The sequence below is a fragment of the Aptenodytes patagonicus genome, chromosome Z (genome assembly GCF_965638725.1).
Source record: "Aptenodytes patagonicus chromosome Z, bAptPat1.pri.cur, whole genome shotgun sequence".
Lineage (NCBI taxonomy): Eukaryota > Metazoa > Chordata > Aves > Sphenisciformes > Spheniscidae > Aptenodytes > Aptenodytes patagonicus.
This window is the reverse complement of record NC_134982.1, coordinates 8128072-8200160: the sequence shown is the minus strand read 5'-3', so window position 1 is coordinate 8200160 and position 72089 is coordinate 8128072.

Genomic DNA, 72089 nt, shown 5'->3' with positions numbered 1-72089 from the left:
TTCAGTCTGTAAGTCTGGCCCTTGCTGTACATAAATGGGTAGCACAAACCAAAAAAGCTGCTAAACCATAAGCACCAAAGGAGAATGACAGCAAGAAATGTGGCTAGCACACAAATACTGTGAATTTTCACAGCAAACCAACATCATGTTATTTAGCACAGGTTTTCTGTAATTGTGATACAGTGGGAAAAATCACAGTGTTCAATGGCCCTTAAACTCTCCCTTCCATCTCTGTGATGGGGTCATCTTGCTGTTGATACGTAGGGTTCAGGGGGCGGTAATACAAAACATGCAGAAATAATGGATGACTCAGGATCTGTTAAAGAACCTTTTTGTTTCCAACACTGTTAGTTCTTCAATTGTTTGTCTGTGTCTTTGCCTCAGTATTTATAGAAAGGTTCATAGTTCCTTTGCCACTCCTGCTGTGTTATCATCAACCATTAACTTTCCTTTGAAATCTCTGAAACATGGGGATGTACCTGGTTCATTCAGCACTGCAGGTGGTTGCAACGCACTGGGGCATTTTCAGGCCAGTCAGAAGACGATCATATACTGGTTATCTAGGCAAATCATTAAACCTCTATAAAAAATCTGAAAAAAATTTGCATTAGCTTCAGCCATATCTGAAGAGATGAGAATAAGATTGATAGATGCTAACTAGGAAAAAAAAAATACCCCATGTTTTGTACTAGGCAATTTGCAGAAGTCATGGGGAAAAAAGATGTGGTTAAGAATGTGAAAATTTAGGTCAAAGTGAGCTATGAAAATGGGAGAAAAGTTCTAGGCATCCCATTTTACTGCCAAGAGGAAATAGGATTGTAAAATACAGAAGGAAAACTAGACAATGTCAGTAGAATGAACTCAATATCTGAAAAAGGTCCAGAGACCTAAGAAGTTATGATTACAGGTAATAACAGGCAAAGCTGGGTAATATTTTAGTAAAAATCAGAGGGCAACAGCACAGTCATAAAGGGCAGAGAAAAATGGAAAATGCCAAACAGACTATGTCGATTTCTACATAAACAAGAAAAGATAATGAGCTTTAGCCAAGAGAGATTCACTGTAAGGGAGCTGTTTTGCATCTGAGCCACTCCTGAGACCTCATTCGCTAAACACAGTGACTCTGAACCCAGCACAAATTCAAACTCCCAGCACACCCTTTAGCATCTTGCTTGTGTTGCCCAGAGCGCTGGAAAGGTTTGTGCTAGGAACATGCACAGGTGCTTCTAAAATCTAGGATATTATCCTTGACTATTTACATCTATTACAAGTTCTGTAGCCATGAGACATCGCCATCTATCATCGCCACTCGGGTTTGAAACACCAGTGTCTGTCATCATTCTTGTCCGAGAGATGCTTTTTTCCAGCTTTGATCTTGCCCAAGACATGCTGGATCCATGTCCACTGTCCTGTTCCTCCCACGGAAGTCTGCAAACCCATCTGAATTATTTCAGCTGGTCTCTGAGTGGTTTTGCTTGTTTAGAGAGCACTACAGGGTATTCACAGAATGTTTTATGGCCACAGGACAAAATTTTGGATGTGTTCCTGCTCTCCCTGAAAAGTGGTTAAAGAATGCCACACTGAAACTATACTAGACAACTTAGAGAACTCAGCTCTCAGTTTGAAAACACAGCGCTCTGATGAACAGCTAGAGATTACAGATATGTATCCACTTGAGGGCATTGTTATGGCCTAGTTAAACTGAAATAAATTGCACACTTTTAGACTTGCAAGTTTTCTAGTGGGAATACTTCAGTGTAGAAACATGTTCTAAATATTGGCCTAAATGGGAGGGTAGGACCCAAGTGAAAATCGTTGATCAGCTTTGGAATGAAACATTGTTCTTTAAATATGAATGGGTTTACAAATGAGAATTCTACAATGTGGAGCGCCATTTTTTATTATTATTATCATAATAAGAAAACAAACAAGAAAACTTACTGAGCATGGTAATTGGAGTATACTTCATCCTGATCTGCAAATTAATCAGAATAAGGTACAAGACATTGAATGGGGAAGTACATTTATCATTTAAAGAGACATCTACAAATGCTTTAGCAATCTTAAACTCAAGTGCTACAGTCCAAAACAGGTAAGAGAAAGACAGCATGCGTGGGTGTGCATATACAGCTACAGGATATACAGGCATAGCTATCGGTATTTTAGTTAACAACACCTTTTCTGTAATGAAAAATTGTTTGTATGTTTCTTTTTTCCAGAACTGTAAAAGAAAGAGGTGAGGTGAAATTTTCCATTTTGGAATTAAAAAACTTGTTTTAAGCTGCAGTTTCCCTTCCCCTGTGGTAGTTTTCAATTGAGTTTTGCTTGGGATTAGGGAAGGGGAGGAGGAAGAATTTTTTTCTTTTTTTTTCTTTTAACTCTCAGTATTTTCTATCAAAAATAGTGATACAAATCTATCAAAAACTGTATCAAACATGATCTCTCTTCTCCTCTTTCATAGTTAATCTTTCATACACACACTGATATGAACCACAAGCATTATATGAGTAAATTGTATATAAACAGTACTTTTATTTTACTATTCAACCTGTCTAGAAGTAGTGGTCTAAATAACAGAGATCTGCTGATAGTTGAAATCCTTCAGTTTAAAGGCTTTGCATAGGGTGATAAATACTGATCTTTCAGTGTTGAACACTAAAAAAATGAAGTCACAGGCACATATTAATTCAGCCATGCACACCTACTTATGAAGGGGGAACTAATATCCCACTCCTTACACTTGGGCATATGAATGAACAGAAAGGTAAAGCGTTGCATCATAAATAAAAAACGCAGCAGAAATGTTTAATAACCATCTGAAATTTGGAATAGCTTCCTTCAATTTTATTCTCTGGATGTTAAATTGTGCGATTTATTTTCTTGCTTTTGGAGAAAACCAGCTGCTAAGAGGTTAATCGCTGAGCACAGTATCACACCTCCAATTGCCTTGCTCTTCTGAGTTCCCAGCAGACAGTCTGCAGCTCCACTGATGTAATGCTGTTTGGCTACACTTTAACTTTCCTCTTTGTGCTGTGTGTATGTACTCGCTTTATTACAAGGGAGAAAGATAACCCATTTCCAATCCATCTATCCCAATACCATAAGAAGCTGAGGCAATAACAATTATCTCTATCCTTACATTTTCTCTCTTCTCTGGATAGTTCTTGTACAGTAATGAATTGTAACAGCTCCTTCACACAGACTTCTCTCCCATATAATTAATGTCCTAAGATATTCTATTTACTGGTGAAGCAGTTTGAATCAAGAAGTGATTACTTTTGAAGTAAACAGAGCTGCTAACCACATTCTACAAAGACGACAGCAGTTTTTCTTAACAAAAAAAAACATAGAGAAAAGGAAAAAAAAAATCTTTGCAAAACCAGACTCTTTGCATTGGGATATTTTCCCTTCATACACACCCCTTCCAACAACCACCACCACTTTTTTCTTTCATGTTTTTTGTTCTATAAATAAAACAGGGAGTGTCTTAATCAGCAGGCTGTTTTTGAACTCTGGATATTCACAGGTTGAATGAGAATATGTTACTTTTCTGCAAATTAAAAATGTAGTCAGATCCACAAACCAGCAGAAAGCACTCTTTTTCTGAAAGACGGTTTCCCAAGGAAACTTCAGAGTGAAATATTTTCAGTCTTGAATATGTGTAATGATATACTTAATATTCTTATGGAATGGTAGATATAAAATGAGCAAGCACACAAAATGAGATAACCAGTGCTAACTGGCTCTGGATTGATATCCCAGAAGATCCTTTATAACTTAGCCCCTACAGTCTGAGCAAGGGCAAGGGAGACTTTCCATTACTTAGCAGAAGAATTGCTTCTGGAAGCATTGCTTATTTTCCCACCCAACATGCTTCTTATCTCCTGGTTTTGAGTCTTCTAGAAAGGGAATTTAATGTGTGTGAAAGAAAATGTCAGGGAAGGGATGGCTGACGCTTCCTGTTACAAACCAAACATAAAAACCTCCTGTTTAATTCAACGCATTTACAGCACTAAGCGTAATTATGCTGCATTGTGCTTTAGACATACAAAGTCCTATTCAGCTCTTTGAGAAGCTAAGAGCTGTGCTTCTTCCCAGCCCGACCTATGGTAAAGGTATTTTTCTGGAAAATGGGAGCTGATCGTCTGTGATTCTCCCCGCCTCCTGTCAGGAATTGAGGTATTTCATATTTTAGCATAAGCCGTAACCACTAGGCTGTTGCAATACAAGTCATAAGCACTCTACCATTCACCTGAACAATTGCATCTGATTTGAATCCTGAAAGTATTGCTGTGAAACTCAAACTAGTGATCTCTTTCCCTGTCCCTGTGTCTATGCTCCTCCTAGCAATTTTTTTGCCAGCTCAGCTTGGGAAAATTCAGTCAACCAACAGGAATGCTTAGGTTCCTACCCAGATAATGAAAAGGGAGACATTCCACTAGTACACTATGAATCACTCTTCAGAGGCACCGAACACTCCTCTGTTCATTGTACAAAGAGCCTGTGCATCTAAATTGCACCCCCAGAAGCACTCCGTTGGTGCCAGGCATCTACATTTCAGGTCCTGCCAAATCTAAATTAAGCTTCTGAAATAAACCATCAAGGTGTGGTCTGGTTGTGCTATCAGGATTAGTGCTTGCTTTCTTAGACATTACGAAGACCAAAACAGGTGCCTGTATTAGCCCCTCCAAACATAGCCTGAGGTCAAAATAAGGAACTGAATCTGAATTGCCCATATTGCCATTAACTGTATTTGCTCTCTGTTTTGAACTCTTTACATTTTCTAGGTCATATTCAATCATTTACAACTCACCGATGGATCTCCTTAGTAAGGACATGCCTGTGCTTGTAACAGAGGACATCATTTCACATTCATGAGAAACAAAGCACCTAGTAAGTCTCATAGCATCAATAGGCACTTGCAGCACTGCATCTTCCTAATCTCCTTCCCACCCCATACCCTTCACTGTCTTTCACTACTTTGTTTGCCTTTGAGATGTTTGGAAATCCTTGGCACTCACATTTTAATATTCATCTCCATAGTTTAGTGGAGGATCTCCTTATTCGAGCAGCTGATTTATTAAGGGAAGACAACTAAGAGGAATAACTAATGAACTGGATGTTCCTATAGAGAAAAAGAAATTGCCTTCCAGCAATTTTTTTGGTAAAGGTTTGCTAATAGCAAATAGATTACTTTTGGAAGAATCCTATACAACAGAATTACACTTGTATGTGATGGTCTGGAGATCTGCTCTGGATATTCAGCTGAGAAGGCTCAACAAATGCAAAGTAGAACAACCCTTCACAAGTGTCCAGTTTTGGACTAATGGAAGGATACGACCTCATAGTTTCATAAGATGATTTCTCCTTTCCAAGAACTTGGTCTGGATGTCATCTAGTCTATGGAAATACTCATAAAGGCAGAACTATCATCTTTGGGATCTGAAGAGGGACTTTCAAAACTGAGGTTATGAACTACTGCAGCTTAACCTAAATACAGTGCAAGTTCCACAGGTGGTAGTGGTAAGAGACCCATATGTTTCCTTGCTCACACACAGATGGAATGTGTAATAGACACTGAACAGCTGAAGATCTTGTACGAATGCCTGCACAGTTCCAGTGGCAAAAACTGCACTGGTAATGTGGATCTAGCCTTCATCAAAATATAAATACTAATTATGTCCCCTCTCTGACAGGAAAATCAACTCATTATTGTAACACCAATTATCTACCCATCCAGCATCCATGCAGTCTCAACAAAATGTATATCTTCTTTTCTGGAGAGAATTATGATCTCCGCTTTCTGATATATAGGTAAAGCTTCAGCGTATAACTGAGTTTCTGCTATGTTATGTTTAGCATTGTATTCCTCCTCACTGATAAGATTCTGTAATATGATAAAGAAACGCTTTCATTATTTTACATCAATATCACTTATTTATACTCTTTTAAAAGTATAGTGTACAACTATATATTTGCTTAATCATTTATAATTTTCATTATTTTGGAAATAATTATATTTGCCCACAAAAAAAAAGTATTCTTAACTACTTTTCCAGCATATGGAATCTGGAACCTTTTAAAATTGTGTTTTGTACAAGGTAATATAAAGCCATATTTGGTCTGCAATTATCCCTATCTACAGACCCTGCTTGAGTACTGCTCTTACTATTTCTGATATTCATGAACCACTGGATAGAATGCTTCACTGTTTATTCCAACTGCCTCTAAATAGTTTGGTACATCAAATGTAATCTTGGGTTAAAAAAAAATAAAATCCTTTTAAACACATTTTTAAAATTCAGGTCATATGCCTTATTGTTAATTTCAAAGTGTGTGGAGTATTTTTTTTTTTTTTTTTTCCTTTAATAACATGGAGATTTAGATTCTCTTAGTACATGGAATACACTATTCTCTCATGTAAAATAGCGGAGAACTGTCTTCTTGGTAGTTACGAGGTATGAAAAAATAAGATACAGAATGTCTCAAGCCCTTTGAATTCAAGCATAAGGTAAGATTTTTGTTTAGCAGCTGACTGAATGTAGTTTCAGTTTTTCCTTTTCGGATGATAGAGCACTCGGTTTTTGTAGCAGGATTTGATTGTTAATAAATTCATGAGCCTTGTATGGAATTATTATTCTGTGCTGTTATTTACTTGTTTCCATCTGAAGAACACTGTAGTTCAAAGTTCAGACAAAGGATGAGAAACCAGCACAGCTGTGTACTTTTCTTTAATTTACAATTCAATTCTTCCATGTCCTTTTTTTTTTTTTTTTTTTTAAACACAATCTTAAATGAATGATGAGCAAATAAGTATGGAACAAAGTGGAACAATGTAAGCGGTGCTTAATGCTGGAGGTCTTTGTTCAACTATGTGTAGAAAGTGTCTTATCAAAGAAGTAACAGTTTGAATCCTATTGTTCTCCCCGCTTACCAAAAGGTATTGTATTAGTTAAGTGTCCACAAAGCAAAAGTGCTTGCAAACCTTTGTGCTGCATAAACTCAGTGGAGAGTTTGGATGAAATATTTGGTAGATATAAAATATTGGTTTCTGTAATATCTGTGTGAAGAATGCAGACTTTTGAGGAAGGACTGTCGTATGGTGAAGCTGATGAGATGAGAAATAGAACTTCCCTCATTCCCTGCCCTTAGGAGAAGTCTCCCATGCGACTTCACAACAAAAGCCTTTTACTGTCTGACCTTTAGTTTCCTACTTGAAAATAAATTATAGTATTCTTTCCTTTTTCTTTCTGTCATTACATGGAGAAATTTTTCAGACACTGTCTCAATAAATTTGGTTGCCAAACAAGTTGATGCCCTTATTTTTTTCAAAGTTTTTTTTGCTTGATTGGTTATTTTTTTTAATCATCTGAGTCCAAACCCTGAAAATCCTGTCTCTGACGCAACCAAGCTTTAAGCACATTATCCTAAGAGACAAGACAGCAAACACAGTCTTCATCGTTATGCTCTTTGGCTACTCATTCAGATGATGTTGAGCTCATTGAGTCAGATACAGAAGACCTTTAAAGTTCCTAAACTTGTTTCCTAAGGAAGACAAGATAGGAAAGAGAGGACAATTCTGATGTTTTCATAGTAGCTAGTGGAGCTAGTTCTAAGTACGTACTGTGCAGGTTTTTTTGTGTTAGTCAGACTTTCTTGCAAGCAAAGAAGTCCATGTCTAGCTCAGAGGTACTTATTTTTATAAACCAGGCTGGAGACAGCAGTTATTTGAAGTGAGGTTAAGTCTACCAGTTTGGAAGTTTTTAGCCAACCATCAGCTGAATTCCTCAGATTTACTGATATATACGAGTTTCACCTCCAAGAGGAGCCCAGCAGCAGTCTTAGATTCCAGTTGACCAGTAAGTACTCCACAAATGCCTGCTAGAAATCTGCAGGTAAGATTGGAATATAAGATCTTACCTGCAGATTTTGTAGACTGTCTTTGCTACAGCTATTTCCTGGGAAATACTAGTGTCAATTTTCCAAAAGGAACAATTCTCCTTAAGCATGGCCTGTGTCATATTAAAACGGACTCTATTCCTGCACAGGAAGGAAGCAGCACAAATGCCATGGTAGAAACACTGTACATAAGCTAGAGTTATAATGGATTTTGATTGTTGTAATTTAATGTTCCATATTAGGTTTCATCTGGCAAATTGGCACACAGACACTGGAGCAAATCCACTGAATTAAGAGAATCCGCCGTCCGCTGACTCCAGTTCAGTCAATGGGTCAGGTAAATGTCAATGCAATAGGAGCTTTATCCAAAACACAGGCATACATGCATGCATCTACTGTCAGGCTTCTGCACATTGCTACAGACAAACATTCAACCCAGATCCCCATCTTTCCAAAGGGCTTTTCAAGCCATGCCAAAAGGGACCCTTCTTGTGGTCTTGCCAGTAAGCGCCACGCTGAGACTGACTCAGCTGGAGGCCACCCTCAGCATCTATTACAACACTGCAGCTGTGTTAATAATATTTGGTGACTCCTTTGTTTCCAATTTGAAGCTGAAATGTGCAATCTGTACAGGATATGAGCTTATTTCTAAATCCCAATGGATGAATGTTCTGTATCTTAATAAATTATTTGTGGAATATAAAACCTAGTTGTAAATTAAGGCGTCTGTTCCAATGTGAGTTTATCTTGGATAATGCTGACACTTGCTGGAGGGCTCAGATACTTTATAAACTGTATTGGATTTGTCCCTTCCCTCCTCCAACCAGAACAGTTCAAACCTGGCAAGTTTGATTTTGGACAGTCTGAAAGGATCATTAAAACACTTGATATCAGGGTGGGGAAGAAAAAAAAAAAATCTTCTAAAATATTTTTTTTTCTAAATGTTATCTGAAGTACATATGTCTCAGGGAAGCAGATATCTTTCCTGTCTGTGAAATATGGTAGCAAAAGGAACAGTTCAAAGGAATATAATTTCGTTTTGTTATTATTCAGTAAGTATAGGAACTGTAGCAAGAATCAGTCCAACTCTTGCAGTCTGATTCAAAACTTACAAAAAGTTCAAAAGTTACTTACAAAAGTTCAAAGAAGTTTTACTTATCACTTGAAAATATTCTGGATCAGGCTAGATTTGGACAAAAGGGTCTGTCTACATGTCAGGAGAAGAAAATAAGATCATAGCACTAGTCTCTTAGAGGAAGAGACAGGAACACCATCACAGGGGTCGTCAAAGTTAGACAAAAGAAACCATTGAAAAGGTACTGTAGCATTCATTAATTGTGTAATGGCTAAAGTCATCTCTGCACCTTGTAGGATTTTGCTAACATTTGAGTTGGGATGGAGCAACGAAGCATGGAGGCAAACTGTGATTTCTAACACTCCAGAAGTTGTATTTGTTCCAATGACACGAGGGAAAGGATGCAATATGATAGATACTTGTTTGATGATGGTTCTTGGGATTGAAAAGTTTATGAGGGCAATCTCTTCTTTCCCCTCTCCCTTTTCCTGTGGTCAGTACTTTCATCAAGAGGTATCACTGTAAAACTAATGAATGTAAGTCACTCACATTTCTCTTTGACAGAAAATGGCTCCTTCATGTCCCATCCCATCACCCCCAGCCTGCTGTGAAAAGCAACCACTTCCTGCAGATTCTTTATTTTACATTAGCTTGACTCTTAAAAATATTTTGACTTAATTTTCATTAAATACTTTGTTTCATGTATCCCACCTCAGTACATTTGGGGAGCTCACGTCTCAGTCTGTGTTATAGTTAAAAACTCAGAGCTGTACTATGCCTTTACAAAGAGCAATTGCCATAGCACAAATAACACTACAAGAATGGGATGCCATCTTGTGTACTGGAAAGCGTCAGCTGACCTAAATTTTTGATCTAAAAATAAGTGGAATATTTACAACTGTTACCACAACAACTTTTCTTAAAACATTTTCAGGTAACATTTGGATGTTAAAAAAAAAAAGAAAAGAAAATAGTTTTCAATTCCCTCAAGAAGATTTCCTGTGGGAATGGGAAGAGGGGGGAAAATACATCACCCCTTTTTATTACTATTATTTTTAGTAACAGTTCTAACGTGCAACGTTCTGTTTCTCACAGGATTTGGGAGTTTCCCTTTCTGTCCTGCTTGAGAACTTAAAGTGCAAATGTACTCTATAAAATGGGCAAGAAACAATAAAACGCCCATTACAGCAAGCTTTTTAGCCTACTGAAATGAGATATTGATAGTACAGTTTATATGCAAATGTCCTTACTGGCATCTGAAATATAACATCTGACCAGGCTCAGCAACCTATATTTAGGCTTCAAATCTTCCCACCTTCTGGTGTTTACAAGTGCAACTGGAAACTTAGCTATAAATATTGAAGAGCATCTAAATGTTCAGAAAAATAAAAGACTCAGGGGAGAGCTTTAACTATTCACACTTCATGGAAAAGATGATTTTATCAATAGAATTAGAGGTTACTGTAAGAGCTAGATGTAGGATATCCTTAATACTTTCTTTAATATTATTCAAGTGGCAGTATCTAGGGATGAATTTTCAAGTGGTGAATCTCAAAGGGCTGGGATTCATCCCATGCAGCTTTTGCCTCCCAATAGAGACAGTTGACTACACTGTCTCTACAGATAATAAAGAAAATAAGACAACTCTGGCCACCAATTCACCTTATCCTACAACTGATTTAGAGTAGACAGACACATTTCAGGTGGCTGAAGTTAGGGAAAACATGTATCATTTCAAAGGGTAAAAATGCTTATAAATAAAGAAATACAAATGTTTTACTTCATAACTAGATATTATATAGGGGAAGAGTTAAAGTGAACTGAACAGTGTCTCAATAGGTTGCTATCCTATTCCCTAGTTATGTTTAGGAGCAATATTTAATAAAGCCCTCTCTGTTGAGTTTCTGGGCTTCAAAGACCTTAATTCCCATCCCTACAGAGGAGAGGCATCCACAACTCAGTGCTTTCAGGGTCTCACTGCAGTTTGAACTTAACACAACTGACACTGACCAACTTCTGGTGCTGGTATGGCTCTCGAGACAGTAGTAGGGAGGAAAGCTGGTTTTGCACAGAGATCCTAAGCCCTCCTTTGCCATAGACAGTGTTTACCCCACGCATTGCCCAGTACTACCTCAACCTCCCTCAAGACAGCCCAGTTTTTAATATGAATTTAGAAGTCCAAGATTTCCCCTGTAATAAGCAAAGCCCTTTCCACATCTCCCTCCCTCTCAGCCTGACCTGCAAGGAGGGAATGGCCAGGTCCCTGTCCTGTTATATCCTTTGCCACAGTTACTTGACCAATTTGTCTTCTTCCAGGTTACCAGAGATGCCTACCAGGTGATGCTGTTGCCAGGGCAACCACTTCCCTGACAACCTACTTGTTCTCATTAGGAGAAAGCTTACTATGAAAGACTTAAAGAAAGTCTTTAATAGTAAGACCAGTTGTTCTCCGGGTACCCAGCCCCCTGAGCTGGAAGACAGGGATGGGCAGCAGAATGAAGCCCCCATAATCCAAGGGGAAATGGTTAGTGACCTGCTACACCACCTTAGACACACACAAGTCTATGGGGCCGGATGGGATCCACCCAAGGGTACTGAGGGAGCTGGTGGAAGTGCTCACCAAGCCACGTTCAATCCTTTATCAGCAGTCCTGGCTAACCAGGGAGGACCCAGTTGACTGGAGGTTAGCAAACGTGACACCCATCTACAAGAAGGGCCGGAAGGAGGATCCAGGGAACTACAGGCCTGTCAGTCTGACCTCAGTGCCGGGGAAGGTTATGGAACAGATCATCTTGAGTGCCATCATGTGGCATGTACAGGACAACCAGGTGATCAGGCTCTGTCAGCATGGGTTTATGAAAGGCAGGTCCTGCTTGACTAACCTGATCTCCTTCTATGACAAGGTGACCTGCCTAGTGGACGAGGGAAAGGCTGTGGATGTGGTCTACCTAGACTTTAGTAAAGCCTTTGGCACCGTTTCCCACAGCATTCTCCTGGAGAAACTGGCTGCTCATGGCTTGGACGGGTGTACTCTTTGCTGGGTAAAAAACTGGCTGGATGGCCAGGCCCAAAGAGTGGTGGTGAATGCTGGTCACAAGTGGTGTTCCCCAGGGCTCAGTATTGGGGCTAGTTCTGTTTAATATCTTTATCAACGATCTGGACGAGGGGGTTGAGTGCACCCTCAGTAAGTTTGCAGATAACACCAAGTTGGGCTGGAGCATTGATCTGCTTGAGGGTAGGAAGGTTCTACAGAGGGATCTGGACAGGCTGGATCCATGGGCCAAGGCCAGCTGTATGCAGGTCAACAAGGCTAAATGTTGGGTCCTGCACTTCGGCCACAACAACCCCATGCAACGCTACAGGCTTGGAGAAGAGTGGCTGGAAAGCTGCCTGTCGGAAAAGGACCTGGGGGTGTTGGTCAACAGCCGGCTGAACATGAGCCGGCAGTGTGCCCAGGTGATGCCCAATAGCATCCTGGCTTGTATCAGAAATAGTGTGGCCAGCAAGAGTAGGGAAGTGATGGTGCCCCTGTGCTCGGCCCTGGTGAGGCCGCACCTCGAATACTGTGTTCAGTTTTGGGACCCTCACTATGAAGAAGACATTGAGGTGCTGGAGTGTGTCCAGAGAAGAGCAATGAAGCTGGTGAAGAGTCTAAAGAACAAGTCTTATGAGGAGCAGCTGGGGGAACTGGGGTTTAGCCTGGGGAAAAGGAGGCTGAGGGGAGACCTCATCACTCTCTACAACTGCCTGAAAGGAGGTTGTAGCGAGGTGGGTGTCGGTCTCTTCTCCCGAGTAACAAGCAATAGGACAAGATAAAATGGCCTCAAGCTGTGCCAGGGGAGGTTTAGATTGGATATTAGGAAAAAATTCTTTACTGAAAGGGTTGTCAAGCATTGGAAGAGGCTGCCCAGGGAAGTGGTTGAGTCATCATCCCTGGAGGTGTTTAAAAGACGTGTAGATGTGGTGCTGAGGGACATGGTTTAGTGGTGGACTTGGCAGTGTTACGTCAACGGTTGGACTTGGTGATCTTAAAGGTCTTTTCCAACCTAAATTATTCTATGATTCTATGGTTTTATTAGATGCTTTTGTTTGAATGGAGGACCATCTCCACTTAATGATCGTCAGATATTAAGTCCATGATTCCTCCTCTCCTAATCTCAGTCCAACATGAAAAAGCAGAAGGGGCAGGGAAATGACAGAAGAAGTAGAAGGTTCTGCATCCACATGGTGCTGTCATTTTAAGATCCATAAGAGAAGTCATAGCCACAGACAGTATTCATAGGTTATACAGATGTGTACCACAAATTATGATTTTGCTCCTATCAAAGGTAGCACATTGAAATTTGTTAAAAGCATAAAGACAGTGTACAATTAGTCTGCATAGCTTGTTCCCAAAAGATATCTTTGTGTCCAGGACTTCAGCAACATTCAACTCAAGTTTTTATTTAAATAAGGCATTTATTTATATAATAATATATCACATATAATAAATAATAAATATATTAATATATAATATTTAATACATAATATGTAATGTTATATAGTACATATTTTATAATACGCAATGCATAATACAATGTGATATGATTATATATATTTATATATAAACACACACATAATGAAAGATATGAAAGAAGAAACATGGATCAAACTGGCTGGCATGCAACTCAGAGGTGACTAAGAAGAAAGTTTCCATGTGGGAAGGCTGCCTCTCCTTGGCCAGCTTTTCTGGTGTCTTTGTCTGAAGCCTCTGGTATTTGCAATTTTTAGACTAATAACTGTGGATAAGGAAGTCCCTGAAAGCATAATTGTGGTTCTTATGTTCCTATAACAAATCAGTGCAAGAATTTCTCATTTCCTTCAAATAAATTGTATCCCAATGGGTACCAAACACCCAATCAGTGAAGGAGCAAGTATGTGGTTCCATGCTACTTTCTCATTTACTGAAGACACAGATGTTCATTTTTTATCCAGTTTCTTTATCTTTATTGTTACTTGTCCTGTTGCCTGTTTGGCTCTTGCAGGAGGTAAAAAATGTGTAGTGTTTTCTTCTTCTGCACTCCCCTGAAGAAATAAAATTAGGTTTAAAAGTAAAGTCTTTTATAGGCAAAATAAATAACAAGTGAGTGTTGTGGATAGTTGCAAAGGTAAATTGATTTCTGTGTACAAAATGTTCTTTTTGTGATTTGTTGATAAAATTTTAATGTTATACATATTAGAACGGTTAAACACATCATCAAGACATGGAAAATTTGTTCCTTTAACTGTTTTTTTCCTTTTATCACTTTATTTTTAAAAGCAGTTTCTAGCATAATATTGGAAATCATGCACTTCAGGTAAGCAGCAAATAGAAACCTTAGCCATTATGAAAAGTACATTACAACACAGTGCAAACTTATCTCTCACCTATTGCATGCTTGGATATCTGGTTATCTTACAATCAGGAGGAAGGAGAATAGAAGTTAAAATTAGTACTAAAGCTGGGAGAAAACACCACTAGCAAGAAATCAGTCCTTTAAGTATTGTTTCAAAACTGCTGAATAAAAAACAAATTAACTCTTAAATTTAGAATTTAAAAAGTCCCAACATATGGAGCATATTCAACTCTGCAAACACATATGCACAGAGGTGGAGTAAGAATTGGGAATGCTGTGTCAGCATATGGAATGGAAAGCTTCCAGGAAAGATTAGTTAAAGTTTTGTAGAAAGTAAAAGAGAAAGGGACACCAATTCCACACAGAATCATAGAATCATAGAATCATAGAATAGTTTGGGTTGGAAGGGACCTCTAGAGGACATCTAGTCCAACCCCCCTGCAATAAGCAGGGACATCTTCAACTAGATCAGGTTGCTCAGAGCCCCGTGCAATCTGACCTGGAATGTGTCCAGGGATGGGGCATCCACCACCTCTCTGCGCAACCTGGGCCAGTGCTTCATCACCCTCAGCGTAAAAAATTTCTTCCTTATATCTAGTTTAAATCTGCTTCCCTTTATTTCAAAGCCATTCCCCTTTGTCCTGTTGCAACAGGCCCTGCTAAAAAGTCTGCCGCCTTCTTTTTTATAAGCCTCCTTAAAGTACTGATAGGCTACAATAAGGTCTCCCCAGAGTCTTCTCTTCTCCAGGCTGAACAACCCCAACTCTCTCAGCCTTTCTTCATAGGAGAGGTGTTCCATCCCCCTGAGCATTTTCATGGCACTCTTCTGGACCTGCTCCAACAGGTCCATGTCTGTCTTATGCTGAGGGCTCCAGAGCTGGATGCAGTACTCCAGGTGGGGTCTCAGCAGAGCAGAGAAGAGGGGCAGAATCCCCTCCCTCCACCTGCTGGCCATGCTTCTTGGGATGCAGCCCAGGATACGATTGGCCTTCTGGGCTGCGAGCGCACGTTGCTGGCTCATGTCCAGCTTTTCATCCACCAGTACCCCCAAGTCCTTCTTGGCAGGGCTGTTCTTAATCCCTTCATCCCCCAGCCTGGGTTGATACTGGGGGTTGCCCTGACCCAGGTGCAGGACCTTGCACTTGTCCTTGTTAAACCTCATGAGGTTCACACAGGCCCACTTCTCCAGCTTGTCCAGGTCCCTCTGGATGACATCCCGTCCGTCTGGCATGTTGACCGCACCACTCAGCTTGGTGTCATCTGCAAACTTGCTGAGGGTGCACTCGATCCTACTGTCTATGGCATTGATGAAGATATTCAGAGTTTACTTGTGGGAATAAGGAATACTCAAAAGACTAAACATATGTAATAAGTTATTTTGGGGTTAAGCCACTGAGCACTTGAAAAAAGGAAGGCTCTTATGCTTATTTCTCAATTTGAACTACAATAGTACCACACAGTTTGACAATTTTTTTGTCATCCAATGTACAAAACATTGTACATGGACATTTTTAATTTTGCAGCTCATGGAATCAAGGTAGCTGAAGCATGGAATAAAAGAACCTCAAAAACTTCCTGCATAAAAAAAGAAATGTAGGGTTAATAATCTTGCAAAGTTTATAGAAGTTTTGACAATTTTAGCCAGGATGATGATCACAAGGAACTCAAAACCTTGAGTCAAGTCTAAGTTTTTCAGCCTTTTCTCTCTCTTTTTCTTTCTTTCTCTTTCTTCCTTTCTTTCTTCTTTCCTTCCTTCCTTTCTCTCTCTCTCTCTCTTTCTCTCTCCCTTTTTTATCTCTTTTTATCTCTCTCTTTCCCCTTCTCCCTTTGTTTCTCTTGTTCTCTCTTTCTCCCTTTCCCTCTTTTTCTCCCTCTTCTGCTTCCTTTTTTTTTTTTCCCTTTCTTTCTCACTCACTCATTCATTCATTCATTAATAAGATGGGAAAAAACTCACTCTGGATGTGGTAATTTCTATATTGACTGACAGGTGGACAGAAGGAAGGACTTCAGTACTAAACTTTCTTTCTGGCAATGAATATTCACCAGTGCATTGTTCTAACCATTTTTAAAAAGAGATTCCATCTTTGCTCATGGGATGACTGTTGAACAAGGCAGAACATATCCCTGTCATAAAGGTCTGTCTGGTATTCAGCCAAACTTTTTATTTTATTTCATTACTTGAACTGAACCCTAGTAATACTTTTCTAACCTTTGTGATTGTCCCATTGAAAGGTCTGTGGTCTGGCAAGTCTTTCTATCAGGGACACTTAGCTCAGATTTACGTCTTCAAACCTCCCCCCTCAAATTTGTTCCTTTAACCCAGAGACAGGCTGAAGAACACTGTTCGAAAGCCAATGAAGTCAACAGGACCCTTTCCAACATCTTCTGAATTTTGAAAAAGTGGATGTTGAGAAACTAAAGAATGGTGCATATAACGAGGAATAAGTAGTGAACAAGTGAAAGAAGGGAAAGTAGAGAAAAATACATCAGAGAAGGAAGGACAAGAAAAGTAGAGAGGTAACAAGGACTTCATTCCACCTTTTTAACATCTTTCAGAGACACACAGGATTGGTTTCATGTCTACTGATCAATCCCTAGTGCTTTGTCAAACCTTATTTTAAATTACTCAAGCAACAGGGCTTTCACTTTTTCCCTTGTTCAGTTTCATCCCATTATTTTTAATTGTACTCCCTTGAACCACCCTAAAGTATTTCTGTCTCTTTTTGCTCCACCTTTCAAATGCCCTTGATTATGTGCCTTGTTCTCCCATTCCTAGGTCCTTGTTTACTCAGGCTAAACAAATTCCACTCTTTACATCTGATGATGTCTGAATGTGAAAGAGGGGGATGGTGACTCCGGAATTGTTTCATTCAGAGAACAAGGTTAAAAATATATTTCTGGCTTAGTATCCTGTTTTATTAACGGTGCTTAATTGATCATGGTGGAAAGGCTGTTATAGCCAAGTGGAGGAGGGTGTTACCTTCCAAAGCATTTTCCAGCAAATTTACTTAATTGTTTCTGTTTACTGCATACCCATTAGTGCTCTATCACGCATTAAAAGCAATGGGCAAGATTAATAACAGCCTGCTCACCCCCAAAATATCAGAGCCACTTTATGTATTGATGGCAAGTGACTCATTAAGTTTAAATGGGTATAAGCTATAATTTTCATCACATTCCTGTCTTTTTTTTTTTTCTTCCTGAAACACAACATAGCCCTAATGATGTAATACTTTATAGAAACAGGGAAGATCACAAGATTTGCCAGCTCCAATAGTGAGGAAGGATAAATACTTGGTAATATTAATGCATAACACAACAACAGTTAATTAACATCTTTAGCATGTTTGCTGCATTTCTTATTTACAGATTACAGGGCACTTTTTGAAAGGGAGTAAGCAGTGTCTAACAGATAGTAAGAAGAACAGCGTTCTCTGTGCTGTTTTGGAGGCCTCGCAGAGCACAGAAAATTGCTTCTGCTCTGGAGAATGTACCTGCTGCTTTAGACTTAAGGTAAATGGGTTCCTACAAATCTATGAGGAAAATAAAGGACTCAGGCTCAAAGAGGTCTGTAACAATCTGTACATTGAACAGGTTACACATATTATAATAAGATAACAAGCAAATTCCCCATGTCTGCCCAACCGTTCTTTTTCTTTCACGGAGAAAATGAAGTAGGGCAAAGCCAGTTTATGCCCCCATCTCCCTGGTTCCCCCTGGTCATACAACCAAAAACAACAGAACTGCATTGTTACAAAACAGTATTCCAGTTTTGGGGTGGTATTTTTACCTTTTTTTTTTTTTTTGACACATGGAGAAATTAAGATAACTGTGTCTCCCTCTAGCTGGAACTGGTCTCAGGCTACGTTACCTGAATCTGCCCTGGAGTGTGAAATTCCCAGGCACTTCTTAGGATGTGAAACCTTGGTTTTGCCTGTTTTACAAATCTTGGAATCAGATTCAGGCTAATACTCAGCTACTTTGAAAGTAACTAGAGACTTGGTGCAAGCTCCTTCCAGCACTGCAGGATCCTCTGCAGTCAATATGGAGCACTCCCAAAATAAGACCTTAGAAAATGAGACTTTTTCCACACACATGAATCTAGTGACTAGTTCAGCACTGTTTTTGACAGAATCACCAATAGTGCTTACTTTAAAATGTTGGAGTGGCATGTAGAAAAACAATAAACAAAAAACCTCAGAGCGATTATTTGCACCTGTGATCTGTGCAGTGCTCAAGTGAGCCCTGTTTTCTTCCTGTGTCACTGTTTAAGAGAGGAAAGAAGCCACAAAACTTTCTCCCCTGTCTGTTCTCCATTCATTGGTAGCTCTGCATATCTCTATTTCTGCTTATAAGGCTGACTTTCTTACACATGGCACTTAAATTTCTATGTCTGGTGTCTAATTTTTCATATAAACTCAGAGTGGTTCTACTGACCTAAATGGGGTTAATCCTAATGTAATTTGATGTCGTAACATCTTTTGTAAAAGAGAGTTATGCTCAGCAACATCTTTCAACACTTTTAGTGTAAAAACACAACTGAAAATCCTGTTTCATTCTTCATTCTTCCTGCTATTCTTCCTTCCCCCTTGTTCGCACTATGTATTTGTCCCTAATGCAAGACTGCAAAATATATTTGCACACAGTGAAAGCAGCAAATTTCTATTTATTATCTGTTTAAGTCAGATAAGATCCTCATTGTGTACGTAATTTCTCTTTATCTGAAGACTCCTTGTGCCTCTAATATTTTTTCTTTCATTTTAATGACTTTATTTTCAGCTTTGATTTCATTCTCAGTATCTTTCTTAGTTACTGGATCTTTGGGCCTGTTTACCCCTTGGAAAGCCAGCTGATTAATTTTAAGACTCACAGAGACAGATTCTCAAATTATTTTTGTTATGGTCACCATTCTTCAAGTTTTATGTTTTCAACAATACTGATAACAGAGTAAGTAGCAACAGTACCAAAACAATGATATCTTTTAGAGTTTAATGTAATACCCAGTGAAGCTCCTGAAACTCTTCCCAGTAATTTGAAGAGAAGTCATTTTGCAGACTCGAAAATGAAAAAGTTACTTTTTTTTTTTTTTTTTTTTTTTTTTGCTACTGAGTGTGTGCTAAAGGTCTAATTACAGGACCTTGCCTTGCAAATATTTAATCCAAAATCTTTGTTAAAGAAGTTAAACTAATTGGAGCATTAAACTTTATGCTCCATAACAAACATCTGTACAAGAGAACCGTATCCCTTGAATTGTTTGTCATAAGTTAGTGTCAATTCACAGGAAAGGCTGTCTTTTAAAGCCTGTGTCCTTCATGTGTGTCCTTCTAGGTTTTTAACCATGCATTCATACTTGCAGACTTAGTAGATATGCTGTTTGATAGCATAAAAATTGCCCTTTGCATGAAGCAGGTACATGTGTGAACACAGCCGATTGAATCGTTGACCCAGAATTTTGTTCGGTTTCAAATCATCCTCTTCATTGCAAGAATCTCTTATTTTGAACCTCTGATAAAATATGCATTCATGCCTCAATGCAGGTGCAACTTTAACAAATGCTCAAGGGTAAAATTCAAAGCAACTTATCTAACAAAGCAAACAACGCACCAATATTTCATTGTAATTACTACAGCTTGTGCCTTGAGTGGTGTGAGTGTGTTAAGTAAAAAAAAAAAACCAAACAAAAAACAAACCCCAAAACCAAAAATGAAGCCAGCTACTGGAAGGTTTATGTAACAGCAGATCCTTTGGGATAATAAACCTCCTTTTATATACTTACTGGCTTCTTTCTGGAGCTTCGATGACCCACTGGATAATCCCCAGAGTTTTGCAGCTGGTGACTACTACAGCTTCTCTTCTAGGAGTTATTGGAAAGAGTGTTCTATAGCACACAACAGCTGGGAGCTTTGTGAACTTCCTGCAACATCCATTCAGCATAACACAAGCTCTAATTTACATTCCTTATATATTCCTATCTATCTACCTTTCTGATGCAATGACTTACACTGAAATACCTTCTGTCTGAAAAGCATGGTTGGCATCACCTAACTTAGAGTTAAGCTATTTTTTTTCATTACCTAAAGAAATCTCTCATTTACCTTAGCACTGGACACCGGTTGTTGGTAGCACATGCTTGTACACTGACACCTCCCTGGAGTTTGCATAATGGGGGCTCATTGGGATGCATTGATGTCAGGGGTTTTAACATTTTGCCTTTAGGAACAGTTGTATCACTCCTTATTTCATCAAGTCCTTTAAAAAAGTTATGAGCAATTGCACCCAGAGCCTTACAGCATAAGCTGATTTATTATCCAAACTACAGCTTTCCCCTAATATGATTGCCAAATTATCCTTTAACCAATGAAACAATGTGAAAGAGAGATTTAGGGAGATTATCACCAAACTAAAAGGTTCTCCAGCTATGTTGTACTGATTACCTGTGAATGATTTCTTTTTATAAATCAACTAGTCTAAATTTTCAGAAGCAACTTGTGATTTTTTTGTGTAGCATTGGTAACTCCACACTTCTAAAAACAATGAGTTAAAATTTTCCAAAACCATGAAGTTTTCATTAAAAATCTGTCTATACATGATGTGCATATATTAATATAGATATTTCACTATGATTTCTTCATATACTCAGATCTTCTATACTGTTCTTCAGAAATATGGACTAAAAACATCTTTGTAAAAATGAAGTTGATTTTTTATTAGTCATACCTGAGAGTTAGTGCTTTAATAACATGTCAAGTACTGTAAAAAAATGCAGTGAGATAGAAAGAATTGAAGAATGCAAGGAAGAATAGAGAATAGAAGGACATTTTGAGATGCCATCCTTAAACATGATAATGTGACCTGCCTTCAGTCATATAGTTGCTCATTACTTCCCATTGCTTCTGAACACTCTTTTCCCCATTACATTCTGAATTTGGCCTTCCAAATATTGTTACAACTAATATTTAAAGTCACTTTTGAACAAGAAAAAGAAGTACTCTAAGATCTTCTTAAAACAGAATGAAAAATATTGATTTTGATTCATATAAATTAAGCTTCCTTACCATAGTAATTTATGAGTCATGGAATTAGATTTATCTAACTGATGTTAATCTTGCTCCAGATAATTGTAAAGGTTCTATTCTGACCCAATACATAATTAAAAATCAAAATAATAAGATTTATGTTCATTTGTTTATTCATTTTGTAAATCTATAGCCCATTTTGCTGGCAAAGTCTGGAGTAGAAAGATCCAAGAAATATTGATTTTTTTTTTTCTTCTTCATGACTATTTAATTGGTTAAAGTGTGCACCATTCACACGAGCCAGCAAGTTGATGCTGGTTACATTTTAATAAATGTACTCCTCACCCGATCAATACAACCCTGGGAAAAAAAGTGCTGCTCTATCATATGTTAATGGGAAGAAAATCTTTTTACTATAGTCAGTCATCATGACAAACAAGAATATGAAAAGTGTTAATGAAATGACCAGCTGTCTATAAAATGAAAGACTCACAAGACAGTTTCCTTTCTTCCTTTAATTCAATGAAACAAAATGGAAAATTACACTGGAGCTTGTTGAACAGGAGGTAATGTTCACAGTCAGAAATCAAATGCCATAAAGAAAGTCAGAATTGGACTTAATATGCTTATGAGACAGAGACTGGAATTTACTATAGCTGTGTTGACATAAGATATATTCAAATGTCCATAATGGGGCAATTCAGGCCCAGTCCCAAAGATGGTTTTAGAGTTCTGACTCCTATTTGGGTTTCAAGGTGCCCATTGATTTAACTGATTTCAGGAAATCAATCTGAGGTTAGGAGAGTTCTAAGCAGAATATTGGAGCCTAAATGTGTTGATAGATGTTATACTTAGAACCATATTTTTTTCCTTTATCACTCTTATCTCATTTATATTTCCAATGGAGGCAGTGGGACTGCCTGAACCATGACATCTCTTGCCTATGTAACTCATTATGAGTCTAACCTAAACAGATCAGACACCATCTCATGGATTTCATAGATGTAAAGATTTTAACACCAGTAGAACCATTAGATTATCCAGTCTGATATCACAGGTTCCTGGTATTTATCAGTTGATCCCGTTGAGTTACATTTGCCCAATCAAATCTTCAGTGGCTGCAACAACAGGGTTTTTTTAGTTATGCATTTACAGTATAAATTTTATAATCCTGTTTTGAGTACTGAATCAAGTGTGCTTGTAAGGCACCAAAACTTTATACTTGACTCTATGATTTGATGTAGAAGATTAGATCCAAAAAAGATATTTAAGTATCTCATAACTTGGAATGAGTTGGCCAGTTCCTGGAAGACATTTTAACTGTTAACTAACTGAATGGGTTGGGGCCTTGTTGTGGTTTAACCTCAGTCGGCAACTGAGCACCACGCAGCTGCTCGCTCACTCCCCCCAACCTGGTGGGATGGGGGAGAGAATTGGAAGAGCACAAGTTAGAAAAACTCATGGGTTGAGATAAAAACAGTTTAATAATTGAAATAAAATAATAAAATAATAATATCAATAAAAATGAAAGAATATACAAAGCAAGTGATGCACGATGCAATTGCTCACCACCGGCCGAACGATGCCCAGCCAGTCCCCGAGCAGCGGCCCCCCCCGGCCAGCTTTCCCCAGTTTATGTACTGAGCATGACGTCACATGGTATGGAATGTCCCTCTGGCCAGTTTGGCTGTGCCCCCTCCCAGCTTCTTGTGCACCTCCAGCCTTCTCAGTCAGTAGAGCATGGGAAGCTGAAAAGTCCTTGGCTAGTGTAAGCATTACCTAGCAACAACTAAAACATCGGTGCGTTATCAACTTTGTTCTCCTCCTAAATCCAAAACACTGTACCAGCTACTAGAAAGGAAGTTAACTCTATCCCTGCCGAAACCAGGACAGGCCTATAATCCCTATATACTAGCCAAAAAAAGTATAAGCAACTGAAGAAAAGAGTCCACAACAGCTGATATATTGAGCGTGGAAAAATCTCTGTGAGGCAATAAGAACCAGTAAAGAGAGAGGGCCATGCTTGAAGCTTTATTTCTTCTTGAGGTTCTGGCATTTGTATCAAAGGAATAGTTAGGCCACCGTGTTAATATGGAGTTTCAAAGATAAATGAACCCTTAAACATCAGGCACCTCAGTCAATCATTTAAGAACAAAGCAAAGAGTCTGTTGCTTGATTTATTTGTTATGGATCATTATTCAGGAGGTGAAAAGCTGTGTTTAATATCCTTTGTAATTTGATTTCTGAAATGGGTGCTCCCTAAGCTGAAAACTTTATTTTATCTGTGGAAGGTAGACCATGACACTGAAGCCTACTTCTTAAGAAACTCAGGTAGGAATGGGAAGAAATCAATGCTGGAGCTTGACAGTTGAAACTAGGATTTATGGGATTTTTTGGATACATATTGTCTGTGTTTTTGAGCCAATATTTGCTTCCTTCCAGTGCAATGGCCAAAACCCAGCTTCGTTCTTTCATTTGGCTGTTCTTCTTCTCTCATGATTTTTCCATATCTCATTAAGCAGCAGCCTAAAATGTGTGATGAAGACTATGCAGAGGTACGCCAGCATGCACTGTACAAAATTCTGAATACGTGCTGGAGTACCTCTGCATAGTCTGAGTAATTTGGGTTTCTTCCTCCCAAACCACCAATATGTATGACCAGTTCCTTCCTTTAGAGTCACTTCGGTTTGAACATTACTCTATCAAAAGTGAAAGCCATTCATCAGGCAAAAAGCTCAGAGACGATGGGATGGGACAAAATGGGGAAAATAGAAGAAAGTCTTTGCTCTTAAGATCTTCAAGAACCTTTTTTCAAACTTTTGCTGTAAATCACAGAAAATTTCTCACATAACATAACTCTGAGTCCCTATATTCCAGGATAATTACAAAATAGCTATTCTTCTTTCCTTTTGGTCCCTCCCCCTAAATCCATCATCATTCATAAGTTCTCAGCAAACTCTTGGTTTTTTCTCTTCCTAAAGCTTTGTCAGAAATTTCTTTCTAACTCCAATAAAAATATCTTTCTTCAAATACCACGATTCTGGACTCAAACTGGAATGTATTTCAGAATCACTTGTATTTCACCAACACAAGTATCTCCTCTGCATCTTTTAACAAAACAGCGTTATTTCTTCATAACACTAATTTGACATTTCCTGCTTTGTTATTCAAACCTGCTGGGGAAAGAACTTTTTTCTGTTTGTTTTACTTTCTTTCTGCTCATCTTACATTGACTTCTTTTTAGCCTTTCCACACATTTTTTTTCCTGCTAGTAAGAGAAGTTTCTTCCACCAAGACACTGCTTCTGTAACAGCATGTCTGGCTCATTTCAGTTGTTTTGAAAATTCAGCTAATAACAGATCTCATTTTTGTTCCTGTCTATCTTCTGTAGTGATGTATTTACTTTAGCTATGTAAGTGTCAGACAAATGCTAAAATACACTTTATAAGTAAGTTGGACAAATAAATACCTAGTAAGGCAAATTATTTACCAGACACTTTTCCATCAGTGTAAATAACTTTGGCCATCTGAAAGGTCAGCATCTAGCTACCCTAGTCAGATAGCAGAGAGAATACCTTCAGGGGACAATGAGTTAGGGATATCTGGAAGTTCCTACCCCTAACTACAGGCTAGAGGAAACAACCAGTTTTGACTAAACACATTACTTTTTGAAAATAGCATTAGGTGTGATGAAGTCTACCCCAAGTGTGGTAGAAATCTTGACTTAATTTTTTAAAGTAAATGATTATTGTAGCCTTTATCAGAACATGTCTTTGTGTTACTGTTAAAAAGTTTTGTTTTGTTTTGTTTTATTTTAAGGATTGAAAAACCCACAAAACCAAAAAAACAACCCACAAACAACCCACAAACAAACCAAAACCCCATGCGGTCAGGTTTGACTAGCTGATAGAAGAAACTACATACAATGACTGAATCTTTCTCTGTGCTACTTACTTTGTTCCATTCTTTTATTACTTCTATGATCTTAACAGATGAATGCACCAATAGCTCATTTTGGTCCTAACTCACCTCTGCCTGCCTGGTTTACTGCCACCAATATTGCGGATACAATATGGCATCTGGAACTTAAACTCAGTGAATGCTTTAAACATTGCTAAGGTCTTGATCCAATTCTCACTGAAGAGACTCACTGAATGTGAATCTTTCCGCTGATTTCAATAGACTCATCAGGGCTTAACTGATATGTTACATCAGAGCTTGTTCACTAAATTTAGGTCTAAATCCATAGTGTCTGTTAGTTTATAATTCATAGCAAAAGAACATGGATAAGAAGTATTTATACTTATGGAAGTGCAAAAGAAAGAGAAAGAGCTGTCTAAACAAGGGACCATTTGCAAAACATAATGAACCAGATTGTTTAAAAGCTTACCTGACCGAAGAACTTAAGAAGTTGTGTTAGTGGAGAAAAATTAGTGGGGGCCCATAGGGAACATATTTTGCCATGAGTTGTTTTTTAAAGTGTACTTTAACTTCCCTCTGTGTTAGGAACATTATACACTATATTATGTATTCTGAGAAGATAGCTGTGTAAAATAAATTCTTCCTTAGTTATCTTATTATTGCTTTTTTTCCCCTCTCTCTCCCTCATTTTTTTTTTTTCCTGTTTTCTTCCCCTCCCACCCCCCCTAACTGATGCTACTTTTCAAGGAATTCCATGGAGACAGATCGCAGAATGTAAAAACATCTAAAACCCTCAAGAGTTTCTGAAGCTTCAGTCCTTAAGTAAGGCTTTAATCACAAAAGACACACAGGTGATTTTTCCCACCTCTGGCAAGTGAACACAATGGAAGAAGAAACCTAAAGATTCTAGCCTAAAGAAGTGATAATTAATGAAAATAAAACATGTGCCTTAGAATGTTGTGATAATGTTGATCTTTTGGGGATTAGTCTTACTACCTGAAAGAATTGATTCCTCTTTATTCTCAGAAACATTGTAATTATTTGAAACAAACTTCCTCACTTCACACATGTCCATACCACCACCCAGTAAAATCATTCAGTCCCTGGCTCCATTTTCTGACACAATATTTTATGCAAACAAGAATATCAGCAGGAGTGTTCTTCTTCAGGTGGTCTCCAGATATGCCCACTCACTGAATAGCTTGGCAAACAGAAAACTGAAGAAGAAGGAAGAATGAGTCCTGATTTAAGAGACATTAGCGACCTACTTTTCCAAATATCAAAGGTAAGCTCTATGTCCTGGATTAGCGTTGGATTGTAAATCAGCAAAGGGAGTTCCACACCGCAACATATACATTTCTGAAAATGGTATGTGCGCAAATATAACCACTGGTTTTATATAGGACTTTGTGAGATTCAATCTAATTCCTTCTGAAACAAGATGCGATGTCACCATGTAGGAGTGCTATATTAATGATCAAATTCCTCTTTACAACATCTGAGAAATGGCTGGGTTACTAGGTGATGGGACAGGTAATTTTCATTATTAGAGATAAATAAACTAGATGATTCTCTGAATTTTTTGGTCTCTCAAGGAACCAGTTAACATATTTTTGAATTGAAATGCAGAACATCCAAGAATATGCGATCTCAGAAAAATACACTAGAAGTTGACTGAGTGATTACCTAGAAATTTGGCTGCCAGCCAAAGATGACTGTTAGGGAGCATGTATGTAGCATCATTTATAAAATGAAGAATACTGTAGGTTACTTATAATTGTCTGCAGCATTCTCACTCTTTATATTATATGGCTATGAAAAAAATATATTCTATAATAAAATAAAAGTAATTTTCCCACTAGTTCAGCCTATCGTTCTGTGGTGGAATGAGGTCTTTGTGTTACATATATCATTCAGTTTCCTTCTTAAAGCTATTTGTTGTTTCCAGGGTAGATATTATCAATGGGTGGCAACTAGATGTTTTCCCCTATGGGAAATGTCAATATACATACTTTTGTTCTTGTTACTGAATGACTGACTTAGTTTACCATATGCTAATTTGAAATGTTAGCCATTTTTTTTTTTTAATCTTGTAGAGAATGAGTTTCTTTTTTGTTATTTATTTATGAAAGTTGATGTCTAAATTTCTCAATATATTTCTGAATGTCTGAAGCTTCCAAGACTCACTGTGTGAAATTTGGAAAATTTGGGAAGTCTGTTCAAAACAGGTATCTCAAGGATTCCAAGGTCCCTCCAGCCCTGCCAGAGTATTTAGCACCTGCAGCTGTCTGTTAGCTTGAAAAGCTTTAGATCAGCTTCTAATTCAATAGCAGAAATGAACTTTGAAACTTGAAAGCTCGTATACCACAACTTTGGGTGGGCTATATAGCAAGGATGCATTGGATCAGTGGTCTTTGAAAGCCAGGGTATCTTGCATACCAGCCTGATGTATGTAGTCTTATATACCTGATGATAGGGATCCTGAAAACCTGAAATCCCTCAGTGGTCAGTACATGACACAAACTCCTTAGAAGCACAGACCTGGGGTTGCTAAAACAAAATAAAGTAGGTTGTTAAAAGCCCTTTGGAAAAAAATGTTAAGAAAAGCAGTATCTCATCAAACAGAAACTTGAATGCGTTTTGGTGTTGGTTAGTGGAAACTGACATTTAAATGAAACAATTCAACTTTGATGAATTGGGATTTTACATCAAAACCCTATTTCATCAGAGAATTCCCAGGTAGCTCTAATAGGATGCTTCAATCAATAGTAAGCAGTAATTGACTTTAATGACTTTAAAAATAAAATTAATACCTTCCATGTTAAATTCAGACATATTATGGTATGATATGCTATGAAGTCAGAGAAAGTGTGGCACACTGTAAAGGTATTAAAGATATAATGAAGACATAAAAGGTAAAATTGGAAGCTGACATTGTACATTGCAAAATAAAATTCCTACATGTCTTCAATGATGTTATTTTTGAAAAAGACAAGCCATCAAAGTGCATATTATTTGGGGGGGGGGGGGGGGGGGGCGAAGGGGAAAATGCTAAACTTTAACAGCATATCCTACCTGATTTTTTTTTATTCAAGTATTTAAAATGACTTTTAATGGAAAATATATATAAGGGTTTTTTAATATTAATTGATTTTTAAAAAGTAGTAGTCTGAATCTCAGAGAGCGTGGTTTCACTATGAAGCAACCACCTCTAGGCAGAAAAGAAGAGCTTGAAGTTCTGCGTCAAGAAAGAGCCACTGGATAAGTACAGTGTGTACTGAAGAAGCTGTAATACAAGCCAGACGTAACTGTAAGAGAAAAGGAAAATGATCTGTAATAAGTGTGTGTGTTTCATCACAAAGATCAGCTGGGATTTCACGTGGGGAATTCAGCACCAATGTGCTTTCTATTTGATCTAAGCAACAGTGCTTTAAAGAAAACCACGGGGTTTTTTCCTTTTTTTTTTTTTTTTTAGAAGAAGACGTGGTCCAGCCCACCAAAATGAGGTACATTAGAAGCAAAATGTGGGAGATAAAGAAATGGAAAGAAGAAGGGAATGAATGTCTACCCTTTGCAGCTTCTAGATCTTTACAGCCTCGTGGTTTGCCGAGTTAGTTAAGGGGAATTTTTTTTCCACAAATTAATTGTGAAACTAATCTATTCTAACATCAGCCATCTTAGTAGTATACTCCCAAAACTTAGCTAAGTTCCCTGTAAAGTAATCACCTCTAAAGGGTGATTCTTCTGAATGATACAAGACACCCATCACAGAATCCAAAACTTGCCCTCTGGCTGGGCCTGTTTCTGCTCACTGAACTGGAAGGGGAGCAGGCCATGACTAAGTCACACTTACTGGGTGACGCCGTGCTTACCCAAATGGTGAGTGACGCTGGTGCACGAATATGTCTGAATATGAGGTGCATTGGATCAGTCGGCTGGACCTGAAGGTCAGTCAGCACTCTCCTTCCATGGGTCCTCCAGCGCGATTCTTAGTAAACTTGTCAAAATATTTCACTGCAACTTTTAAAAAAAATCAAACAGACATTTCTGCAGAAAATGCTCATATCCAGAGAGCCAAGCAAATACAGAGAGATCAACTTTATTCTTTCTCAAAAAAAAAAAAAAAAAAAATCAGTTAGTAAAAAAGAATATGAGTTTTGGATGGGTTTTTTGTTTGGGTTTTTTTGGGGGGTGGGTTTTGGGGTTGCTTTTTGTTGGTTTTTTTTTTTTCTGTTGCTTTTGTTTTGTTCCATTTTGTTATCTTAAGCACGAAAAAAATATCCAACCAAACCATGAGTTTTGATCAGAAACCAAGAAAAAAATTAGCCCACAATTTTTTTTTTCCTTTGTAGAAGACAAAACTAAATGACAAAAATTGAGTTTCAATAAATACCAGAAATTCTATAAGATAATGACAAAAGTGATGGGTTTGTTTTTATTGCATTTTCTTAGAAAGTACATCATAATAACCCAAAGATCCCAATTCTAATTAAAGAGAGTTGATAGTGTGCTTCAGGTAGAATGCTCAAAGAGATGTGAAGAATATTATTACCTTAATAAACTGTCAAGACTATGGAAGAAATTATCTATTCTGTAGTTGGAGTATTATACCCGTGTGCCCTGTTGTTTACTTGTCAGCTGATAGTGTATCAAACCTGTCCTTCAGCCTTTATGCATCTTGTAATAAGTATTTTATCTGAATGAATCTTTATCCTGTAGTCTAAATAAATTCAACTGTATAAATAAGTTAAATCCTATTTGTGAAAGATGCATTTATTTACATCTATTCTTTTACAGCACATCATTGGAAAATATTTCATTTGATTTGAGAAGGAGAGAGCAGTCTGACTGCAAAAAACAGAATTAACACGCAGTAGCATTCCCATAAAAAGCTATCTTTTTTCGCAAATACTTGTGCATTTGTGGGAGTACTCTGTGCAGCCAGGAAATGTCACTGCAGATGAATTTTAAATAAAGTGTTCATATTTCTTTGGGGACTTTCAGATCAGAAAAGGAAATGGAATATTTACAATTTGGTGCATAATTCATTTTCTGTGGGTAACTACTGGTTTTATTTCCACCCCCAGCCTGAATGCATTCAAATCTTGTCAAAAAATAAAAATCATAAATATTCAGCTACAAACATGAAGGCTAGGAGGCAGTAGTAGTAATAATAGTAACAATTATTATTAGTTTAATTATTTTTTTCTTTAGCTATCCACATAAAATAAAAGAAAGGAATAGAAATTTCTGACAGATGTCTTGCATTATTCTTTGAGGAAGAAATATGGTTAAGCAAAACACTGCCACTTTGACATTGTTCAAATGTAGATTTTGTACACCTGCAGATTGTATATCTCTCTCTGATCCTGTCACCAATTTTGCCTTATCCGAGTGCCATTGACTTCAGCAGAGCTGCCTCAGATTTACGTCTGTGCAACTGCATAATCCTTTGGCCCAGCAATCGCCATTCTACCGTGGCATTGGCATTGCACTGAGTAGAAACAGTCCTTTTTTGTGAGTTGTTGGTACAAAGCTCAGTAAAGCAGAGCCCTAATTCCTGGCCTGTATGCCACCTCAACAATGCTAATGCACTAATAATTAATTACTTTGAAGTTTATACATTTCTTTAAGATGAAAGGTGAAGAGTGTGGTATGTGTGCAAAATACTCATATATTGTGTTTTCCTCTTTGGGGGGAAAAATCTAGCAAAGGTCATCTCATCTCACTGCTAACCTGATATACAGCAGATAAAAAGTTTCAGTCTGATTTCATGCCTGTCATAGCCCCTATATCACTCTGCATTTATGGAATATTTCAAAGTTGTGATCATTTCTATCCCAGTCAGATCTCAGAGAGGGCTTTGCACTTGATAACAGAATGAGGCTGCCGAGTTCCTTATAAAGGAGGAAATGGCAGGAGTGCATTCAACCTATTTTGAACAAATTGCATTGGCTGACAGTCAAATATCATATTGATTTTAACATTCTTCACTTTATAATTTGCTACATGGTCCTAGTCCAGCATATCTTGCCGACCTTCTTATACCCCTCCGTTATAGGCGGCTTCAGGTTTAGTGAGGTGTATTTCTAACCTGTTTTAATGACGGAATACGCACTGCCCCCTGCTGAAATGCCACCAGAAGGCCTTCTGTTTTTTTTCCTCACCAACATTTCTTTCTTCAAACTATATTGTCACCAGTATTGGACATATGCATGATTTTGGGGCCAAAACTTTAGTGATATAGATGGTTCAGTTACCCATTTTAGGACTGTGAATAATTATACCAGTTAAGTTTTTGGTCATTCAAAAGCCTTATTGGGTGCTTCTGGTTTGTGTCTCCAATGTCAAACAAATCTTGTACCCAGCGTTTAGATTCACTGAGCAATCACACCGTTAGCAGAAGTTAAAAGATATTTTTAGGTAATAGGTGTCTTTTGGAACAGTCTATCAAAGTGCATTTGGAGATATTCGTCTTGCCTAGCTTCAGACATCTAAAATTTAGCTGTGTAGTCTAACCTACCAAAATAGGTTTCTACTTTAGTCCATGGAGGGATATCAAGACTCCAGAAGAGAATTCATCCCTTCTCAGAAACTTGTCTTAGGATGAGACAAATTGTGCTCTCTGTCTGCCTCTCCCTCAGTCACTGGATCTGTTTCAGACTATGTAGCTGAACTTAAGAGACACGATTCTCGCCTTTAAAGCACACAAGCGTCCAACTGAAATCCATTCTATGTCTTTAAAATTAAACTGTAGAGCTTGTTGCAGTTCTTTGTTCTTATTTTTCTAGATCTGATATATTTTGAGGATATATTTCTTTAAAAGCTATTCTCATTTACTGAATTATGAGTAATCCAATATGTAAAAAGTCAGCATGCCTTTGTGAACTTATAAAACCAAACAACAAAAATCCATCCCCCAAAACAGAAACCACAGTCCTCCCTGCAAAACTACACCTGCTCCAACTGCAGCTCTTTCTCTCCTTCTCCTCTCCCAGTTGACGGTATACAAGTTTAACACAGAGAGCTTTACTTTTCCTATGTGTGATCGGAAACTGTTCTTTTTTGGACTGTATCCTTGGCCTTTATTAAACCTACTGTACAGAACAACTCTGCATTACCAGGAGAACTGGCAGATTAACCTCCCAGGCCTTTGATCATGGAACAGGTCCTCCTGGAAGCTATGCTAAGGCACATGGAGGACAGGGAGGTGATTCGAGACAGCCAGCATGGCTTCACCAAGTCCTGCCTGACTAACCTAGTGGCCTTCTATGATGGAGTGACTACAGCAGTGGACACGGGAAGGGCTACAGATGTTGTCTGTCTGGATCTCTGTAAGGCCTTGGACACGGTCCCCCACAACATCCTTCTCTCTAAACTGGAGAGAGATGGATTTGATGGGTGGACTGTCCGGTGGGTGAAGAATTGGTTAGATGGTCACATCCAGAGGGTAGTGGTCAACGGCTCAATGTCCAGATGGAGATTGGTGACGAGTGGAGTCCCACAGGGGTCCATATTGGGACCGGTACTGTTTAATATCTTCATCAGTGACATAGACAGTGGTATTGAGTGCACCCTCAGCAAGTTTGCAGATGACACCAAGCTGAGTGGTGTGGTCGACACGCCAGCGGGACGGGATGCCATCCAGAGGGACCTGGACAAGCTTGAGAAGTGGGCCCATGTGAACCTCATGAGGTTTAACAAGGCCAAGTGCACCTTGTCCTGCACCTGGGTCGGGGCAACCCCTGGTATCAACCCAGGCTGGGGGATGAAGGGATTGAGAGCAGCCCTGCCGAGAAGGACTTGGGCGTACTGGTGGATGAAAAGCTGGACATGAGCCAGCAATGTGCGCTCGCAGCCCAGAAGGCCAATCGTATCCTGGGCTGCATCCCAAGAAGCGTGGCCAGCAGGTGGAGGGAGACGATTCTGCCCCTCTGCTCTGCTCTGCTGAGACCCCACCTGGAGTACTGCGTCCAGCTCTGGAGCCCTCAGCATAAGAAAGACACAGACCTGTTGGAGCAGGTCCAGAAGAGTGCCATGAAAATGATCAGGGGGATGGAACACCTCTCCTATGAAGAAAAGCTGAGAGATTTGGGGTTGTTCAGCCTGGAGAGGAGAAGGCTTCAGGGAGACCTTATTGCAGCCTTTCAGTACTTACAGGGGGCTTATAAAAAAGATGGCAGCCAACTTTTTAGCAGGGCCTGTTGCAACAGGACAAGGGGGAATGGCTTTAAATAAAGTGGGGTAGATTTAAACTAGATATAAGGAAGAAATTTTTTACACTGAGGGTTGTGAAGCACTGGCACAGGTTGCCCAGAGAGGTGGTGGATGCCCCATCCCTGGAAACACTGAAGATCAGGTTGGACGGGGCTCTGAGCAACCTGATCTAGCTGAAGATGTCCCTGCCCACGGCAGTGACAAGGATGACCTTTAGAGGTCCCTTCCAACCCAAAGTACTCTATGATTCTATGATTCTATGATAGTTCTAATTTCCTGCCTTCAACTATGCCAGGTTGCCTGGAGGCTGTTGGAAAGTGCTAACCTGGAGCATTAACTCATATTAATCAATGACTCTGCTACAAGTCAAAGAAGAAGCTGAGGGTTCACCTAAAAATGTCACATGCCTTCACTAATCAAATGGCTGTGTCATTTGGTACATTCCTCTTGGACAGAGCTTTTTTTAATGACATATTGGTAGACTACTTGATTTGAACATGGCCATTTTCCCTTTTGTGCTTCTTTGCAATTTTAAATGGTTAAGTATGAAGAATATCCCACCCATTTCAGGTGAATTTCTTTATTTACTTTACATGTCTTCTCCAAGGGAAAAAACTGTGGATAGTTCCAGAGATTAATTATTGAATCCACCTTCTGTGGGGGCACATATCTTTGAAAAGGATCCTGCTGCTTACTGCTATTCATTTCTTATTCTTAAACGCTTGCCTTTGGTTTGAATATAATGACCATTTCTATTTGGTCTATTTCTATACTGAAATCAGTACAGGCTACTAAAGAGAGATGTTTCTGATGTGCAGAAAGCCTTGCCTCATAAGATCACCTGTGTTTTGTCTTGGGTTTGGGTTTTTTTTTATGTTACCATTTCTGACTGATTTTTTTTTTTTTTTTTTTCTGGCTTTATTTTTACATGGTACTTACTTTAGGTCAGAGCTTGTCTTTTCATCTCTGATCAAAGAGCAGAATGATATTCTGGTACATAAGAGCTGTTCTTAAATATTGTCCTAACTGTTACTGAGAAGGCAACATGACCTTATTAATTCCTTAAACAACAAACCAAAATACTTAAGTCAAGGAAATCATTATCTTAGGCTCCCTCTCTAGTCATTCAAATAGTATATGTCTTGTGTGTCTTCATTCTTGATGAAATATATACTGAATCTAAGCCAACAATGTTCCCCACATAGGTGTTTTGGTTAGGTGCCCTGAGTTTGGACCTCTGTTTACTCCCTAAGATATTTTACTGCTGTTTCTCTTAATTCAGTAATTCCTCTAAATGGATTTGAAAATAACATTATTGATTGAAGACACCTTTTGGTGAAAATAGGAAGAATCTGCAGTGCTTTTTTACTTGTTTACCCATGTCCCATGGTGTTTGCTTTATGAATGTGCCCCTGTTCCTGTATGTGCAGAGAGCGGTCTCTTGTACTAATAAACATAGAATAAGGGGGAACATAGTGCAGAATATTTTACCTTAAAATTGTAATGAACAGAAATTTTATGCTGACCAATAATAATAATAAATATATGATCCACCTAATGTAGAAACACTTGGTTAGTTCTAGGAGATGAATTGTCTTAATAGTAGACAGATTAGGAAAATTAGCCTTATTGTTGACATAAGTAAATTAAGGTTAAATTAATACAAATCAATTTTTTTTTTTTAGTATTTGCACTGAGGAAAGTAGTTTCATGCTTTCTTCAGTATACTGTAAAGTCTCATCTCTAAATGCTTCTTTCCTAGAGTGGCCTTAGCACTTATTAGGATAATTGTGTAATCAAACAAAGCATTTCTGTTGGGTTTGCTAAGGCAAGGACTGACTGCAAGTCACTACATTCAGTTATTCACAAAACTTTATTTTTCTTAATATCCATTGGTGGAGGTAGTGATAATGTTTTTGGTTGACTCAAACAGAAATTTTGAGGAAAAAAAAAATCAAAGAAACCAAAACATTTAAAGTGTCCCCGGATTTTATTTTGGGACTTCAAACCCTTTTTTTGCGTGCTTGAGAATAGTCCTTTTTTCAAATAAAAAGGCTTTAAAATTAAAATATATAAATAAACCATATTTTCAACATTTTTCTGCCAATGCACTGAGTTTGAGTTAGTGTTGCAATAGTTTGACAATCAGAAAAAATAAATTTCTTAGCAATTAAATCACAATTACTAGATATAATAAAGGTATTTTAAAATAATCACCCTCTCCCACTTAAATCATAGCAAAAAAATTGTGATTAGCAAATTTGCAGAATCAGGGAGCATTACTGATTTATCATACTATTATTTACTGATTTATTTTATTATTATAATTTATATAAAAATTATTTATCATATTATTATGATTTTTCATATTAGTCTTTACTGAATTATTTTATATATTATCATTATTATTATATTATCATTATTATTATTTACTGAATTATTTTATATATTACTGATTTATCATATTATTATTTGATTTATCAGGGTCTTCAAGTAGGTTTTTGTACTCCAGAAGCCTTAAGCCTATGTTTAATTGCTTCCCTGAACCAGGGCCTGAATCATGACTTGCACCTATTCTTTCTCTACCTGCATCAGCATTGAAACATCAACTGTATTTCTACTTACAATTTTTTGTGACACCGTCAACACGTGAACAAGATCTCTGCAGGTATTTTTTTTTTCCTCTTGCCTGCAAATAGTTTTCATCAAAAAGGCTGAATCAAATAACTATCCAAAATAATGCAGATATTTGTTTATCTTACCCTAAGAAGAAATAAAACACACATTTATACACTCTCAGAGACACACACAGATGTGCTAAAGGGATGAAGTGCTGCCTTCATTGCAAATGACAAAGAAACCAAATGGATTGCTAAAAGCAATATCGCCTCTTCTCCCTCCGCAAGGGGAAATGGCTGTAGCTTCTGTACGTTAGCTGCCTAGAAAAAAACTTTATTATGCTTTCTCTGTCTTGCTTTTTCCCCTCCTCGCTCTCCCCCCTTTTCTCTTTCAGTTTATCTGTTCATCACATAGCAAATGCAACGTCTTCTCAATATATCTCCCTTTCAGATTTCATTGACCTATGACCCATAATGTCCCAATTTGCTTCAAGTACTTTTATTTATGCCATTCCTAGGACCTATATATTTTGATCTAGGAAACAGTATTTTCTCCTCACTGCCTATGGAGCACACTTTGCAGGTACCATCAGTTCAGAAAAAGCAGTCACCCAATATATGAGATTGTGACAAGGTATAATCTAATGGTAGTTATGTGAACCTCCAATAAACTAGTGGTACTTCACAGATTACTTGGAGAGAAAGTCTTTTAGCGTGCTTGAAGAAGTATGAAATGAATTTCATTTCCTTCTCATTTGCCTTGCTTTTGAAAGGTTTCATGCAAGATATGTGACCAACTATTATAGTACTAATCCATCCATGACAGAGCTCAATTTTCCCTGAGAATTTACTTCTGAATGGGCTGCAGAAAAACTTGAAAGCTCAAAATTAAAGTACACTGAACAGAGCAACCACTGAGCTGTGGGCAGCTGTCTGTCAAGAAAACCAGTTGGAACAAAAATGTAAATTAGATTTTATTTTCATTTATGCTTTAAAAGAGGTAAAGTTTTACAGCCCTGTGAGTAAACAAGAGCAACGAGATGGAAGTGATGACAAGCTGCTGTTGTTGTGAGTTATTCTCATTAAATTAAATATAAAAAAAAAGGACCACGGGTTACTGACAGTTTTAAAACAGAGCACTGTACTTCATTTAGTCACCCATTGTAAGCAGAAACTCTGTGGTAATTCAGGCACTGATTTTATTTTGTTTTTTTTCCCTTCGTGTCACTAGCCAGATAACTTTGGTATGTTATAGCCACAATTCTTGAATAGGGTCCTGAGAGTGGCTAAAATGGATTGTAAAATGCATAGTGCAATTAAGATAATACTATATAAATACAGTGCTCAAAAGAGTGAAGTAAGCCTGTTACTGTTAAGGCACAGAGAAGGCTGTGATGGCGCCATGATGTAGTACTCGCCTACCCCACGACGGAGACAGCGCATGTCGCACCGTGCAGTGCAGGCAGAAGGCCTGTGGTCCTTCCCACTGCTGCTTCTTGTCAGAGGAACAGGGGCGAGAGGGGAGATGGATGGGATGCCGGTCAGGGAAGGTGGCACGTTCGGCCCACTTTACATCAGGGAAGACACCCCATAAGGGGATTTGAAATGTGACTTCTTTAATTGATGCCGAAAGCTGGTCTGGCTTCGAATACACCGGGAGCAAGATAAGTGAATGGGAGGCTGATTTCACACACCTGCTTCCCATCTACACAGTTTATATAGCTATCACCGTATGTGAAACTCAGGGTGGTGTTTCCTTATTTCTGACTGTGGGTGCTGGAATATAGATGTTTCTATGTGAGTTAGTCACCGTGGCCTGGGCAAGGGGAAAAATCAGACCGTTTTAGAGCATGCTTCATTTGACCCATCTTAGATGTGGGCCTGAGATGAGTATTGTCCCAAAAGCTCCCATTTTTCTCCACTGGATGTGAAGGAGTCTGGGTGAGTAGCTCAGATGGAGATGTCTACATGTAGGCAGAGCAAACTCACCCTGATGCATATCCTTACATTAACAATATAATGATTCTCAGTTTGAAACTGCCTGTACATGAGGACTAATTTCTTGACAAATATTGACAAATTTAATCTTGGCCTAAAAAGCTCTCTAGTTTGGCTGTGAAAAGAACTATTTTTGTGGCACATATGATTACATTCTACCTCTGCCCTGCAGCAAAACTGCAAACATTTGTGAATTTGCCTGAGGCAAAAAGTCACTGTTTCCCAAATTACATGTTGTCTTCAACATCTGATAATCACTGCCCTGGAGAATGAAAGGTGAAATGGAAGGATATTTGGTGAAGCCAGAAAAATATGAGATTCCCTCCCCCCCCAAACAGAATTGCAAGTAGTAGGACAGATCAGTAGAGCTGCAGCAATTTATGCCAGTTGAGAATATGACCCAGAGCCTATTTCGCAAAAAATATTATCTTTTTTTTTCCAATAAATGTTACAGCTAATATAAACTAGAAGAGGAAAACATGTCCATCCCCTTGCCACTGTATGACATTGAAGAAATACCCTGAAAATATTTTTCAGTGTTTTGACAAGTACATTGTTCTCAGATCCCTACAGAAATTTTTCAAGGTGTTGGCCACAGGGAAGCTCACAGCATCTATGACGTAGTTGTCCATAAAGTTGGCCAGTAATGAAAGAACTTCATTGGAAGGAGCAGACTTTTTGTGAAGGTGGTCCATACATCAAAAGGCATGGGCACTGGGCATGCCAAACTTTTTCATACTCAAGTTGAAATAATTGCTGCCAGTCCCATGATTGCACCCAATATATCTAGAACGTTTAAGAAAACACTTTTTTTCCCACACAAGTGATTAATATGCTGTCCAGTACACAGTTACACTATTCTGTATTTAATTCTAGACACTTTTTTGCACCTAATTTATCCTCTCACAGTTCTACCCACATGCGTATGGGCATCATTTAATATGTCTTGTTCATTTTTTTTATTTTTTTTTTTTCTTTCTCGTATTAACACAAGGAATGGCAAGTACACATCATAGCTGGTTTATATTGCCTGTTTCAACATGTACCACATAAAACCCTATCTCATATTAAAAAAAAAAGGAAAACACAGAAGGCTTGTAATTAAATAGTTAAAAAATGTTTCTCACAAACATTTTCCTTCTTTTACAAATTAACTATTTTCACAAAGATATTGTTTATTTGTATTTAAAAGAAATAAGTTTTCATGAAAGGTCTTAATATTGTATTGGAAAGGCATCTGTATTAAACCAGAAGTTAAAAATCCCATTTATTTTTAAGACTCTGAGGCCCTGGAAAAGATATTCTGTCTCTTTTTGCTTGCAGATAGCTTACATCATTGGCAATAAAGAGCTGCTTCATTATATGATAAGGTACGGTATTATTAAAAGGAAACATAGTCTGTCTGAGTAAAACCAACTGCATCCCAAAATATTTGCTCTCTTTGAAAGGAGGATACCTCCTGCTACTTTTCCTTTCAGGGTGCTTTACATCTAACATCAGTGTTGCAGGATCTCAGCTATCAACATCTATCAATCAATCAAATGTGACATTGTTTTTGCTGTAAAGGAGGAGAACTTGGCAGGTCTCCAGCAGCAACCAATGTCTTAAGGTTTTACTGGCAAATGATGGTTTAGGAGCTGCCATGCTGGATCTGTGTTGGTTCATCCAGCCCAGAGTCTTGCCTTCATTAGTGGCTGGTGCCTGGGACTCAAAGGGTGGTGCAAGATCCTCTGCTCCTGGAGGGGTGTCTTTGCAGGAAAAGTGCTTCTGACTTCCCAGAGTCTCTACTGGCAGTTTAGAGAATGACAGACTTGAATATTCTCTCCTCTTTCCTATTTATAATCCAGGCTATGGAATTTCAGTCAGAACTTCTGCCTTTGGTAAGCTTAAGTACCTGAAGACAGAGGAAAGAGGAAAAGCAAGCAACTCTCTTCAAAAAAAATTAGGTATGGGAAGGAAAGTATTTCTGTCTGAAATTCCATTTATTTGAATACAGGACTAAAACTATACTATTTTCTTGCAGAAACAAACAAACAAACAAAAATCTAACACTTGACCTTCTGTCATTGTGTGTTACTGACATCCATTTACAAGTTACTTGCGTGATAGGTCATAAAGTGTTGGAATTTATGCCAATCCTGTGACATTATACACATTGCAGAGTTCAAAGCCCAGCTGTTTGCAAAGAATTTCCTCTACCTGCTGCCACCTCTTTTTTGTTATGTGTCTTTCTTGCTATGAAAAAAGATTTTTGGCAGCAGAAACTTGCACCTTTTTAGATTATTGGTGGTTCCAATCACTAGTCAAAACTAGACATTTGCGGCCACTTAGGGGCAAGGAAGGTAACAAAAATCCTGAGACAGACACTACTTCTGTTGCATGGACAGGCCATGTGATAAAGGCTTGATCCTGCTTAGTACCAAGTGCCTATTGCAAGCCATTGAGCTGTTTCAGCTCTTTTTTTAACTTTTGTCAACACTAATTTTCTTAAATTTATCCTGTCAGTTCAGATTCTTCCAGTATCATGAATCACATTTTGACATAGTCACAATGAAATACACTTTCATTTTCTTCTGAAGTGGCATTTCATGTTGGATTATTATTTTTGTAATTGTGTATTAAATAAGACATATTTCAATCAAAATATTTTTTAAAGGGATTTCTAATAAAAATTTTATGACCTTCCCTTTGCAGGTTTTGTTCTAATCTCTGTCTTTCTCCCTGTTTCTTCACAGAAGATGAATTCTCCAATTAATTGGAAAATAATTGTCAATTTCAAATTCTTCTAAATTTCTTGAGAAATCATTCCTATCATTAACTCTTTCTTTTATTCTACCACTAGGGAAAACTCAGTCCTTCTCAGACTGTAAAACACAATGCTTACCAGTGTAAGATATTAATGAATTAGCTACAAATGGTAAAGCATTTTGAAATGCATTAGTTAATGGAGCGTCTACAACAACAGTAGTGTAGTACATTCTCCCTTTTCCATCAAGAGTGGTTATATGTTTGCACACATGTGAAAGACAAACATAAGTTTACACAGGGGTAAGTGGATGAACATAGTGTGTTGTGATTTTGAGGTTTCTTCCCAGCTTAAATTACTCAAGGTCTAGTAACAGCCATCTCTTTGCATCTATCGGCACCAAAATAGACAAAATTAAAAAGTCTCTTTTTAGAGCATAAAGAAGTTTCATGTGAAGCTTAATCGCTGAGCTGAGATATGACAGAACTGTATTAATTCCCAATTCTGCCATAAAATCTTAGCGTCATCAGAACTGGAAATAAATGTGAACAGCGGAAGATTCAGCTAGATGCACGGTGGGATTTCCATTTTACCTACACACTACACAAACGTGGCCAAGTTTGACCATGGATGATCAGTATGGTCTTCAGGCTCTTCAGAGTAAGGGACAACATATATCATACTGCCTTACCTCCAAACACAGGTTTCTCACTAATTTTGACACAAACTGCTTTCAAGCAATGTACTGTATGTCTCGTCATTTGGAAACTTCAAGAGGAAACAACTTTTATACTGTACCTAATAAATCAGCTCTGAGAGAAAAAAAGAATTCTTGGGGTTTATGCCATTTAAGTAAATCCCACATTTCTTATTACATTAAAAAAAACCAAACACAATTTTATATATTGTAATTTTTTTGCTGAAATACATTCCCATGAGAAAAAAAAAAAAGTGCCAGCATATTATTTTTAAGTAAAAGCTTAGAAATATACTCCAGAAAAAACAACAACGACAAAAAAAAAACAAAACCCAAAAACCAGCTAGCAAATCCAATGTGGATTTTGTCTGACATTATACCAGTTGATACTTATTTTGATATGGCTGGAGATTGGGGTGGAAAATAATGACGTACAGACCTCTCAGGTATGCAACTTGCTGAGACATTTTAAGGAAAAGAAACCCCAAAACAAAACCCAAGTAAGAGTTATTTTCACTTGCACGTGTGAGTGCCTTTGAAAATTTAGTTCTTTAATCTCTTTATGTATCATTTCATTGTGTCCTGTAAAATGGTAATGTTGTCTCTCAGCTTTGTGTTTTAACAGAATAATTTCTGTGTTTAAGCAGCACTTAGAACATGAGACTCTGGATTTAAGACCTTGAGCTACTACTGTGATGAAAATAATTTGTAAGTAAGTCCAGGTGGGAATCTGCTATAACCATTTTCTGTCTCTACCTTTGATTCAACTGGAGAAACAGGATTATTTATCTTCCAGCAGAAACTTTGGAAGCTTTTTCTTCTGCAATATCTTTTCATACTTTTGCTCATATGTCAAAGGTAAGACCAGAATATTTGTATTAATCATAAGAATTCCTTGAGGTCTTCCAATACTAGATATACTGCAAAAAGAAAAGCTATTTACTTTTCTTCTATTTATCTATTTTTTTAATGGAAGCTTGACGCAAGTGGTTAAGCTTTCCCAGCATGGAAAAACAGATATTTAGGGAAACATAATTTCAGACTCTATGGTTTTATTGTAGTTCCTACTTACCTGTAGTTTTGAAGCCCATATTGGTGCTGTGTCTAGAAATCTATTGATAATCATCTATTGAAATGAGGTTAAAAAGAAAAGGAAGAACCTACAAATAAATATGACAGAAGCAGGGAAGCAGGAAGACGGAGAAGACTACAAAATATTAATATAAAAACCAGCAACAAAGAGAAAGGACCGGGGAAATAGGCAGCTCATAGGAACTCATGCTGGGGCTTTTGTTACAGAAGGAAGAGCCTGGAAAACAAACACAAACATAAAGTCTGCGCTCAGTGTGTGCCTTTAAGCCATTGGCATTAATTAAGATTCTATGGCTTACAAACAATTATGACATAATTAAAGTAAGATTCTTTCTACAGTAAAACAATAAGAAATGACTTTTAGAAACCGTGGGAACTATTAAAACAGCACATCAGTACCAAAATGAGCAATATTTACTAGTATTAGCACTATTAAAATGCCTTTTGAAGACAAACTTAGGCAATTATTACTCAGAAAAAACTCACACTTCGAGATATAGAACAATGATAATTAAATCCCTTTCTCTATATATCTCTGGTTTTGGTGTTTGACAGAATAGAGTCTTTAAGAGAATCTATTTTAATGGTCTTGAATTAGCAAGATTTTCAAACAGAGAGAGTGCACTTAGCAGGAGGCTGATATCTACTGAAAGCTTTATTATTGGTATTATTACATAGGTTAGCGAGCTGTTTTAAAGGCCCATTCTACAGAGGCATACCCGTGATGTCTAAGTACTGTAATATCTTGCAAAATTTCAGAGGTTGGATATTGTGCATTTAGGCTCAGTCTCCACTTATTGCAGGAAGTTTGGAGCACAATATGAGTTCTTCTTACATTTATGCTATTAAGATTATGGGGGAAAATAGGTTACTTCTACCTTTAAATAAAGTCTTATTTTGTTTGACATTGTAGATGTCAAACAAAGAAAATAAACATACCACTGCAGCCTTGGCTAAAGAAAATTTTGGGGAAGGAAAAAACCAACAACAAAACCACACATTAAAAAAAACCCAAACAAACCAACAAATAAAAGAAGCAGCAAAGAGTGAAAAAGTTATTTGACTTGAAATGAGTGGGCTGCTGAGTCCAGTGTTCAGAAACAGAAAAGATCAGATTTCTTGGTCATTATCCTTTGCATTGTTCATTATACCATAATGTTCAGCTTTGGAATATAATTGCATTAGAAGAGAGAAAACATTATTTTTCATCCCTATTTAAAAATATATAAATTTGTTAGAAGATCTTGGAAAAGCAACAAAGTGATTCCTGTTTGTGATTGACAGTGGGTGAACATCTCTATTGCACATATTATTACAGGGGATTTGACACTAAGTGCCATGGCATGGTCTTTTCACAATAAAATTCAGTCCTTGATGCTGTTTATTCATTCTGTATTAATTTAATTAAAGAGATGTGCAATATCATTTAAGTAGGACGATGCAAATTTGGGTTATATAGAAAAGAAAAAGGTCAAGGTCTGGTATGAATAATAATATTTTTATTATATTTAACCATAAATGAGAATGAAAAATGTAGATAAGAATAATTATAATAATAGTTAAAAATACAAAAATGTGCTACTGAAGTTAAACTTGATGGAATTTCTCTAGCAAAATATTTTTGTATTAATAAGCATGATTTATGGAAAATAATAATAAAAAAATGTTGATAGACAAGTCTTTGGGTCATGCTGATTTGAATTTTCCTGCTTCTCCAAACAAAGACGAAGTGATTCCTTTCACGTCAGTTCAAAGTCAGAAAGTATTAATCTCAGCTGCCCTGGAAGCATTTGTTGTAAAGTTCATGACAATCTTGGTTTGGATGAGTTGGCATCTTCTGCTGAATTTTACATCCTGTGATACATTTTTATCCTGTAGTCCCAATCATGGGAGATTTACTCCAGATACAGACCTGAACCATAGTTACATGAGACATCCATTCTGAAAATCTCATCAGAAATTACCTTGACTCAAGTGGATTCTGGTCAATTTTGAACAAATTGACAATTTGATATGTTACAAAGCATTTTAATAGTTTGACTGTTTGCTTCAACACAATGAAGGAAAATTCTGATTCTCAGTCATTTATATGCTGCGCTATTTCAGGAATAGCATCTTTGTCATGAGAACCCCACTCCACGCAGATCAGTATGGTACAAGATAATGCCCTTGCTCTATAACAGTTTTTAAGTCTAATACTGAAGTTGTGTTCTCCTGCAAAAACAGCTGTCTGAAACTGACTGAATTTAATCAAAAGGTCCTACTTCATCACAAAAGGCTAGATCTGCTGTGCATAAACCTCAAATGAGATTGCTGGCCCAATAAGCCTCACATTTCAACTCAGCAAGGCTGAGTAAAGCCCTCTTTGAAATTCATGGCTAGACAACCGCAATATTAGACACAGACTATTTCATAGGCGTTAACTCAAGCACTTGTTGACCTATCTGGATCCCCATGTTTTGATCCTCCAGGCAACAACAGAACACACTGGCATTAGTTTTTCAGATCAGCCCATCCCTTCGTCAGAGACCGTAGCCTCCTGAGAGCTATTCCAGCACCAGCGATGATGTTTTTGCCCTTCACAGATATGAAAAGGTTTTGTTTCAGCTGTGTTCCATATCTGTGAAACATGGAGCTTCCTTACTCCATCAAGGAACTTGGTATACTAAAATTTTATTATTTACCACAAGGTCTTATCCATTGTAACTCCTTCCTGTTTAAAGTGTTAATCTGGCAAAAGTAGTGGACCTAGTTTTCTTATAATTTATAATTAGGAAATTAGCAAAGTCAGCAAAAATACTGCTGCTTATCTATGAGTTGGTCTAAAGACTAATAGTTGGTCTAATCATCTTATCAGTGGACTAAAATATGTACTCTGCTTAGCTTTTCCTTTTTTCTTTTTTTTTTCTTTTTTTTTCTTTTTTTTTTTTTTTCCCCTGGCTGAAACAACAAAGTCCTGAAACTTTCTTTAGATGGCTGGATAATTTCCCAGGTACTCTCTTTTCTTATTGTGGAAGGGGAAAGAAAAGTATCTTGCACAGAGTTCTTCACAAAGTAGGATATTTCCGAAAAAATTCCATTGTGGTGAAGACCATAATCTTGGCTGGTGATAGTGCATAGTGTCTGGATCTAAAATAAATTAATCTACAAATTCGGATAGCAGGCCATTTCTAAGGCAATGGTTATTATTAGTAGATTAAGCATAGAGCCTTCTCTGAAATACAGACTGCATTAATGGGCTACCATAAATTGGGCATAACATAAATATATGTCTAAGGTTCACACATACTCCTTAGATTTATTAAACTTAAGGTCTACTCTCACCTCATTCTTCACAGCAAGACTGTTCATTCTTTTCTCCCACTTAATGCAAGGAGTTTTTTTCAAGAATCGTCTTAATATATATTTAATCACCAAAGAAATCACATGATCTCAGAAGGAAGTTGGTCTTGTAACTAGAATAGGATGTCATGGCCATAAAAAGTATTGAAATGATTCCAATGTACTAAAAAAATATACTTCAAAAGACGGAACTTTTCCCTTTTCTGTGCACTAGCAACTTTAGCTAATGGCAATCTACAATAGCATAGGAGCCAGAACTTTGACATTTACAGTATTATGCAGAATAAGCGTCACATCTAGGTACAAATTTTCCCTGTTGTTTTCCTGCTCATATTTTCTATTTGAACTCCACTTACCAAGACGATGAGTCCTCATTAGAAGTGTCTCATTTGGTCCCACAGCCAAATAAAAGCGAAAACAAACCATGTTGAAACTTTTTTTACATCTCTCTCTTTATTTGGTGCCTAGTAAATGATGTGCCAGGGAATTTCTGCCCTTGGCTTCCGAACTTCATTCAGTACCTGTATCATCATTCGTGTAGAAGAGTATATTAACATGTAGAGAACAGGAGTACATTAGCAATCATAATTTCTTTCAGGTACTAAAGGCAGTTCATTTTGTTGGTGCAAAAAGCCTCAGGTGCTAAGTACGTGGTATAAGAGCTGGAAAAAGAACCCCATAAATAATTAAAAAAATAATAATTAGGCATAGCTACATGGAGGTTTAGCAGTAATTTCCATAAATGGACATCCTGCGTATTGGGTTAGCTGATTTGTCTTTTTTCTGTGATAAACCATAAAACCCGAGATTCAATCATTTTCATAGCTAATGTTTTGCATATCCTGTAATATAATGTATTTTTTTTAAATCACTACAGATGGGGAAATGCAATGGCTCATGAAATTGGTGAGGGAATATAAGGTCTTTGGATCAAATCTGCACTTACACAAGTATGAGCTTGTAGCTGTAAGACTGCAAACTCCGATCCTCTGGAACAAGGCAAACTTGAAACCTTAAACCTTGCAAGAAGGTCAGTAGGAAAAAATGAAAGAAGAAATACACTTTCTGCTGATCCTCTCTGCATTGGTAAGTAGCAGAGCCTCAGTCATTTCCAGCATGTCCTGGTTTCAGCAGGGATAGAGTTAATTTCCTTCCTAGTAGCTGGTACAGTGCTGTGTTTTGGATTTAGGGTGAGAACAATGTTGATAACACACCGATGTTTTAGTTGTTGCTAGGTAGTGCTTACACTAGTCAAGGACTTTTCAGCTTCCCATGCTCTACCGACTGAGAAGGCTGGAGGTGCACAAGAAGCTGGGAGGGGGCACAGCCAGGACAGCTGACCCAAACTGGCCAAAGGGATATTCCATACCATGTGACGTCATGCTCAGTATATAAAGCTGGGGGAAGAAGAAGGAAGGGGGGGACGTTTGGAGTGATGGCGTTTGTCTTCCCAAGTAACCGTTACGCGTGATGGAGCCCTGCTTTCCTGGGGATGGCTGAACACCTGCCTGCCCATGGGAAGTAGTGAATGAATTCCTTATTTTGCTTTGCTTGCATGTGTGGCTTTTGCTTTCCCTATTAAACTGCCTTTATCTCAACCCATGAGTTTTCTCACTTTTACCCTTCCGATTCTCTCCCCCATCCCACCGGGGGGGAGTGAGCGAGCGGCTGCGTGGTGCTTAGTTGCTGGCTGAGGTTAAACCACGACACAGCACAAACTGAAGCCTGGTGACAACTCTCTTTAGGTGCCCTGGCAGATCACTCTGAGTCACAGCACTGGCAGTGGTTGCTTGAACACGGTTGACTTCTTTCATGCCTGTTCTCCTTACTGTGACATTGCACACCATGTATTTTTTCCAAAACATGTATCACACTGCATTACATCCAGTGTCTTGTTTTTCCTCATGAGAGCTAACGGGGCTTCTGGTCTGTAAGAATTCCTTCATTACCAGAATTAAAAGCTATATATAAAGGCCAAATATTAATTGTTAACATTATTTTGCTTTAGCATATGTAATATTATCTTTTGAAAGCATTTCTAGAAATTAGAGAAACTAATTATATAACCTAATAGGGGCTACTGAGTGGCCTTTATGAAATCTTTTTCACTGTCCTTTGGCTTACAGGCATATATTCATGTTAAGAAAAAACATGCTGCTGTAATTAGGTGTAATTGGAGTCTTCTGACACTATGGACCTGACAGAGTCCCTTTGAAGTCAAAGGGAGTCAGCTGAAGGAGAGACTTCGGATCATGTTGTAGCTCATCAGAGAAGTCAACTTGCAAGCCTTCCCACGCATTGGTTTGCAAGTCTTCCATTCCCCATGGCTGGGAAACTCTCCACCAGCCCTGAGGAAAGAAGAAAAGAAATAAGTAAATAAGAAAGCGTTGAGAGAAGGAAGTGAAAGAAGACAGATGGAGGTAATGCTGTCAAAGATTAATGCACTGGTTCTTATCCATTTGAAAACACAGTCTGAAAATCTACTCCAGTTGTCCTAGACCAAATAAAAGCTACAGCATCCCCACCACATTTCTGCGTAAATCTGTTCATCATCATGCAGCTATCTGTAATGCACTGTTTAGAATGTTCCATTTGGGGAAGAAAAAAAAAATGTGGGAAATGTGGTGGTATACAACTGCATTTGTCATCCCAAAAGAAAAAGCTTTTTCCAGATGAGGAGAGAAATTTGTTGTTGGAGAAAGGCCACAGGTCACTTCCTCCAGCTGTACAGAGCAACATGAACCCTGTTACTGCAGGAGCAGGCATTCATCATCTGTTTAAAAAATAAACAAGGGGAAAAAAACAAAAGGATATCTGAAAAGTGAAACAAATCAGAGTCTAGAAAATGTTGGTAGTGTCACCAATTTGATTCACTTAAAAAGAAAATGCAACAGCTCCTGCAATAACTGTCATTCCTTTCACTAATATACATGTAAGGAAAACAGGAGGGTTTTTTTGTCTGAGAAACGCATGCACACACATACACACAAACAAGTTAACAAGACCTTAACCTGACCACAGGTATTTTAATCTGACTGGTTAGGAAGAAGCTGGAGGATCAGTCTCAAGTTTCCAATTGAAATAATTATGTACAACATTAAAAAAAAAAAAAAATAAAAGGAAAAAAAAAAAGGAGGAAGAAGGAGGAAGCTTTATTTACCCTGGTTTTAGCTGAATAAACAGCCACTGTACGAGACCACTACATGATCCATGCTGTAGTCCTAAAAGATCTTAGGGATTGTTTCCCTAAACATTTCCACCTGTCTTCAGGTGACTGAAGGATGCCTGAATATCTCATGTCAGTTTTCCAGTTCCCATTTCCCCAGATGCTCAGGTCAGACTCCACCAGTCGCTGAAATCCATGAAATGACTGATGCTTTTTACAGACATATCAGAGATATTAGCTCAGATGCTGTAAGCTGTGCAAGTATCCCAGCACCAAACCAGTGCAAGCTCTTAAGTCCACTTTGTGTCTGAATACATACATGAAAAATTAGTCCACATTTAAGTTTCAGCTGCTGTGAGCACTATTACAGTCAGTTCTGGAGTTTGTTGATTTAAAGCTAATTTATGCTTCAAATAGCTAAGTGACTGCAGGGTATTCCTAGGCCTTATATCTGCTGACAAAGTATAGCTTCACCAGAACTATTCCCAAACTGTTTTTTCCAAGTACAGCTGGTGGAAGAGTGAAAAGGTGACTCTGGGATCACGCAGAATCAAGTATATCTTTAGGCTGCACAGTGAGCTGGTAGAAAACTCTGTGAGCTCCCTACCAGGGTCCACAGCACAGCCTAACATCACCCACCTCTACTGTGCACACAGTCACCCTCAGCAACACCTTGAGGTATGCAGAGACCATAAACGTCACCAGTGTAATTTCATTCTGCTTACATTTGTCAGTAAATTAATCCAGCCAGGCTGCTGGACATACCTGAATTCCAAAAACCTACTTAACACAAGTGCATTCAAATGAGATGTATTTTAAGGTGGTGAAATGCAAGGTTTGTCCACGTATTTTTATGTGTGTGTATACTTTCAATATATATATATAACAAAATGCCAAATATATATATGACATGCACGTGCATGCTGACACACAGAAAAATAAACAACTATAGATACAGATATAAAATGCGAAGAAGAAACAAGGGCTTATTTACAGAAGGGGGAAGATCCAGCCTCAACAGCTCAAACACAAGCCCTTACTAAAGGCGTGAAGGTGTGAAAAGTTTGTGTGATTCCTGAGCGTGCAGTCAGGAGTATGCTGTAACTACCAGGTGTGAAGCTTGTGCTGGAATGCTCCACCCTGTTGCGGTACCAAATTTTTAGCAAAGATGTTAAAATCGGAGAAGATAGGGAAAAGAGATGTAAGAAATGTAAGGTGGAGAAAATTATATGTATTGTTACTCCAAGGACTCAGACTGTTAAACTTGCTTGTAAGGAGATCAAGAATAGTCTTACTTACAGAATATAAATACTGCCATAAGAAGGTATGTGAAGAACTTAAGAGCCCTCAGAGAAAAGAGACTGGACCAGGTCAGGGTGAATGGGCCTACAACAGCCCAGTTCATATTTTTTCCTAAAACCTAAGAAAGAACCCAAGAATACTGAATTCCAACATTTCTAGCAAGCCAGTCAATACTGGTGGAAGGTGATGGAAAATATGCAGCCTCCATTTCTCAGCCAAATGCAGATGACAGCCCATTTTTGTTACCCCTTGCACATTTTCCTCAGTAGCACTGTTTTGAGGAAAATGAGCTTAACTTCTGAGCTTAACTTTATATTTCCATCTTTGCAAAAGATCTAGCTGGCTGTCAGTATGAGACCATGGGATGGCTATCACCTTTCAAATGTTTGTTTTCTTAACTTATGGAAATACGTGCACACCTGCCCCTTCACCCTTCCTCCTCTGTCTCTCTCTCTCACACACAGATACAAACCCAAACCCCTATGTTAAAATAACATCATTAAGGTTGCAAAGTCAAGCCTGCAGAAATTAGAGAATGTGAAAATTAAGTTTTCTTGTGAACCTTAATTAGCTGAAGGTGGCAGGCACCCTGTGGAAAAAATAGCATGTGATCATGTAATTAAAGACTGTGCCATAATGCCCCCACAGAAGGGTGCCAAATTAATGTTGCACGGGCAAACTTAATTCGAGCATTCCCTAACTTGTTTTGAGTGCTTGACTTTGCAACCTTAATAATGTACCTTTAATGCAGTTTTGTATGTGTAATTTTAGATAGAACTATCTTAAGGAAGCTTTTTGTCTGAAATATTACTGTCACTGAATCTTATTTAGACTCTTATTATATTATCATGATTTCATGGCATTTTAATTTATATTGCATTATTGGACTGTTAACTTACTTCCACTACTCAATTAGGCTGGCAATATTGTTTCACTTCTAATATCCTTCTCTTGCTATTCAACATATTATAATTATTAGAAGGCTATTTATGTTTACCTAATGCCAGTTAAACAAGATTCTGTTGAGTGTCACCATATTAGCTACAGACCTCAATAGGAAAGAAATTATCTTAATACAGTCATATAAACATGTTTATAAACTTCTCAAGCTTATGTTCAGAACATAATAGTACAAATAAAAATAAGAAGGAGGGTAATGTAAGACTGCATTCAACATAAATAGAGTTTGACATTGATTAGATCTTTGATTATTTGATGGCATACATTTGAGAATATTGCATGCATGCTTTTATTGGTATCCCTTATAACCTCTCATAATGCCATGACCATTTAATAGATTTTTGTATGTTGAATACTTTTTGTAATAAATATTCTTATAATTATACCTTTTACTAATTTCTTGTTGTTTGAAGCAAGACCTCTAAATTCAGAAAGCTGTACAAATTAGAACTCACTGATACATAAACTCAGAAAGCTGTGCTTGCATTAATGGGTGTGCTTTTTCTGAGATGCTGTGAGCTGGAGATATCTAAAATAACCTACACTAGCATATGCTTTTTAAAATGCCTGTTTCTCTCTGTTGATTACATAGGATACCAATACAATAAGTTAGGTAGTAATTACTTCTGGGATCCAATCTGATCAGTCTTCTTCTGAAGATTGATTCCTAATGGACCTCATCCATTCGAAGAAAATATTGGGGACAGCCCCTTCCCATTTATTCTTTACTCAATGGTTTAGACAGTGAGCAGGTCTGTCACCAGAATTCTTTCAGTCTGGGTGGTTGATGCCACCTCTCCAGCCCCCCATTCCCTGTGCGAGGTCTGCAAGGAACAGCCTGTTTTACAAAAAAGGACAAAAAATGCTTCTTCCATTCTGGAGGGGCTCTCATCACTTCAGCAGATTTGGGCTCTTAACAGGAGGAAGGTGAACAACTTTCCAGAGCAAGCCATCCCGAGCCTCTGTGTGTGCTGAAAGTTAAATAGTTGGAACATACACTACAGTTAGGGCAACGCCAGCAATTTCAGCTAGGCCCGGCTTGTAGTTTGTTAGCTTCAATTTCTAGGATTTATGTAGGCATGATAGTTTGGAGGATTTAGTCCAAAAGTTCTGTGCCATACTGCTGCAGCATTCAATTCTCTCATTTTTAATATTAGTTTTAGTAATGCCTTCAGGAACAAAAAAGTGATTCAGTCCCTCCCTGGAGTTTAAAACATACACTGCATATATAGGTAATAATATCAGGTGCCTTCCTCAGTAATCAATTAGCCAAGCTGTACCTATTTGTGGGTGTGTGTGAGAAGGAGCTTAACTCACCTAATTTTGCAGCACAAGTTAATAGCTTTCTTCCTCTAATTAATTTTGCTGCTAGTCTGAACTCACTGTAATTGGTATATCCAAAAGCAAGGATTAGCAGAGTGGACCAGACCATTGGCCTGTTTATTTCAGCAGCTCGCTTCTGACAGCGGATAGTTATAAGAATTCAGGAAATATACATGAAACCCTGCAATGAACAGCTGCCATATAATTTCCTTTAAAGCTCTTATCTTTCTCAAGCTTTTTGTGTTTGCTTACATAACATTTTGCAGGCAAGGGAGAGCTTGGACTTGCAGTAGTCCAGACATAACCAGTCCTTCACCAGAATCCCAATAAGCACTTATTTGCAGACTTACGCAGCTTGAATGTACGTCTGTGCTGAACATGGTTACACAGTTGATCTTTCAAACCTGGGTAATTTAAACTGACTAATTTAAATTTTAGGCAGTGCTTTCTTGAATCTCCTTTGGAAATCCTATGGATATATACTCTGCTAGCATTCAGTTCCTCTCTGAAGCACAAGAACTTCCCGATATCTCCTCAATAGTCCGGTGCAAGGGAGCACAGTGAACACTAATTCTGAATACTGTAGGGAAAAAAAAGGTAATTTGGGGGGCAGGTTGGCCATTTGCATCACAACAGGCAGCCCATAAGTGCCATGTGCCAATATTGCAGAAAGAACGGCAGAACAGAAAGCAGACGGCTAAGGCATGTCATATCATCGCCTTCCCATTGGTAACCATTATTTCCCCTACTCCACCACCATTTACATTAAGAACACTTCTGCAGACTCTTATCCCATTTCTGAGGCAAAGCTGACTGTATCTTCTGACATCTGTGTTTGACCACAGTTTGACAAAAAGTCCTAAACCCTTTTTTTTAGAAGTCTTCAACAGCCTAAAGAACAGGTCTGAACTCCACACAGAAAAGGAGGTGGGTCAAAGGAAGACCCATAGCTCCTGATTTGAAGAGTAATATGTTTTTTTCAGCTTTGTTGCACTCCTCCTTCTCAGCCCCATCCCATGGTGTCAACAGAGGAAGTTTTCCATTCTTTCCCACTAACCATCTCTGACATGTACTTGGCAATCTTGTCTATGAGAATCTGCCTGTAATATTCTAGGCCAGTCTCAAGGAAAAAAAAAACGCAGATACAGCATCTTTGAATAGTAAGATCTAAAAGGTTTCTTTTAATTGTTGTTTTGCTATGCAATGTTCTAAACAGGGACAGAATGAAGGCCAAAATCAGTGGATAAGAAAGACTCATTTGCTGTGAGGCAGGGCACACTGATCCTTAATAAGAAAAAAAAAAAAAAATCCTCTGTTATTTCTTAACGGTAGGAGGGAGTCTCAGCTTAAAGTTATGTGCTTCCTTTTATGACAGGGCTCTCATCAGTGCTCTGTAAACTGCTGGACCAAATTCTCCATCGTGATTTCATTGGGGTTGTAAGAAAGGAGAATTTAGCTCCCTGTTGATAGATGGCTGGCTGTGTATGTGGGAGGGGGCTGAGGGGAAGGCTGTTAATTAAATTTGAAGGCGAGATTCTGCTCTTTGCAGCTGAATTAAAAATAAAATACCAATTGAAGTTTAATTACTGTCTTTGCTTACTTGTGCATTCAAACTTGAAAGATGACTTCACACTCTGTTTTTAAGCTCCTGTGGCTCAGAGATGATTATGGAGTTTGAGTGCTATGTGACACACAGTCTTATCAAATACCCCATGCTACCACAGAGGCATTTATGCAGCTGATAAGGTAGGCAGCAAGTGAAGTCTCTGGGCCAAACTGAGAGGGATGTTACCCTGCAGCATGCAAATAGGAAGGGGCCCTGCTTTAGAAACCCCCAGGCTCCCATTGGCTTCAGTTGAGGTAATGATTACTCATTAACCAGTAGCAGTTATTCATTACTGGTTAACTATGAGACAACTATTGCTGTCCCGCAGTTGCAGAAAAGATTTAATTAAGGCTAAATAAGAGGAAGAAAACCTGAAAAAAACTTCTGAAATAGTGCCTTCTGCCCTTTCTGTCTGTGAAACAGGGATATTTTACATGGTAAGGACTGTAAGACTATAGGCTGGATCAGTCTTGTTTCTATTGAGAAAGGGAGAATGTGAAGGGGTATAATTATATGTTTTTATATTAACATTTGCCAGTTAGTAGCATTTCTGGTGGTGCACTTTTGTATTCTTCTTTCTCACAAAGCACAAGACTTCTGTTATTTTTAACATCACTGAGCATTATTCTTGAAGTATCCTATATAGACTGTATCTGAGATAAAGCACAGGTTTTTTGAAGAGTCTTAAGGAGTTTTAAGCACTCAAATAAGGAGGGGAAAAAAAAAAAAAAAAAACAAGTGCCAAACCCCTCTGAGTCCTTTTTATGAAAATCTTACCTGAGGATACTACTGTGTTTGAGTAAGGGTGTCGGAGCTGGTCCCACACACTTCCTTACTCCCCCGTCTGCCTCTGGCTCTCTGCCTTTCCTTTTTAGTAATTTATTGGAAACTTAGGTGGAGTTGGTGGCCTATAGCTATAGTAAATCAAACTAATTACATTTGCACTAAAACTGAAAATGTCTGCAGTGGATTTTTTTTTCCTTTTTTTTTAATTTAAAATACAGACTGTTAATACATCTTTACTTAGTCTAAATTATTCCTTTAATGTAAAGCTAAGCTGAAGCAACTGCAGTTGTTCAACTGCAGCAACTGCAAAGCCTGAATACCATTTACAATGCTGAATTGTTAGGATACTTGTTCATCCAAGACTCTAAAAATGGGGGCTGATGTCAAAGAAGACAAGCATATGATGCTGAAAAACATGATGCAGGAGATCTATAACCTTCTAGAAAACCAGCTAGAAGCAAGACAAGATCCACTGGGGTGCCTAAAATGACAATAGATATCCATGTTTAGCCATGTAAATCACATCCTTGAGAACTATTCAGTTTATCCTAAAGTTCATATACATTTACCAAACAGAATAGCTCTCCAGCATTCATTGACTATACCAGGCTTGATTCAGCTGTGCACAGGCAGATGTTTTGTACTGCTTCAGATGTGACAGGATGTTCTGTCTGTCCCCAGCTGCCACTCCAGGAAATCACAGTTTCTGTGTTGTAACTGTCACAGCACTAACTGCTCATCTGTCAACTTCTTGGTCAGCTCTTGGTACCCAGGGTGCTCCTAGCAATGCCAGACACCTACCCACGGGCAACTGAACTGAGCTCATCAATGACTTCTTCACTGACATGAAAAATACTGAAGTGCAGGAACCTACATCTGGAATATTTTAACCCGTGAGTTCAACCTCACCCCTCAACTCCACAAGGCTTCTTTGGGCATCTTTTAGCCAGTGGACAATCTGCTAAAAAACATAGACACAGAACCACAGTCCGGCATTTGTAGATATTTAAGACTCTGTCACTGGCTGCCTCTATGGTAACAGCCTATTCTTGCAGTTGGCCTTCTCATGTTTAAGAGATCTGGGGTCCCCCTTTTAAGGCAAAAACATACTCGGTATATCCAAAGTTCATCTCCAAGAATTATTCTTCTTACAGACACCTTTTAGTGTTGCACAAGTAGTGGTAATAACAACTGGATAAAGGAAAAGATGAAATGTAGTTTTTCAATACGTTCATTATTCAATGGCATTGTTTAACCGGCAAAATACACAGATAATTCAGGGGTAAACACAGTCCTTGCAGTGTATTAGACTAATCAAACGCAAACATTTCTATCTTTCTGTGAAATAGTTAATGTTTGGAGCAGGGAAGATAATGTAAATGAAAACTATTATGCAGAGTTAGTTTAACGATACGCAATTTAAAACTGTAGCAATTGTTTTTGGTCAGTTTCTTGCAATCTGCAAGGTAATTTTTTTCAATTTATTCGGAATTAGTCAAGTGCACTGTTGAAAAGGCAGAGTGAATTGATGTTAAATAGTTTTTGGAAGATGTAATTGTCTGATGATTTGTAAATAGCCAAGCTTATCAAAAAAGTAATTTAAATGTTATGCTGACAATTTTGTTCAGTTTGGTGTACTCTGTAAACTTGTGAATCCAATTTTTAGCCCTCATTAGCATCAGAATTTTCTTTGCACTCCTAAACAATTTCAGGTATTTCATGTGTGTGCCCAAAGCATCTGGTGCTGAACTTTTACTGATCTTTAACCAGCACAGAGAGCATATAGTCAAGTTGTAATCAAAAGTGCTTCTGTGTTCTAGTCACCATGACCTAGGTATTCTGTTAACAGAGAGAACTTAACCAATACTAGTCATTTATAGTCATGCATCATAAGCCACTGTAATAAGTTTGACTCAAAAATGAATGCAGTTTTTTAAAGGGTTCCTTTCATTCAGGTTTTGATTGCTTAACACTTTTTTTCCATTTTTCATGTTTTTCTCTGAACCATAAAATTTGAAAATGTCCCTTCCTCTCCCTTCCCTTCCCTTCCTTTCCTTCCCTCCAACTGTTAAAGTAAATGAAGAAAAAAAAATTAAAGAATCACAGGTTACGCAGAACTCATAACCAAAAAAGAAGTTGATATCTCTGTGTTTTCAGAACTAGTAATAATTATACTACGATCTCATGAAATTATGCGTAATGGGGGTTTCATCCTTAAAATTATCCATTCTAATTGTTAACAACCATTCAATTTTGCCTGATATTTCTGCTTTCACACATTCCTGCATGCATTCCAATGTTTTATTATATCCAGCAGTACTGCATTAAAAGAATACTAAAATATAAAGGTAAGCACTCAAAATTAGCAAACATTAAAAAAACCCAGCATTGCTCATTTAATCTTAATTCATCGTTCTTGCACATATACATTCTGAAACAGTATTTTTCTGATAGAATCATATCCCATTTCTGTTACTGGACTCTTCCTGGGTCACCATATGGCTATAAGTCATTCTTCTAATGTGGTTAGAAATAAGCCGAAGGGGAAGGAATACTGGTGGAAATTGTAAAACATAATGTGAAATGAGTTAAATTTAAGAAACAAGCATCTTGGATAAATATGAAGGGGGAAGGATGCTGCATGACCCTTTGATCTGGACTCACAAAAACATCTTGAAAAAGGGGATAAAAAAGAAAACCCCCAAAATCTTTTAACTGTCGCTCTTAAAAGGTAGCTTGTCCCCTTCCAAAATGTAAAAACAAAATAAAAAACTTGTAATATAAAAATGCTTTTCACAAAAACTGAAAATACAAAACATTCTAGAGGAACCAATCATGCCGTGTAAATAAAAGTATCTTTTTGTCAAAAATCACTACAAAATACTGATATTTTGGCAATGAAGCTTATGTTTGTGGAGTTCCATGTTCTTGATGAAAAATACTTTAACAAAAGAATAAAAGGCCTTATTTTTGCCTTTGCAGAAAAAAGAAAAATACAGTGAAAGGCAACTCATGTTGACCATTTCTACCACCAGCTGGTGGTATGTGCCGTTACCCAAGTACATTGGCTTGGACTTTTCTGCAGTATATATATGTCCATCTGAGCTAGTGCCCGTGGCTCTCCTTTTAGTTCATGGAGAGAAGCAGACATTTTGAGGAGAAATTAATTTATTTCTGATTTAGAAAACAGACTAAAGAGATAAATCATACCTTATACTGTTTATTTGATTACATCTCTCTATTATTATGAAGATATCTAATGTCTCATACTCTGAGAGTTGTCTTGGTGGAGATGTCTGTATGCTAAAGCACTAGAGTTAAAGGGCATGCCTCTGCCCTGACCAAATTAAAGAATAATTCTAAGTTTATAACCATTCAGATAAGTTTAGCAAGAAAGGAAAAAAAAAAAAAGGAAAGGAAAAAGAGAGAGAGAGAGAGAGAGAGATTGGGGTAATTTCATTGCCATTTACACATACCTTGACAGGAAAAATATTAGCTAGTAAAGTGCACTTTCATTTAGCAGAGAAAGCCCTAAAAAGTGCTGGGAGTCATACAAATTCAAGCAGTAAAGCAGACATTTTCAGCAGTGAGAAAGACTGAACAAGCTGCACAAGGAGTTCTAGATTCTCTGTCACAGATATCTCCACATCAGGAGTGTAAACTTTCTTGGGAAAGATGCTAAACATATACCAAAGGGTTAAAAACAGGGGCAATTTTGTTGTGCAAGAGGCTAGAGAGTCTGATTTGGCAATTTGTCATAATTTAGAAAATAAAAATCCAAGTATCTATTTCTTGCCCTTTTTTTTTCACACATTATTTCCTTATATATATATCAAGTTGGTGTGGAACTGTTTATTTTTCCACACATGCAACAGAGGTCTGGCAGTCCCTACAGTTATGTACTGAAGAGTCTTACTCTATACATTTCAGAAATAGACTTGTAGCCAGGAAGGGGGAAAAAAAAAAGTCTGGCCCTCACCATTTAAATTCTATGTAAATGATTCACTATTCTGACTTCAGAGCACCAGGCCTGAACCTGGTACACCATCTCTTAAGATCACACCCTGTCTTTCCAAACAAATGCCACTGTTTCAGGACAGCACCAGGAACACAGAGCAGCTCAATGTGTTTTACTTTTCAGGACTATATTTTAATTAGAGTTGGCTAAATCTTCCGTTCTACCCCTTCTTTCTTTTTTTCCCTGTTTCTCCACTCCCCCCTCCTGATGTAGTAGAAGGAGAGCACATAAACCACAGGTGTGTGTATATATATATATATATATATATATATACTGCAGGCATCACTGCTCTGCTGTTATGTTCTACTGCATTGAAGAAAATGAATCTTTTCAAACAGGTGAATTTTCCAACAGAAATGGACCAAACAGACTCAGTTCATTGAATAGAAAATGTAATGGTGATCTAAACCTATTACCTTCAATGGAGTCTGTGACATTTTCTTCAAGCATATTGATCTGCTGGAGAGAGAGGTGGGGGACTGAGGGAGAAAGGGAACTTTATTTTTTTACTCACCATGTTGCGTCAGTCATTGTAATGCTAGTCACAATGTATAAAAGACTCATAGAATCAACAGGACTAGTCCTTTTGTAGAAGCTGCAATAAACACTTCTGCGAGGCAGAATTAAAAAGCTGTTTTAGAATCAACTCTACGTATATTTTAAAATTGTTAAGAATAAACATAATTTTCCTCTGCTCCCCTCCAAAATTTTCCCTTGCACAATAGCCAAACTGATTTCAGCCAAACACACCCAGCACTTGTCCAATGGTCCATTCTTCTTTTGTAATTTGTAATACCTTTCAGCTAGTTAATCACATTTCTCCCCATGCATATCTCTTTCTACTAGGCTGTTAATAGAGACTGAACTAATTTCAAATCTTATTTAACCTAATTTGGATTGGCAACATGTCCTTTAGGAAGGAAAAAAAGAACACCAGCCTGTTTCTTGTGTATTTTCCAGTTTGATTTTTTTTTTTAAATTTTATTTTGTTTTGTTGTAGAATCACATCTCTAGAGATTAGCAAAGCAGCAGAGAATTCTGCCTCATTACAGAACTGACATTTGTGCTGTTGTAGTTAGGGTTATGTCAGTGTTTCTATTATAATGTAATTCCTCTGTTTTACTGAATAAAATAAGCTCGTATTTGGAAATTTTTACATGAACAAAGTGAATTCAGGTTTTGTTCCTATACTTGTGACAATAGATATGCCATCTTTCCACTGTATAAATTTACTTTTGAATATGCTGCAAATATTTTTGTATTTAGAGAACATTAGTAAGACCTTTGAACTAATACTTTGCAGGAAATATCACCAGTAGAGATAGAAGACACATTAAAATTCCTTGGCAGGATCACAGTGCTAGTAAAGTTCTTTAATATTAGCATAATATTGAGTCCATTTATTTTGGCATTATCTTAATTTGATCCATTTTGCACCTTGTCCATGGTATATATATATTTTAATTTGTGCCAGCACATGAAGCTATTGCATTTTGTTGTAATCTGAATTTTATAATCTTGCCTATTACTTACAAGCAATCTGCTGCTACAGTTGTTCCTAGGTGTTTTTATAAACTAATTTAACATCTGTTTGTACTATGTAACTGTATCAACTTACAAATGGGCAATAGAACTTAGCATTGTTGAGAATTACCATGCAGATAGATGGAGTTACATTAGTAAAAGTAAAAACCACTCAGTATTTCATTGTAACTTCCTAAATAAGCTTTGTTATCAAGATTGTTTTATTTTCAGTAGGGTTTCTGAATTGAATGGCTAGGGTATTTACAATAAAGTATCAGCCAATATGTTTTATTTGGAAATAAATAAATAAATACTTTAAATCATAGTTAAATTGAGTTTTAAAGTTCCAAACCATTCTTTATCCATAATGTGATTCTGGGATCTGAAGGCATACATACAGTACGTGTTAGAGAGTGAACAAATGTAAAGTGGGAGTTAAAAAAATTGCTCTGAATCATTAGAAAGATTTAATTAAGATACAAAGCCTGCAAACTTGTCTGGGCTGCACCAAGAGTAGAATTTAGCCCCTGAAAAGTATTAACCCAGAGCACTGAGTCTACGTGCTGCAAACACCTCCATTCAAATCTGTTTACTTACCTTGGCATATTTAATAAGAAAAAACATTGTCTAGTGCTGCTTATTTCCTTCGGGTCCCTACCATAAAGTGTTTCTCTTTAAATATTGGCCGAAGCTGCTCCTGCTATATGTGTTAAGAATTGTATCATTAGCAGAGATAAGACAGGAACTCCTAGATGTCCACTAAGATTGAGGTCTTGTTTACCAACGTGTTACACATGTAAAAAGAATAAGGCTATGCCCCAAAGAGGTGAAAGGAGATAGGAATTGATTCCTGTCTTTTTGGAGATAAGGTTTGATGCACAGAGAAAGGTATTTTGTTGAGGGTCATATATGTCTGTAGGGCAAACAGGAACTGTAATCCCTAAATTCATGTGTACTCAAAGTCTACAGAACATGGCACAGAGCCTTCAGAAGGCTCAACCCAGCCTTCCACTTTCCCATGATCCTACATCTTGGCTAGTGAGAATTCCCAGTCTTCAGGACTTAACAGTGCAAGACATCAAAGCTAGAGTACTTCTGGAGCCAAGAGGGGGCAGTCAGCTGGATTAGCTGACAGATCGAGCACAGAAACGAAAACAGTATGTTCTGCTCAGGTTTGTCTCTAACAGTCAGTGTAAAAACCTACGACAAAATTTTATTCAGCAGAAAATGCCTAGTCTGTGGTATTTCCTCAGATAAAGGTACTTTCTGTGTTGGTGTACTTTATCATCATTGACCAAGTAGCAAAAAAATCATTCAAGGACATTTTGGGGGGTATAAAAAAAGAACATATCCTCTTTTCCTGAATTTTGCCTTTGACCTTTCATTGTTAACTATTGCCAGAACGATAATAAAATGGTAGCTCAGGGTTTACTTTAATGTTGTTGTTTAAATTTAAGAAATAGAAGGGAGGGTTGTTCTCCCTGCCTGCCCCCCACCCCCACCCCTGCTTTGCAACTGAAGAGAGGTAACATAGAGGGACACAAAAGGAAGAATGTGACAGAAGTGAGACACACAGAAACAAAAAAAGGGGGTTGGGGTGGTGGTCTTTTTTTTTTTTCCTGTAGATCCTTTGCTTTCTATTTATGAGGATGGGTACACAGATCTTTTTATTTTATGGGAAGATACGTGTCTATATGCATTCAAGTCATTCATGTGATAAAGCTAAAAATGGCTGTGGAGGAATGGGAAACGTTTCTAATGCTATTGCTCATGTAACATGCATGATGTTCTTTAAACTATTCTTAAATAAATAGTAAATTAAATGCATTGCGACAATAGAAAATGTGCTGAATATCTCCAGCAGAGAGAATATCTCCCTTCAGAGAACTAAACACGGCATAGAAGACCACCGGCATCACTTTAGAAAGTGTGACAAGCAGATGATATTCAGGAACTGGGAAAAACAGGAGCAAAAGTTAAAAATTTGTAGAGATATCCAACCATTTCACATAATGGTGTTTACTTTTTTCCCCCTTTGGCCAGACACATTCTCAAGCTATGACAGAAGTATGTTGAGAGAAGCACATCTCCAGCGGAGTACAGGGAAATGCAGGATTAGAAAGAACAAGAAAACAAATGATTGCCAGTGACTGTATCAGTTTTAATATATCATTACTCTGTTTTGCTTCTGCATCTGGAGATGTGATTGTGAAGTACGAGCCCCATGCAACCCCATCTAGCATCAGAATTAGCCCTGCTGTTGACAGGGGTTGGAAGGCCTATGGAGGTTTATTCCAAGCCAAATTATTCCATGAGACTAGAAATACCTCATACCTTTGATGTCTCTAGGATGGGTAGTAATGTCAATGAAGATGTTGTGACAGACTTTAGCAAGAACTATCAATCTTAATACCGATATCAAGGCCAAGGGGACTTGATTGGCGTGTAGAGCCTTGTCTGAAGTCTGTGCTGCTGCAAAGCCACTAATTAGAATAAAGACAGCATGTATTTGCTACAGCTTATTTTAATGTAGACATATTATTTGCCTTTTTGCTCTCCAGACTTCTTTCTATTCAGAGAGTAATGGTGATAACTGTCAACTGGTCTAGCAAACCAAGTCACTCTTTAGAGAAGCGTGTGGTGTGATCTTTTACTATAATGGCCCAGATTGACATGCAGCTGTAAAACACACTGTGAGATGGCTCACTCGACAGTTCTAGAGAGTAAAGGGTGCATTTGTCACTTTCATCTCTGTTATTCATAGTGCAATAGTTTGTAGGACTCCTAGTCATGGACTAGAGCCCAGATACGTTAGATGTCTGACATTTCTGTAGACATTACTTTGTGAGTTTTTACATCTAAACTCACAAAGAAAGTATTTGTCATTGTTAATGAAACATTAAAAGTATGACTGATAGATGCATACTGCTCAGAAAGATATCACCAAAATATTGTCCACTTACAGAACATATTTGAAACTGTGAAAAGCTTTAAAGTCTGTACTAAACCAGTTTTGTGCTAAAATGTCCTTTTTTTTTTTTTTTTATATTGAAACTTCTCTTTGGAATGGGTTGAAATTTGATGAAATGTTTACTCAGAAAATGTTAGAGTCATTTTGACTTTTTCATTTCATTCTAATAGTATTGAAACATTCCATTTTCCTAAAGGAAAAATATTTTAATAAAGGGAAACAAATAAATATGTATTTCTAATGTTGATTTTCTGTTGTTTCTGTTAAAACATTAATGCTAATCCCACATGATATAGATTTTATTTGATAACAGTAGGTGTGTAAATATAATTACTATGTGGGTATACATATAAAGATAATCTAAGCAGGGGGAACCAAATATATCAACGTTAGAAAATAGAAATAAAATTGTTTAACTAGCTGAAACAAAAGTATTTGACTATATGGAAATGAAAAGTTTCCACATTAAAAAAAAAAAACAAACAAACAAAAAACCAAACAAAAAACCAAAAAACAAACCACCACCACCAAAAAAATCCTGTACAAACCCAACCTTTTGTTCTAAATAGATCGCTTTACATATTTTTCCCTCTAATTTCCATTTTAGGGGAAAACAGCCTCATTCATCTCAGTAAATTCCTAAAAAGGTATTGGGGTATGCTATAAATGTCCCCATGATTAAGCAACTGCTCATCAGATGATGTAAAAAGGAGATAGACAATCACATTGTGATATTCTGATTAATCTGCTGCATGAGAAAGCTCATTGCAGTACGGCCCTCAGCTGCCAGCATCTTTTACGACACTCCTAGGATGGTGCTATGTCCAGTGACTTTTACAGAACAGTCATATTCATATGTCCATGATGTGAAGTCTGTAAAAACCTAAAAGTACTATAGCAAGACGGCTCTGCATGTTGTTGTCATGAATTATGCCCAATTATCCATAACATTAGATCTTAATTTAGTGAGGACCCATTCTGGTAAACTTTGACTCCATTAGCATTGCTTCTACATTTAGGAAAGCCTGCTTAGACTCCCATGGGACTATTGAGCTGGATCTGCACCAATTTTCCTGAAATTGATGGAATTACAATGGAGTCAAGTGACCAAAGAGAGAATCAAACTCACAGCAACTGTTCACATGAGTGAAACAGTATTGAACTTTTCAGACAATGATAATTATGATTCGTTGAATTAACATCCAATTTCAAGATATCTGGATGAATGAGGTCCAGGATTTTGATTTGCCTGGATTATAAGTAAGGCCAGAAACCTTAATCTAAATGATCATAGGCAAGTTTCAAATGAAAAACTGTTGGAGGAAGCTTCATTGATTCAGAAGTGTGCAGTTTTATTGTGAAAAAAGAAAGAAACTGGTCTGAAAGCTTGTGGGGATTAGCAGGAAAGAATAACAGAACCTTCATTGACTGCATACAACATGTTCAGAGTAATAAACAACAGTGTTATTAGCAAATATAAAGCCTGCGATAAACAATGTCGTGATGTTTCATTCACTCTAATAGGCAGGAACAGATAATTGGGACAAATAAAGTACTGAAAACCATCTCTAACCACCTTTCTGAGCTGCTCTTAGAAGCAGCGGATCAGGTCCTGGCATGCTGCAGAACTCAGCAGTAGCTTTGGAAACCAGCTTTTGTGTTTCACTAAAAGAGTATGTTCCCGTTGCTAATGGAAAACAACAGAAGCTAAAGACGATCGCTTGAATTGTCAAATCTTCTATTTTTTTCTTTTTCCTTTTTTTTTTTTTTTTTTAAAGTGGCAATGAGAAGACAAGGAGACAATTCCACACATTCATCAAAGAGCTTGCAGAACTCTTTGGAATTTATTTCCCATTGAAGTCCCAAACATTTCTAACTACGGGCGCTTTCAAAACTAAACTAAAGTTATTTGTTTTGTCTTGCAACACTCCTCTCCCCCTGCCCCCACATAGCAGTTTGTGCATGGAATAGGTCATTCTATTTTATTTTCATAACATCTGTCTTTATCTTTCTTCTTCCTTTTTCCAGTCTTTTTTCTGTCGTTATTTGAGAACCAGCTAGAGATTTGCCTGGAACTAAGGGTGCTAAGGGAAATGTTGGAGTTGTTCTAACGCGTTTGTCTGGGCTATCCTCAGACAGCAGGGGGGCTTTGTCATGCCAGCCATATTTTAAAATTATGACAGCATTAATCTTGACATTGAATCATAATTACTCCTCACCTGGAGTTTGATGTACCCAGAATTGCCACTTGCTGCTGTGAGCAAGTATTTCACATTAGCAGTGATATAAGCCCAGGTAATGCTTAAAGTGGGAGGATAGGGGAAATGGGTCTTGGCAATTTGCTAAAGCTTTTTATATAGTCTTAATAATGTAAAATGCCAGCCTAGATTTCAGTAAACCGCACACACTGAAATGCTGCTGCTACAAATGCAGTGGTCTGGCAGCAACGGCTGACTTTCAGATCAAATAGCTAGCAACACCTTGTAACTTTTAAATGAAAGAAAATCTTTTTCCTCTGCACTGACAACTCAGATCAAGTGATAAAAACTGTACTCTGAGCAACAATTTTGCACGTGTATGGAATATGTTTTGTCACTTTTCATTCACGCGCTGTCCTAACTTTCATTCAAGAGTTGTGCCAGTTTTGCTTTAATAAAGACTCCAAATATTCCTGCTGTATAAGCACAGCCATGAAAGCATGTAAATTGAGACAGGGAGATGCTAACAAAGTGTGTGTGTGAGGGGGGGGGTAGGTTAAAGCACTGGGTTTTGAACTCCGTGAGCTGACTCGAATTCCTGTACATCACAAAGTTCCTCTGTGACTTTCAGCACTAAGTTACTGATGCTTTGGCACATTTCACCTAACTTTAAGTATTAAAGTCATATCTAAAGAACACCTACATCTGAAAACTTGTTCTCCGTGGGTTTCTCCTGCAGTCAATTGACAAAGATGGAGAACTCAAAAGAGTGATTCAGATTACAGGTGGCCTGACTCTCCCTCTATCAGGAGCTTAAGTGACTAAGCATGTCAGCTAAACACCTTGGTTTAGTGCAATGAATCAAAGACGTAGGACCCAATGGGATATAAGGACTTCAGTATCTAATCTAGGACTTACACAAAATGTACAGTAAGCACTTAAACTGTCATCCTTAGCTGACCCCTAATGTCCGAGGAGCTTAAAATCCTTTGCCACCTGACTTCTTTAGTTTAAAGTTCCCCAGGTACCTATAACTGTATTAAGGTTTGGCAGGGATGAGCAGCCTAATTCATACCTAATATTGATTGCAATGCAGCAACTAGGCTTTCTTCTGCTGAAGTCTACTGGGGGATCTAATTCTAGAAGACAATCCTAAAAAGACCTAATAAGCATTTATAATAATAGGGATATCTATGCATTGCAGTGGTTTCTACCTCTCTTTTCAAGCAGATTAATGGGTGTCATCTTTTCTTTAAATTAACATCTTAGTAGCTCAAGCACTTTGCAAAGATGTGGGAGACGTGTTCATTTCCACACTTTAATGGGGCTCAAACATTTCTCCATCAAGCATGTACCAAACAACAGGATACATGCCATTCCAGCTGGAGGCAAAAGATAGAGAACACTGATTTTCACTCTATCTGCTGAAGTTATAGTGTTTAATAATATGAATTTTGGTGGGAGGGATGAACACAGAAGCGGAGAGAAAAAGAGACAAAAAGAACACTGTAACAGGAAAATTAGGGCAATCAGTGTAAGCAGGGATAAACCACCTTGCACTTACTGTGCAGTTACAGTATATATTCCAACAGTGTCTATAAATTAACACATACGCTGTATGTTTGCATTCTAGTTTATTTTGCAGTATTTTTTTGCATGCTGGTATCCAAAGGATCTGAAACGTTAATCATAGATCCAATAAGAGAAGTGCTTAAATACTATGTGTTCTGTTCAGAAGCTTGAGTTACATGCCTAAGCTTTTTATTTGATATTTAAGATGCCTGAAAACATACTCAGTTTTGCATCCTGTGGTAAGTCAGCACTGTGTCCAAACCCTGAATCTCCAGCTGTAATAAGGTGGTGTTAACATTTTCATACCCAGCAGACAAGAAAAGATGCATGAAAAGATATACCTTGTTCAGATACCAAAGAATAAGTATTAAAATGCCTAAAAGAGAGAGACCTAGCTTTAGTCACACAACATCATGATCACATTTATAACCCTTAATGACAGCTATATCTGCAGAGAAGTTTTCTTGACCTTACAGGTTTTTGTGTCTGCCATATGACTCCATGTGTTTAAAGGGAAAACTCTACTCAGAGTCTGTTAAGCTAGATGGATAAATAGTTTGGGTCCACTTTCTACTAGACGTATGCTCATACCATAGCTGGCAGTACCAGCTAAGGAGTGAATGAGTGTAAACTGATGAGTTATTGCCATGATTAGAAACAGCCTTCCTATATTACTCTTAAGGAACATTGGTGAGATGCGGAGAAAGGTCCTACTGGTACTGATGGAAATCCAAGTCATTGTTAGCATACACCAGTATATATATACACACAGTTAGGTTTCATGCATGCATGTGTGTGTGTATATAGACACACATACACATGCATGCACAATTGTTGCTCTGTTAAGCTGCCCCTTGCATTTCTTTTTATGCCAGTAAAACACGTATGTAAAATGCCACTCTACTTGGGGAAGCAGATAAGTCAGAGTACAAACAGTGAGGAAAGCTGTTGATAACTGGGACCTTAAATATTCAGTGTTAAAACCTACTGATAAACCATATTAAATCCTTGAGACATTAGTATTCATCTTGTGCCTTGCAGAGAAGGATAAATTCACTAAAAGCTTGTGAGCTAGCATGTCTAGTGAATAATAAATATAATTAATAAGAACAGAAATCTCTGAGAAATTCAATATGATTTTTCAAGATTCCTCTGATCTTTAAGTTTACTTTATTGACCAATCTTAGCCACCTTATTTTGATAAAACCCTTTCTATATGTGTTTAATTTTGCCAAGTTTTGACTGAAAGACACATTTCACACAGCTTATATAGCCACATTTGAGCAAAATGAGCGCAAAATCTACGAAAATGTTGCCTTAGACAGGTGACTTCCTGAGGGGAGATGAATTACAAACCATAAAAGGCAGTGAAGAATTGGACTCATGGATTTTTCCATGCTATGTGAGACATGGCAGCCTAGAAAAAAACAGGTGAGATGTTTTGCTGGGAAGTAACTTTATCCTTCTTAGATTCACACTAGTACTCATTAACTTCTTGGCTGCAACGTTTTGCTTGTTTGTTTTGTTTTGTAAATACCACACTTAAAGAGAAAAGGAACATCTCAGAACACATCCACGCAACACAAAGTTTTTCTCTTCAGCACGATGTGTTTGTATTTTAAAGAAGCACCATAAGTTTTCAAAACCTTTAAGTTGACTAAAGAAGATAATCTTGCAGGTGCCCTATGATCCATAGACAAGATCCCCATCTTTCTGATCATTATCTCAGATCTGCACATTATCTCACATCTGATTACATTGCATCACACCAACCGTCACCTGATCTTCCCCAAATTTGCCACAAATTCCCTCAAGCAATGGGAAGGATGGATAACAAAAAACCTTTGTGTTGAAATGTGTGCCCCATTGTATTACCGTAACCAGATCTTTCAGATGGTCCTTCTATTCTGTTTCTATTATATCAAAACTTCAAAAGCACAGAGTTACATTTCTTCACAAATTGGATGAGATGTGGAATTACTGTCATGGCAGCTGAGCCACTGGAGGTTGTTATACTTGTCTCAGTCAATATAAAATGCCACTCTCTCACACACATACTCTCGACTTGCAATCCACAGGAGAATGAAAGAACTAAAAACAATAGCCACACACATATCTTATGAGTGTTTACTTATGAAAAATCTCCAAGGTTATTCAGCAGAAACACAAATATTAGACATTTGTTATATATCGTTTACAATAAGATATAAAAATATGCTGAAGCAAGCAAAGGAAATTTATCAGCCAATTTAAGGCTTCACACCTGAAATAAAGTTCCTGCTTCTTTGTCATTTCCCTTTTTGTGTGTATAATTCAAAATGTGCACAACAACAACAACAACAAATTAATATAATTCTTGCTTGTAAAGCTGCTGAATCAGTTTGTTAATTGTTTTAAGAGATCTTTGCCTTATAATTTCAAATAGAAATAATTCTTGTTATTAAAGAGAAAGTAAGGTCCCAAATAAAGGTTTGAACTGGATTTTACTGGCATGTGTTTGGTACCAGATGTATCCTCACTGTCTTTAATGAAGCCTAATCTTAATTTACACCCCTTAACATTAAAGCAGAATGAGACCTTTTCATCATCAAAGAGACAGTTGCTCAATTCATGCCCCAAACTTTTTCCTTTCTTTCTTTTCTGGACCTTGATTTAATACTTAAGTGCTAAATTTAGCACTTGAATACTAGTCCTATTAGTTTTACGTAAATGAGAAAGGACTTTCCTCATAAGGACAGTTTCTGAAGTACTGAACTCACTTAAAACACTAAATCCCATTGACTTTAAATTAAACAGTAATTGGATAAGAGATATTAAACACCTATGAAGAAAGGTTGGAAAGCTGACCTTACTCAGGTAAGAGTTTTAACCACTACTCTAGGGAATCATATTCATAATCTCAGTGGCCAAAGAAAATTAATTTAATGGAAAGGAAAGTTGTCAGAAGGATGCACTTGGAGTGAATTGCAACTTGGTATGTTACATTTTCACCTATCGCTGAAGAGCCAGAGGGACAAGGTTACTGTTTCCCTAACAAAAGTGTTTTTTCTACATTTCCTAGAAATGCTGAGAAGAGAGGCTGGTTTTGTCATTTCTGATTTTTTTTAAATCATTCAACTTAGAACTCCGCTACTCAGAACTTTTAAGTCACTGTTTTTCACGTGTACTAAATTAACATAAATAGAACATCATGTATAAGATGATGACGATTCTTCCTTAATGATTAAAAACATGAAAAAATCTCAAGATCAATGAGGCTGAAGGGTTTTCAAAATGGAGAAGCCACCCTTCTCTTGAGTTTTTGGAGAAATTGAGAAGTTTTCAAAAGCATCCATTTCATTCTGATGCCCTTATTATTTGGGTGCTTAGAATCATAGAATCATAGAATCATTAAGGTTGGAAAAGACCTCTAAGATCATCGAGTCCAACCATCGACCCAACACCACCACGTCCACTAAACCATGTCCCTAAGTGCCTCATCTACATGTTTTTTAAATACTTCCAGGGATGGTGACTCAACCACTTCCCTGGGCAGCCTCTTCCAATGTTTAACCACTCTTTCAGTAAAGAAATTTTCCCTCATGTCCAATCTAAACCTCCCCTGGCGCAACTTGAGGCCATTTCCTCTCGTCCTATCACTAGTTACTTGGGAGAAGAGACCGACACCCACCTCGCTACAACCTCCTTTCAGGGAGTTGTAGAGAGCGATGAGGTATCCCCTCAGCCTCCTTTTCTCCAGCCTAAACAAACCCAGTTCCCTCAGCCGCTCCTCGTAAGACTTGTTCTCCAGACCCCTCACCAGCCTCATTGCCCTTCTCTGGACACGCTCCAGCACCTCGATGTCCTTCTTGTAGTGAGGGGCCCAAAACTGAACACAGTATTCGAGGTGCGGCCTCACCAGTGCCGAGTACAGGGGACGATCACTCCCTTACTCCTGCTGGCCACACTATTTCTGATACAGGCCAGGATGCCATTGGCCTTCTTGGCCGCCTGGGCACACTGCCGGCTCATGTTCAGCCAGCTGTCGACCAGCACCCCCAGGTCCTTTTCCGACAGGCTTAATATGAGGCAAAATGGAAACTGTGATCCCCTCTAAAAAATGAAATGTGGAATTTAGCTCAGAACTACAGTCACCTAGATTTGACCAGATAACTGTAAGTACCCCCATGGGAGTTCTGCACAGATCACCTCAAACCTGACACCTACATGTGGGCAGATGAGTCACTCTCCAGTCTCCATTAACTGTATTAGCTGGATTGTCATAGACTATAACAGAAGCTTAGACACATAATTCACACAAGCACCAAAATTTAAGTCTCTAAAGTCTCCAGATGGTTTTGAATTTAGCAGTGGTATTCAGTTGCCCAGGAATCACAGACTAGCTGAGGTTGGACAGGACCTCTGGAGATTGCCTGGTCCAAACCTCTGCTCAAAGCAGGGTTTAAAACCATGCTTCAAACTTTGCTCAAAGCCTGGTTCAAACCCCTGCTAGAGCAGGTTGTTCATGGTTATGACCAATCTGTTTTGAGCACACTGTAATAAACTTGAAGAATCTGAGCAGCAGTTCAGGAGACTTATGTGTTTCCAACATGCCAATTTTCTGGAAAATGTAGAGTCAGTTGGGGCTGACTTGGGAGCCCATCACAGTAGGGAGGGAGTAAGGAACT